Source organism: Caloenas nicobarica, chromosome 12 (assembly GCF_036013445.1).
Source record: "Caloenas nicobarica isolate bCalNic1 chromosome 12, bCalNic1.hap1, whole genome shotgun sequence".
Taxonomy (NCBI): Eukaryota; Metazoa; Chordata; class Aves; order Columbiformes; family Columbidae; genus Caloenas; species Caloenas nicobarica.
In genome coordinates, this window is record NC_088256.1 from 10,517,891 (window position 1) to 10,589,979 (window position 72,089).

Below are 72,089 nucleotides of genomic sequence, written 5' to 3' on the forward strand. Positions count from 1 at the left end.
ATTTTAGTGCAAGTGTCATAACATTTTTACAGATTTTTCTCCAATGCTTTTTACATTCAAAGTACTTCTTTATTCCTCCTAAGTCTGTGCATTAATAAAAACATTATTTTAATTAGTATAAGGTCAGTTTAGCTTAATATTTCTTCATGTTTTTAATATCTCTGCTACTAGTAACTGGGGCGGGGGGGGGGGGGGTGAAGGGGAAAGGCGTGAAGAAAATAATGAAATAATAGGAAATAGTGAAAGATGGTTAATTACAAGTTGTGGCTTATGCTCTCTCCTCCCTCTCTTCAGCAGAGAAACATTCGGCTTTTCCCGTACTCTTATTCCCTTGATAATTTTTGCTCCATATGCACTGACTAGATGCGGTGGTACATAGTCCAGCTGGTTCCAAGCTGTGTCCGCTAGCTGGGCAGCCAATTACGTATCACTATTAGTAGGAGAGCAGATATAACAGCACAGATTACTACTGAATATACATTACAGCCTTTTCCTGATTTGGGTATTTCAGTTTGCCTGGCTTTTTTCTATGCAGCCTCCAATTTTCAAGAACCTTTGAGAACTTTCGTGTCTTTAAGAGTCTTACTTATCTGACATATCAGCCTAAAATATGTTGATATATTCATAAATTGTTATGAAGTGCTGACAGATAAGCAGATAATACACTGCTGCTTCTGAAGAAGGCAGGCTAAAAGTTTAAGAAAAATAACCTTGTTGAAAATTCACCAATGCACTATTTATATTCTGAGGATTTTTTTTTTGGTCCAACTGGTTATGAATTTATTGATAAGAGCAATAAAAGTAAAGAATTGTTTTATATTATTGAAGATTAGATGTATGCATTAAAATATACCTGGTTGTAAAACCTTCAGTATTTTGTTTTTGCAACTTTAGTACCATTTGAATATTAACACAGTCTCTGTCCAGAAAGAACTAACAGAACCTTCCATAATGGCTAGAGGGTGAAAAATTGCTTGGAGCTTTATTGCAGTGATGGTTGGTTGAGATGAAAGCTGTTTCGAGATCAAGGATTTCTGCCAACAGACAACGCTGGTAAACGGCACGGTATCTGTGAACTTGAAATTTCTCTAGACTTCCTCTGCAATACTAAATAAATGCAGGCCATTTGTTAGTCCTCTCACAAGGTCTGTTTGGCAATATTCAGACATTGCTCTTATGTGTTTTTTCTTTCCTGCTTTACCTCTGTTAATGTAACTGTTACTTCACAACCCACAAAGGCCGATATCAAGAGTTCTATGTTACAGTTAGTGCTCTAGCTATTTTTTCCCACTGTCTCTTCAACAGATTTCTTAGAATGTTTCCCATCTTTCTCATCTTCTGCAGCACTTTTGTGTTAATGTTTGTTTTCGTTCCTGCCTGGGCAGTGTGCAAACATTCTTGCTCCCGGTGTTGACTCGATGTGGTTCTCTGGGTTGATGGTCGTCAGAGAAGATTGCTGATCAGTGATGCTAGGGCATCTGTTAAGTTTTTGATGGCCTTAATTCTATGCTACCGAACACATAGGTCTCTCTTGTATAATCCTAATTAATATTGATGATTTCATTTACTCTCTAGGATTTCTTATATGAAGTTTTGCTTCCCTACATGCTGGGAAGTATTTTAGTCTCCACAGCCTTGAGCAGATCAGTTCTTACCTTAACTCTAAGCCTCACTGGGATTAAAAAACTAGGTACTTCTGTCCTTACCACACTGAATGTTTTATACATTGCATTAAGTATTCAGTAGAACAGGGAATGGAATTTGTATCTATTCCTCTCCAGGGGAATGCCATAACCATTGTACTATCGGGTTGCTTTAGTTGTGTATTTCTGTCCTAGAGAGTACTTAATTGTTTGGGGAAAGATTTGATGTGAAGGACTGAGACCCACTCCACTTATCTCTGCTCTGATAGTATTTTGAGAAACAGGGGCAAATGGAATGGCAACCTGCTTTTCCAGGGCCAGCCGGACTCCTGCTGAGGGGAGAAATAACCCCAAAATCAGAACCAGACATGGACTTGTCAGGTGTCTGCTAGTTGTGGCTCGTTGACTCCCAGGTGCGTAATGATCCTCTAAGTTTATAAGTGTGAATATTGGGTGCAGACACCTTGAGGCTACCACAACTTATTTCAGAAAACAAAATTACCCCAGCATCCAAATTTTGCAGGAGAACTAGTTCTCAGTGTAAGTACCCTTTCTCTCTTTACACTATGCTTGTGTTCAGGTTTCAAGAATATGGCTGACAGTTTTAGGCTTAAGTTTTCAGACTTACTTGATTGAAGAAACTTTCTGTGCAATTTTGCTTTCAAGCTTTCATAAGACAAATCCTAAAACACATTCCTGTGGGGTGTTGTTTCATTTGGAAAAATAAAAGCCCAGTAGGATTACAAATTAAAACATCAATTGCATTTAAGTTCATTCTGAACCATTATGATACAAAGTTGAAAGTGGTTTAGAAAAATTGCTTAGAGAAATTATTTTCAATTTCTAGATGAAGAAAATTCTACAAGGAGAAACCTTTAAGTGTGCATGGGGAGCAAGGGGAAATTTACTGAATATGTAGAAACTGTTGCCACTGCAGGCAGTTCTAGAACCAGACAGGGTTGAAAGTAGGAAAGTACATGTGGGGAATGTTGTGTTTGCTTCTCTTATGATTATGCTCCTACCTGCTGTTGATCCCAGACAGAAGCATGATAGAGTGTTCTCTCCAAGTCAGATCATTTTATCTTCTCATATTGGGGGTGGGGGGGGTGTTTGTTTGTGGTATGGTGTTTGTTGTGTGGTGGGTGTTTTTTGTTTGGTTTGGTTTTAATCACCTCTGATGGGAGTTACACAGCAGTAGCCTTCCAGGTTTTCGGGCACTTTCTGTCAAAAAATTGTGAAAAACTATGTTTCTTTGAGCCTTTCTGAGCTGCATTAAATTTTGGTTCAGCTCAGTACAGAGTCCTTCCAGTCCAGATCTCTGATTAGTAGGCATGAAAAATGACTACTTCTGAATTTCAGCTGCTCTCTGTCATGCTATCTATGTCGGAATTCTTCTGCTACACTAACAGGAATTCCAAATTTTTAGATTTGTGACTTTTACATAATGTATGCCAATGTAGTCACTCAAGACAGCACATGGTATTGTACCGCAAAAATTTTAAATTATTAATTCATTGCCATGTAAATGGTTGGGTACAGGTAACCATTTATTTAGACACTTTGCATTCAACAGAAAGGTCTAAAACCACAGAAGACTGTTTTCACACTGTGATTAAACCTATGGTATGCTAATTTTATATATGCAAGTGACAAAATTGTGATCTGCTTTCTCCCCATGGGACAGAATGATAATATATAATTCTATCAAGATGCGTAAATGAGGTCATTTAAACTTGAAGGGTGCTCAGGTACTTAGATATGAGTTTTCATACTCTACCGAGTGAAATTTAACTAAGACCTGGTTTTAAACACTAGAAGGAAAATTAGTACCAGTTCTGATTGGAACTACCACCAAGAGTATCTGGAATTTTGGACTGAGAATGAAAAATCAGAATTTTTAATTGCAGAACAGACCTTTTCCATCAGGAAAGTTCCAGTTTCTGTATTGGATCTAACAAACATGTGACTGCAAGGGAGGTTGTTTCAGCTCACCTATCGCCTAGAAAGCTAACACTAAATATAATAGTGGTGTCAGACCAAAGAGCCGATTGTAATTGCATGTGCTTGGATCTGGTGCCAGAGGAGCCTCACCAGACCTGAGAGGGTGCGGAGGAAACTTCCCTTCTAGGACCAGCCTCTAGGTAGTTGAACCAGCTGAACTATGAAAGGAAACAGCATGCTTGGGAACCGTACTGGAGGACAAGGCGTGCTTTGCAGGGAAAGCCCAACTTCCTAAATAGGTTTGTGGCTTTAAATCTGGTTTTCATCAAATTACAATATAAATTTAATATCATTAACTCCAAATGGTGGTGTCCATTTCTCTGGGCCTTTTAAAATTGTTTTCCCTCCCAGTTTTCTTGTAGACTGCACATACTTAGATCTCATTGTCTTAAATAGTGCGATTCCATTTATTAGTTTATGATTGTGTTAAAAAGCATTTAGTTAAATAGCAAATAAAAGCAAGTACGGAAACAAACATTAAGTATACTAAGCCAGAAATACTCATTGCCATTCTAAGCACAAAATTGTGAGATTTCACTCTGAAGTCAGTTAAAGACACTCTTTATCATTCTCTCTACAGAATATTACTTTATTCATAAACTAATAAGGATGTAATATTTTTATCCCTGTTTTTGGAGTCACCCATAGCCCTACTAGAAAATCCCAAGTAGCTAATACTTCTATCAAATGCCTTTTTTACAGCTCTTACTTGTGAAGTATCTATCCACTCTACCAGAACCAGAAAGGGTAACCTGCAGAAAATAGACAATGACAGCTTTATTACTGATTAAAAAAAAAAAAAAATTATGATAATGAAGGCTAGTTTACTACTGTCAGTTACTACTGTCCTTCATAGGTCTGTGACAAAACAGGTTTAACACTCAAATAATAGGAAAATCCGGTAGAGAGCTTTGCTGCAATTTACGTTGGTGTGATATGATTTGATCCTACAGTTGCATTCACGAAACACCTGAGCCATGACACTAATGATTGCATTCGCTGCCCGTTAATGCTAATGGGTATACTAATGAATCTCCTTTCCCTCTGATCACTGCTCTGAAAAGAATAAAGGAGAGATATCATGTTTTCTGGTATAAGACCATATTTAAAAATAGTGAAACTGCATACAAAATCTGTTAAGGCATTTATTTATTTATTTTAACCAGCCATATGTCTCTCAGTAACCATCACAAATGCCCTTGTGTATTCTGTAATAAGACCCTCTTTAAAAAGAGTAGTTACATATAAAATGTGTTAATGCTTTTTTTTTTTTTACCAGCCATATGTCTCGGCAGCAAACATCTATGCCCTTTCACTTTTATATTACATATCTCGTGTTTAGAGTTTATTTTGCATAGAACTCGGGTATCAACCTGTCCTTAATCAGTACAAAAAAAAAAACAAACCCACCAAAACTAACTAAGAATTACATCTCGAGGATTTGCTCTTTGTGAATTGTATGTGGTGCATATGGAGGAAAGTGACAGTCTGCCTTAGAAAAGGCCAAAGGCTGCATAAACTCCCAGATAAAAACGTCTACCACATTCCGCTCAGGTGGTCGTTTAAGATGAAGAGGGAAGGTACGTGGGCATAGCGGTGGGAGGAAGCCCACCTGCGGTTTGTGTGGCTGCGCTGTGCTGATTGAGACACCGGGGAACTGAAGTCATTCAGACACAAACGTTGAGATTCATCAATTAAATATAAACCATTCAAACAAATGCAATGAAAACAAAGCTTTTTGTAGCTAGATTCACATTTTGCTATGTGTTTTCTTCATGATGGCTTCTCTTTACTGAGAAGAATAAGCACTTAGGCCTGGGAAAACTTGGTGTTAGAAAAGCGTTTTTGAAGTCATTTATAAGAACTGTTGGAATTCATGCTCCTGTCTGTCAACAGCGTAGAAAAGGCACCACAACGAAACAGACTCATATCTACAGTGATTCTTTTTTATTTAATGCTGCAGTTAAAGGGTCTAAGGAAGTATTAAAAATTATGTAGTATTTAGCTGATAATAGGATGAATAAATAAAACCAGTCAGAATATTTTTAATGTATTCATCATACTAGTAATGTGACTAACTCAATGTTTATATCATTTTTATTATTGGCTTACATTTCGGAAATGTGAAAACATTTTCAGAATTATTCTCACATCTCAGAAATTGTGTAACATTGCATTGTGTAACATATTTTGATGTAATCATTATTTATGGAAAATTGAAACTATTACTAATATGAATCTGGATATGACTGTGAAGCATTTTGAAATGAAGATCATTTTGCAAAATGGTATTTTTAAAAGTGTTTTGCACGACATAAAACAATGTAATTCTTCTGTCTATAAATACAAATGGCTATTCTTTTTAAATTGTCTTTGCTGGTTTCCCTACCCCTGCAGTAAATTTATTAGTTTATAACACATTGCTCCCAGGATAGCACCAGATGGATCTGAATGTATGATGGCTTTTTAACAATAGTCTGTCATCAGTGACTGCTCTTCTAAGTGCTCTTTCCTTCATTCAAAAGTTAAATGGACTCTTAAAGCATGAGAAAGAATACATATGCATCTGTTATTATAAGAGTATTATTAAGATAAAAGTTGCTGAGAATCAGATAAATTACGGTAGAGCATATGAATACAGTTCTTTGCTTAGATCTAAAAGGACACAGAATTCTTTTTAATGCACTATGGACATCTGTCCTCACGATAGCATATTTCTTTACTGCTTTTCTGTCATAGGCAGTTTTTGCCGTTACATTTAGCAGCAATGAATAGCCACAGCAGTTGTTTCACTATGCATTAAACTATCTGTCATATATGAAAGCCGGCAATTTATCCAGCTGAACCAAAGCACTGCTTTGCCTCTCTGCAGATGTGCACACAAAATAAGCTATCTTCACTTACCAAGCTTCATCTCCTACCAGAAGGAGAGTGGTCTTTTGCCAAAATGGAAATTAAAATGAGTTTCAAGGCTCCAGTAGGGATAGCTTACATCTCTTTTGTCTTAAATTATATTAGCAGAAATACCTCCCAACTTATTTGAAGAAGCTGTTTGAAGCTGAGAAAGATCCACCTGCTTAAATATGTGTCTTTGATACAACAAATGCACTGCATTTTGAAGATACTGAGATTTCACATAGAAGATGCTGTTAGTGGAACATCTTGCTTGCCTCCTCCCATTTTCCTACTAACAGAAATAGTAATATTTCTGCCAACACATGCAATGCTAAACAGTTTATCAAAATGCAAGGAGCAGGTGCAGTACCTGGTGGCATCATTTTTCAGGGTAAATAACTAATGCGCTGCAACGATGAAACTTGTCCCATCAGGCCACACCATCTAATATCCAAGGCTGACTTCATTTCCAAAGGATATATTGCACCATGCTAAAGAATCCCCTTATTTAAATAAACCTACAGAGATGCAAGGAATATTTTAGGATACACTTTCAGTGCAATGACTACTAGAATAGGGATAGAATGAGAGACTCTTCTTTACACAAGAATAAACTAACTCCCTTGTTATTTAAAAATACGCTCCTTCTCAAACTGTACATTTATGGTACCATAGAAATATAATGGAATGGGTTGGGTTGGAAGGGGCCTTAAAGGTCATCTAGTTGCACCCCCCTGCCATGGGCTGGGACGCCTTCCACTAGACCAGGCTGCTCAAAGCCCAACCTGGCCTTGAATGCCCCCAGAGACAGGCATCCACAACTTTTCCGGGCAGCCTGTTCCAGTGTTTCTCCACCTTCATGGGGAAGAATTTCTTCCTTCTATCTGATCTAAATCTCCCCTCTTTCAGTTTAAAGACGTTAGCCCTTGTCCTATCACTACATGCCCTTGTAAAAGGTCCCGCTCCAGCTTTCTTGTAAGGAGTCCCCTTTAGGTACTGGAAGGCTGCTATAAGGTCTCCCTGGAGCCTTCTCTCCTCCAGGCTGAACAACCCCAACTCTCTGTCTGTCTTCATAGGAGACACATTCCAGCCCTCTGATTTTTGTGGCCTTCCTCTGGATATTCATCTCAGATAAATCCTCATTTACTGTTTCTTTGGTATACAACAGGGTCAAATCTGTTCTGGACGTGCATCCTAGGTCTGCAGTTGTGCTAGAAACATCAACCAGTGTCATTCTCCAGCCCAGCTCAGTAACAGAATTAGAGTAAATCAAGCTGGTCTTTGTTGTTTGTAGGGAGGCAAGTTGATCAGATTGCTTCTGGTGTCCATCCCCATCCTCCCACTCAGCCCAGTATATTTTTACTGAATAACAAAACAGTTCTCACTTGTTTTTCTTCAGATTCTCTGTGGTTCTGTTTAAAAACCATCATACAAAGCCTGTTCCAGGAATTCTGTTTGGAGGAACCTGATAGATCAAAACCATAAAACTTTCTTTAAGCCCTCATGATCACTCGTCAGAGCCTTCCCTTTTAATCAGTTTGGGAAACCAGATGAACCCTGTAGTGTACTCTGGCATTGGAAAGTTTTTTCTGTTCACCACCCCAGAGTCCAAATCAGTTTATACAAACTGATTTGTAGTCTGGTAAAGGTCATGAGAAGTGATCTGCCAACGGATTGAGTTCATTATCATCTAATATTACTTTCCAACAAAATATTTCCTATTCTACCAAGGAAATAAATTCATGGCTAAGGTGACCCGCATGGGTAGTAGTTAGTAGTCTTAGTGTATTCTGCATTCTTCTTCTACATTGTAATCTCGCAGTTGTGGAGTACTTTATATAAGTAATTTTTGAAATTCATCCAACAGACACACATCAAATGCTATAAGAAAAAGGAGACTTGACTAGGAATACATTTTGATCTGATTTATAACAGAATGCTTGAAGAATTATGAGAGGAGGTTAAAGTGGCTTGATGCAAATCTCTATTGAAAAGTATTGACAGCTGGACTTGATTTTTCTGTTGGGGTTTTTTTTAATCAATGAATTTTACTTCCATCGCACTTTTGCCTTTGATCCGAGGTATTCCACACTGAATTTCTGTGAATATGTCATTTAAATTTTAAAATAATAAGACTGTCTGAAAATAAGACAGGTCTGAAAGAATTCTTTTGCAGAGTATCTTAAATTTGACTTTTTATGAGGATTACTTATATGGAAGTGACAGATAATAAATGACTTTGCTGTATTTTTATTAGGCTTTAAACAGCTGAAATATATCACTAGTTTAAAAAAACTATTTCTTAAAACTAAAGGGTGAGCAGGTCCATTTACTGTGCTGGAAATGCACTGTGTTATCGCACTTGGGAGAGCTGGGACGTGACCTTGGGGTTCTCATACAGTTCTCCGCTGAGAGCCAGTTCTTTGCTATCCTTAGCACCATGGTTTTTACATCAGATTTATGGACAGGTTAATAAAAACTAAGTACTCCTGGTGTAATATACTGGCTTTGGTTGTCTGAATGAAGGCCACGTAGATCAGTGGGAGTCTTTTTGTAATGGATCTGTGGGATCAGATCCATCTCTAGGGACAGGGAATTATCTTCAGTGTTTAGAAGCCATAAACTACTTGTAAAGATTATGAAGCTGAGAGAGAAAGGACAGGCTTTGAATTTGCATGTACTCCAAAAGAAGACTAAAACATATTTCACAGCCTCTGCAACTCCTTAGTTTTCACAGATGTAGTTAAAACGGTTTGTTGTTAGCGATGCCATGAAAAAAATCCCTTCAACAGTAACAGGCAATAGAGCAGCTAAGATAAGAAGTAATTTAGAAAAACTGAAACTGATCAGGACACATTTCCAACATATGTGCATCCTTTTAATTGACATGTTTCCCGGAATAGTGTCAAAACTTTAATTTTCCATTCAAAATAATACATTACAATTATTCGCTAGGTAATCATGAATAGCATGTTAATTACATAAAAAATCTTCTGAGATAATTGGTAAAATAAGATGGATGTTTAAATCATCAAAACTGTGAAAGGTTCATTTAGGTCTACAGTTCTGTATACGGTAACATTCTTTGCAAAGAAATGAGAGTCTCATCTTTCAAAGGCCGTCAGGTAAATAGTTAGTGAGTAGTACAACTCTAATTACTTTTTAAAACAGTGCTCAAAGACTTTATTTTTTAAATTCTAAAGGCAAACTTCAGTATCTTCTTTCTGATTCCAATCCATGGTGGTATGTCATTATAAAAATGCTAATATCTTAGTTTGTCCCTACTTTGTGTTCAGTTTCACAGATGATCACATGATTTTCTTCATTGTTAACCCAGATAAGAAGGATTGGCTTACATCCCTTATTGATTCTACATTAATACAGGGCTAGAAATGCCCTCAGCAGTTTTACAATTTGGTCTTCTCTTATTGTCAGCAACCACGTAAGATCAGCCCCTGAAATGTTATAAAAATTTATCTTATGCTTATTTTATCTCTTTCTTCATAATTCATATTATTTTTCCAAAACATATTTTCTGATATTTTGTAATAATTGTCTCATTACGTCAACACAATTATAAAGGGCTTTATTGTCAGTGATGTGAGAAGAGCCAAATCCAACTTCACGTTTCCAGGAAGTTCTGGTAATGAAATATTGGAGAGGGATGGGGGAGGAGGTGAAGCCTGTCAGATTTAATTTAATCTTTTTAATGGAATCTATTGAACGTTACGGCTTATGTACTATGGCCTGCGATGGCCGCTAAACCAAAGCTGTTTCCTGTAGTTGTACTTGATTCATTATTAGTAATTTAGGATTAGGAGAAAGTGGTACCTTCTGGAGTTTTTGATTTTTGAGTTTGGTGGTTGGTGGTTAGTTGGTTGAATTCTCCCCCCTCCCTTCTAGCTTGGAGCTAGAAGGCAAAAAGCTATAAGCATTTAGAGATCAGTAATACAAAGATTCTTGCTGCAGAAAGTCTTGGTGAGGACTGGATCAGGTGCTATCAGTTACCTGTGATGGTAAGGCTGGGGAAACACCATGCTCTGGAAAGCTGTTGATCAAAGATTTTTCTAAATAAAGGATCTCAGAGAAATTTGGAGAGAAGTGAAAGGAAGGAATTAATGTTCCAATTGTAATGACAGTAAATGTTGTGGGGTTTGCAATTTTTCAGTAGTGCAAAATAGGAGTAATTTTACATTAGTCAGGTGTTTGCGTGGTAGGGAGTTCTTTGAAAATATCAATATATGATCAAATTTTAGACTCTGAAGGATGAGGGTCCAGTGAGTTACTAAATCTTCTAGCTATCTGTATTTCTTATGTAGCCTTTTACTTTCTAGTAAAAGATTCTCTGAACCCAATAAATAATATGCTCTAACTATATATTTGCTATTGTTCACTAAGAAAGGCTACCTCTCCAAGAGGCCTTCTTAATTTTCATGTTTTATAGAATAAGTTCAATTTATGCTCTTGTGTTTGGTTATAACTCACATTTCATTTAGATCTGAAGTGGGTATTCAAATCTGAAGTGGGATCTGAAAGCTGTACATATGTAACAATGGTTAATGGCACCCAAGTCTGCTGAATCATGAAAACTCCCCAAGTTTGCAGTTGCAAAGCCCCATATTGTATGCATCAACCTTCTAATTTCTGGGGGGGAAAAAAAAAAAGGGTTAGATATTTTTCCACTACAAACTGTATTTGGGTACAATGTGTGTTTTCCTTAGAGAAAATCTATTGTATTTTTCTTCTTGAAGATATTAAAGATCTCTAATGACCTCTCAAAAGTAATACAGGGCAGCTAATTATCTCCTTGAAATAGTCTCATTTCAGCTTTGTTGAAGTACATGGAATTGTTACTATTACCAGGAAGAGGACAGGGAAAAGACATGTGAGATCTTTCCTATGAGAAATGTGTATTTACTAGTGCTCTTCAGTCAACTGCTTTGATTATATAAGGAAATTTTCTCTGCAGGTGAATGATATATTATTACAGAGGAAGAAATGACCCTTTGTAGTATCCTGTAAATCAGGAGAGTGATCTTTTGTCTGATTTTTAGTGTGACTATTTGGCCTGTATATGAGACCGACTACTGGGTCCTAAATACTTGCAAAAAAACCCCAAACAAACAAGCAAAAGGGGGTTGAAAATCCAGAGAAGAGAAAAATGGACATATGAAACTCATTTACATAGATTCTTACCTTCCTTTAGCTCTTTACCTTGCCTTAGCTGCCGTTTCCCTACTCCATTCTGAAATCACACGCAAATTCTGTCAAGTAAATTAATCTCATAGAAGCTAAATTAGCATTGACCCTTCCTTGGCCTCAGCCAACAGAAGCCTATCAAGCAGCACGTAAACTACCTCTATCTAGGATGAGTTCTTCACTTTCCAGACTTTTGTGTCTGCCTAATCTCTTCAGCATCAATATATTTATTGTCTTCACCTGGACAAAAGTACCCAACAGAACTGCCTTGTACACTAGGTATTTTACACAGATGTGAGAATTGAACAAGTTGAAAGTAGTAAGTGAAGCCCTCTGGAGGTCACTGAAAGCTGGCTGCTGGAGATATCTTTTAGGACATCACCAAGCCACTGGTGTACATTGCACATCAAATGAAGACAAATTTCCCTTCACTTTCTCTGCCATTTTTCATTCATTGTGTCTTCAGGAAAAGAGTGAGAGAAAGTGAGAAGATAGCTCTTCTGACAGAGAAGAATTAAGGTGAGCACCACCAAGAAGACAGTTTTTTGTTGCCCTCTTTGAGTAAACTTGCTTGCTTTAGAAATAAAACTTTTGGATTTTCTGTCCTTTGACAAATGTTGAATGTTGCATCAGATATCACGTTTTTTCTGAAGATTTTTTTTTTTTAATTTAAAACAAAAAGCTGACATCTTTTAATCGTCAGCAGAGTCAGAACAAACCAAATTTTATTTGTGCTTGACAGTAATAGCTAATACTACTGTTACATTAAAATATACCCAGATTTAATACCTAATATCTGATACTACGTGATCAGTATAGGACCAAAACTATGTGTTACTTAATGTTGAATGAATTAATATTATTATTATTAAAAACTATCTAGTATTATTTAAAGTAACTGCATGAGGTGTTTAGTCATCAGTTAGTAGAAGTTATTCTAATAAATGTAGCTGCAAGGAACCCGATTTTTCTCTTATTCTTTTCCTTTTCCTCACACTGAATCTCATTATAACAAGTTTGAGTCTGATAATGCTCTTAGAGATGCCATCATTAATACATCCCAATTTGTCCTGTAAAACTGACTAATATACATTTGTATGTAAAATGCAGAAAAGATCTTACAAGATACACACATCCAGGAATAGCGTAGATAGCACTTAGCGTTACATGTATTATTTATGGCCCTGATTTGGCTTTTAATCTGTGCAGGTTTTGTGAATTGATCTGGACTGATAATCTCTGGAGCATCTAGTTCATTCTATATGCAGAAAACAGACAAGCTGCAGAGCAGCAGTGCGTGGGGAGAAGATTCTTCAGTTTTTCAGGACCAAGGGCGAAATTAGGAATATAATGAAGTATTTTACCTCTGAGTAGCAAGAGACTATTTTCAAAGGCAGCAAGAAGAGATAGTCTTTCTGTACAAAAATTAAACATGGTGCATTACAGGCGTGATCCAGCCAGTCTTTCCAGAGATTGCAGGATATTTATGGTGGGACCTTGAAGATGGCCCCTGTGGTTTTGCAGTTTTGTGGTGTCAAGCTAGCGGGTAGTCAGTCCACAAGAGCTGCTTTCGCTTGGGCTGCATTGTTCTCCTTTTTATTCCATTTGAGCTATTACATGTCGTAAAGTCACAACCTTTTTCTCAAGCCAAACATATCTGTTCTTAGTCAAGTATGTCCTCAGCACTCCTGTCTTATAATTAAGCTATTTAATGGCCCTAAAGACTATTTGAAAACCCTAAATAATAGGTATGCCCTTGATTTAACGTAATTAAAAAATAAAAGTAAATTACTTTCCCTCAAAGTCTCATGCCTTATTTTGAAGCTGGCCTTAAATACTGTTTAGCGGTAAGGAAATGAAATGGAAAATTCTGCAATCCTTTTTAGTGTCTCTGGCAGTCTTCCAAACACAAAGCCCAAAGCCAAATATTCATTTTAACCATATTTTGTTTGGAAAAAGATGCTTTAAGCAAATTAATTCAGTTTAACTCTAAAATATTTTAATAATGTGAGGCTGCTGATGTTGATTAGAATAAATATTGTGCATTTGAAACATAATAGCCTCGTCTGTACTAACATGTAGTTACTATACGCTTACAAAAGGATGGAGTGGACTGATACGGGATTCCAGTATTAATGTAAAGCATTCAATTTCTATCTGTGTCTGAGTACTCTCCATTGTGATTATGTGAACTTTTTTTATTTCTGACACATGAAATCAAAATTAATTTAGATTCATCAAAATCCATGTCCTGAAGTTGAGTTTAAGAAGATGAAAGTCTCAGAGCAAAACTGTCCTCTCTTATCCACTCTGTACAGATGGCAGGTCAGATCTCTTTGATTTGCACCATCACTTTGCTGAGTTGCCTCTGATACAGACATACAATTAAGCACATCTAACATAATGTAGTGGGAGAATCTCACATTTTAAGGATCCTTAATGAAATTTTGAGAAGCCTTGAAACAACAAAAAGTTTTAGGAAGTTGTAGGAAGTTATTGTTATCACTGTGCAACTCCATTTTGAGATTGAGTTGAGATATGGCTTGTCTCTCAGGGATGACCCTGCTGTCCCTCTCCTGGCCATCTTCTCTTGGCCATCTGCTGCACGCGTGGACACCTGGGCTGGGTTCTTGCAGTTGGACATTCACCCAAATTAGTATCGTCTATGGGTTTCTAGCTTTATCTATGACCATTTGCTAAGCTTTTCTCAGTCTGTTTGGGTATGAAATCACTATTTTGATTTGCTTTAGAAATCACTCTGTGTAAATCATGCTCTAAAACATCAAGTTACTCACTGAGGTCATTCCCTTTTGTCTCAGATGGGGTCAAACTCTCTCCTTTACTGAAACTTAAACAGTAAATGAAGACAGTAATGTGAATGCCACTTACCTCTAGCAAGTGGTTAATATCGAGGTCCAAAAAACAGCTGAAAGGAAGATTCTCTTTTTTTTTTCCTTTTATTTCTATTAAACTTTCAGACATGAATAATAAGAAGATATATGCCATTTACAGCAATCAATGTCACAAACAGCAGGCCTGCAGTTATATCTGGACAGCTGAAACCATGGCAAATGCCTTTTTTGCTTTGAAGAAAAGAGGGTCATTATCTAATATACACAGTACGACCTGCAAGATTTTTATGCCTGGTTAAGTTCTTTCTGAGGATTGCTTAGCAAACTCTTCCAATGGTCTCATTATCAGATTGGCCAGCCATGACCTATAGGTACTTTTGTGGAAATTAATAATTGCTATCTGAGGAAAAGGAGGACAACTTTCTTCCGTTCCACAGGAATACATAACAGGAAAGGCAAATTAAGTAACCGGTTATGGTAGCTACAGAGTCCATTTTTTTGTTTGAATATGATACTCAAAATTTATCTTGAAAGGTTCCATTTTAAGATTTTTCTAGAAATTAAATTATTTTGATATTTCAAAACAGAATATGCAAAATTAATGTTAATAATTTGAGACAGAACATACTGTCAGGGGTTTTGTGCCTTTATGTAAATATACTTGTGAATAAAATCCAGTGCAAGTGAAAACCCCTATTGGAACATGGTATGTTTTGAACATGACAATTTACTGCACATATTGGTTTTAAAAGATTTTTTTTCTATAAATGGTCAGCAGCTCTTTAAGAAAGTCTGGTTTTTTTTCGGGATACAATGTCAGTCAGATGAGGATACCAGAAAACCAGTAATGTTATCAGGACAAAGTAGGGCTCTTATCTCAAAGGGATTGATTGATTGATAGTCATTTCATGGAAACAGCTATTTTTAGAAATTCAAATTAGTTTCCATTAAAGCTACTGCTTTTAATTATTAAAAAAAACCAAAAGATTTACTGAAATAGAACTCTTAACATGAGGTTTAATAAGGTGAATATTGAAACTCAGAAATAGTTTGAAAAAAATCAGTTTGCTTTGAAACTTTTATGTTGTTCTGATTTGAATAGACTCTTCCCTTTGAAATTCTTTTTGGTTTTGTTTCTTGGGCTCTTACTCCTCTTCTCCAAAATCTCAGAGAAACATAGGAGAACTAGTACTTAAGGACAAGCACAAATATGCCTTTTTTTTTTTTTCTTTTTTGTACAATCTATTAGCCCTGTGTTCTGCAGCTCTCATGGTTGAAGGAAGATTTTACATGAAGGAGTTCAAAGATACATGCTACATCTACATTCATAGTGGATGGATTTGACCATGATATTTTACAGGGAAAGGTTTTGGAGAAAATTTCAAGAATTACATAAAACTGTTTTAATATAACAATTCACTTTTCTGAGCTTTGCCCTATTCATTACAAAAAGGAATAGAGCAAAGAATATGATGAACAATTGTGAAACCTCTGTTTTCTAGAAGAAGTTAAAGAGACTGTTTGATTAAATTCTATAGAGAAAAAATAGGAGAAACAGGTTTTAAATAGGCTGGTTTAGATGTCTTTCTTCACAGCACTGGTGTAGAATCTGGGCCAAGCCATAGGTGAAATCCTCTTAGAGTCCTGATACATTTTTACATTGTTTTTGGCTGCAAAATTTAGTTTAAGAAGTTTTCGCTTTCTTATGTCTTCCTACTTCAGTGTCTGCTTCCTGACCTGTCCTTATTTTGTTGTCTTTTTTTTATTAACAAAGATTTCACACAAGTTGAGGATATTACACATATCTGTCTAATACTCATTTGCTAGAGATGTGGTTAAATGTCACATTCTGTACCACATGAAAATAGGTGAGTACTGTGGGAGAAAGGAGATAAGAATGATCCAATACAGCTAGTAGCTATCTGTGAACCAATTGTGAGGTTCGTACATTTGTAACAAAGAAAACAAACGAACAAACAAACCAGTTGAATTTGATTCCAACTCTTGTCCTAATGTAGATAAATTGAGAAATAGAGTTCTTTGATTGTTTGCTTTTTTTAATACTTCTCAATTTCTAGGCTTGCAGTGCAGTAAAGTCTCATCACTTCTGTTTCTTCAGGCACCAAATCTTCTGTCTCCAGTCACCAAGTCCATTGCCCAGACAGACTGGCACTGTAAGGATCCAAGTTCAATCATCATGAAGTAGCTTGAGGGATCAGAATTTAACAAATATTACTTTGAAATCTTGAAGAGCTATGTTAATCAAGCACAAATTGCCATTATTACTTCTCTTTTTCATGAATGGTCTCTCTTCCTGCATTCTTGTGGTCCATGCTACAGAGATTCCACGGGTTTAAGTGCAGACAGCGCTGCTGATTGCAGTAGATGTTGACAGACCACAAGGCAAGCAGGTTAGAGACGGTAGTCATTTATGGTGATTAATATAAACGGGGAAATTAGAAGGTTCAGAGTCCTAATGGCAAGAAATATTGGAAACAAAGTCAATTAAATGGGGGATTACAAACTGCAAAAGTTGGTGATGCATCCTACCTGGTAAAATACCAGTAGTGAAGAGGGGGATTTTATCAGCTGATGCAGTAGTCTCCTCGGTGACTGAATGCAGGGAGAAAAGGGCTTGACTTACAAAGACAGCAAGCATAGGCAGTGTGTGAAACTATTTAAGAAAAGTGAAAAGTGTGTAGTAGGTGTAAAGAGCTGTTTATTTTAGGAACAGAGAAGGTGAGAAAATTCATTTAGCAAATCCCCAAAAGAATCTTGTGCTGTCAAGCAATAAAAACTGGTAAACGTTTTATACTTATAGACTTCTTTAATTTATAAAAATGTTTGTATGCAGTGCTCAAGGCACACTTATCCTGTTCTTTAACACATACAAAAATATAACTTGACCCAGTGACAACACCTACCAGTCGGTTAGAAATGGGAGAAGTGATCAGCACTTCAGACTTGGGTACTACAGCATTTCTGTTTTCATGAGCTTGTCAATTGAAGATCTGTGTATAATGTGACTTTCTTGTACATTGTACTTCCCTGATGTGTAGACACTCTTTACGTAAAACTTGGGGTTGAATTATCAGCAATTTTAGGAATACCCTCAAATTGTCTTATTTTTTCATATAATGGCAACTGTTAAGTACTGAATAGAGATATGGAAAAACACTCACAGGAGAGTATTAAGTTTTTTATTGTCAACACAAGTCCTTCTGCGTAAAAAATAACAATAATCATAGCTCAACTGAGTGTCATAAATTTTCTAGCAAAACAGTGGGGAAGGAGACATGCTCCAGTTTAGAGAGATTTTAATGAAAAATGATATACCAAGAGCAATTTCTCTTCTATAGCCAGGGAACTTTCAATTTCCATTGATCTCAGCTGTAGATGTATCACATAAGAATCTTGTAAGTAATGAGATTTAAAGCATTAAGCTTAAGTTGACATTTTCTCTCTTAAATTTAGCTGTAACTTGTCACCTTGTTTATATACTTCACAAAGCACTAGGCAGCTTTGCATGAGACTATTCCCAGTAGGAGATCATAGGAAATTCCATCTTCCAAACACTCTGTCTTACTCAAACCGCAAAAAAAAAATGCAGTGTGTAAAATTAATTTTAGCCATACTTCTTTCTTAAGCATCCTTCAGGTGCTTTTATTTGTGGCTAAATGCATCTATGTTGTGGAAGTTCTTTCTCAGTTCCTTCTCATCTAGAGTGATCCTATTATGCCTCTCAACTTTCTTTCAAGCTCCAGTTTGTAGAAAATATAGTAAAAACTATAAAGAAATACATACCCTTTTCCTAAGGTGCTGTGTGATGGTAAAGAAAAATAATGGTCTGACTAGTAAATATAGCAAGATTGCTACTTTTGTGCTCTGATTCAGTTTTTAATGGTTAATTGAAAGGGATGGTACTGAAACCTTCCTCGTTAATCAGGAGTTAGAAATCATGGAGTGCTGTAAGGTCTATACAGAGAAAAATGGCAATTGCAAGCAAATCCCTCACCACTCCTGGCAATATGGAGAAATACTGAATATGCTGATAAAGAGCAAACAGTACTGTATATTAAAGAAACATGGACAAACTGGAAAATGAGATTTGCATGTAGTCATGGCAATCACGAAGAATCTAGTTGTATAATACATAATAGATTTCCTAAAGATAGTAGGAGAAAGGAACCCCCTGTGAAAGAGTGAAAATGAGAATCATTAAGACACAGTGGAAAAAGGAACTATAAAATACATGCACACAAGGCTAACACAGAATGAGACAGAAATGGGGAGATTTGCTGTAGACTTCTAACTGTTGACTTGTGAGGATTCCAGAGGGAATTCTTCAGATAAAAGATAGTGTCAAAGATCTATGGAAACTGAAAACACAAACCAACTCACAAAAAAAGCAAACAAACAAAACAAAACCCCAAACAACAGGCTGCTTATTAAATTTGTAGTAAACATAGCAATTATGCTAGACTCCAAAGAATGCAAGAAAATGTTCAGGGTTTTTTTTGTCTCAGTATATTTCTTGAGCAAATCCAAACTACTTTTTATAGGCAGAGTGATTAAGCCAACTAGCCCAGTTGCAGTAACATTCAAATAGATATTGGACAATTGATATCAGAATATCCAATAGTTAAACTGAAAGTCTATAAATGAAGGATTTGCTTTTGTCTCCGGAAGACTTAATGGAAAGAAACCTTAGTCTATTGTCACTGTTTAGCATTGAGAATGTGGACATTGATCTTACATACAAAAAGACAAACACAAAACAAGTTTGAGGGGGTACACAAGCAGGTAAATCATCCTCAGCCTTTGTACTGGTAGTTAGTTTTATGAAGAGTGCATACTCTGCAAATAGAAAGTCAGCATGGATACAGACACATCGCTGTTATCTTCGTAAAAGATGTGTTCATAAGAATTGGGAGCCTTCCAGTAACTGATTCTTTTAAGATGCAAAACCTCCAGTGTCTGATACATGAAAAAAAAAATCCACAAATCTGAAGGAGGAGTCTCTAAGATCTGCAAAACATGACAACAGCTAGCATCATATAGAAAGAGAAGAAAACATAGATGGGATTCATTCCCTGAAACTAGAGAGAAACAGGAGAGGTCTACGCCTTTGGAAGGATCCCAAGACATTATTTAAAATTTAAAAAAAAAAAAAAAAGCAGCTCTCTTTAATTTGCCAAGAAGTGAAACTCTAGGAGGTTTTTCAGCAGGTTAGGTGGCTTCTCCAGGTTTTGGCAGGTCTCTTTAAGTGAAAAGACCACTTTCAAATTGTTCTTTTCCCATTAATTCTTTCCAGCTGCTTTTCATAATGTAATGTGCTTGAAATGCAAATCACCTGAGCTGGCAGCCTTGGACTGGTGTCACTGGGCCTTGTTTGTATAGAGCACTGCTGCTCTTGAACATAGGTAAAGATGGAGGGATTCATGGAGAGTTAATAACCTCAGACTGAATTAGACCAAATTTCAATTTTAGCATTTTATTTTGGAAATCCATTAGCGTCAAAGATCTTAATGTACTAAAAATCTAAATTAAAGAACAGAGTTCAAAGCTGTTAGAAATACTGAACTATGTCGGCAGGTTCTGTTAGTGTTGTAATAAAACATAAATTTGCCTAAAACATTTGCAGAAGGTCAACCTTGTGACAAGGAAGCCAAAGGATGAAATTGAATGTTTAAAGTATATTCCTGCTGATTCTATCACTAACATTTTTTTAACCCATTGGTAGCACTTACACATATCCTAGAAACTTAACTAGGAGCAGCTGAAATAGAGTATTACAGAACATATTATTGACCATTTTTGTGCATCAAGAATTTTGGCAACTATAGAGAAAAAATAATGCAAAATCAGGATAAAATAAGAACTTGAGCATATAAATGAGCAAGACTTCATAATTCAATTTAGAAGCAGAAACTGAACACGTGTTGTCTTCTAATATTGGTTAAACACTGGCTAAATAGATGCTGATCATTAAAAGTGCCCTGCCTCTTGTCTGCTGAAAGAAGATTTCTGCTACAAGATTTCCGAAATGCCTTTAGAGACAGGTCAAAATATGTTGTGTCTCTACTAAAGCAATCTGTAGTTACTGAATCAGGTATTCATATTAGAAGCTTGAAAGAGATCTTAAAGACTTTATAGAGAAAGAAGTCATTTAAAAGTAAAACTTCCAGGAGGTATGGTGATTACACAGTAATGCTAATGACTTTACAAGTCTTTACTGTAACTTTTCATTGCCTTATTAAGGACTCAATTTTGAAATCAAGTTTCCTTTAAAAAGCGATAATTATATTTTTACAGAGCTGTGCAATCTGGAAAAGTACTATTGATAGTTGTGAACAAAAGGTTTATGCTACAGTAATATCATATCAGATTATTAGTTTGCTGCATCTGGTTAATGCAACAGTACATCTTTATGAACCCACAGGCTCCTGAGAGCTGTATTACTTCCTTGTAGTTGTAGATTTCAGAGGTAACGTGAGAAATTATTTTTACTCCCTTTATTCCCTTCCTCCCTATTCATAAAGGCTACAACTTTTAATTCTCATTAAACTTAAAACAAAAAAACCCACCCTGATTTGATTATGTGAGTTTAGGACCTGGGGTTTTATGACTTGGTCTATATGCTCTTTCTCTACTTCTAGCCATCGAATAAAATGTCTGCTGAAGCACAGAAATTTAATCTCTGTCATGTCAGATGCTAACCTTAGCTGGCTAGCTGATATGCACAGAGCCAGAATCCACCTCTAATAGCACCCAGGAGTTAGTGAATTAATCTAACCTGATGAAGTGTGTCTCCTCAGTGCATAAATCAGCTGGAATAATGTCATTGATAAGGAAGGAGGATGTGGAGAAAAAGAATTTTGAAATGAGCTACAGCTGTGAGAAACCTGCTAATGGATAGGGCCTTAATATTAAATAATGGTGAGCAGTGGGAGTAAATTTTGGCTGTTTGATTTCCTCAAGGTTCTGTGGTATTTTTAATTTAAAAAATAGTGAAGTAGTGTATACTGCAGTATAAATGAACCATGATTGTTTTCATCTTTGTGTTCCTTGTGTACAAAGTGCATGTTTGTATTTACAGTACCATTTTAACATTTCAGTATTTTGGATCACACCCATCCTGACTTCAATTGCCACTGTGTTGTATTTTGACATTTTCATAGACGAACTGAAAGAATGCAAACCATCAATAAGAAAATGAGGGTTAAATGCTTTGGCACTTAAATTATTTACAGTTTATATAGCAAATAATTCTCAGTAATTTACACAAACCCGGCTAATTCAGAGCCCTAATATTCTTCCTATAGAAAGGTCAGAAAATCCAGTACACTCTTGTTACTGCAAGCAGTGTGCATGAAAAAGTAGGAATTTCAGAAACCACCAGTCAGTTCTGTATCATGTTTTGATGCTTTAAATAGTTAATGCATTCCAGCAAATTTACTGTACTACCAAAGCTGGATAATTTGGATACTTTTCTAATTCAGGCCATCATTGGATGTTTATTAGTGTAAAGTCATTATTGCTAACTATTATTTTAAGAATGAATGACCACAGGATATGAAGTAATTTAATAAATGTAAAATTTTAGACCATTTTATTCCCCACGGACAAAAATTGGTATTTTCTCTGTGGCTCACAACAGATTTAAGAGATACAGAGACAAGACAGTGTGCAATAAAGTGTGAAGCAAAACATTAACTGCAACTAAATAGTGGAATTTCTCCTCAGTTATTATAGTTTCAAGCTTTTAAATGGCATGGCATCTTAAATTTATATTATAACAACAGTTTAGTGTGCAAGGTTCTCCAAAGCTCACCCAAAGACTAAGTGGTGTTAGAAACATGTATCTTCACAGCAACTGTGCAGCAGAAGCAATATGTTAAAAAAACCCCATAACATTTAAATAGGCAGTATTTATTTTTATTTAGTGAGTGACAAAGCAGAATTAAGACTTTTAGTCTTGTGTTTTGTCTCAGTTTCAACAAAAAAAAAAGCTGCTGCTTATGGTGTGAGGCCTTCCAAGAACTAAACAGCTGAAAACAAGAGTTTATTGGGCATTATAGACTGAAAAATAAGGTTATGGTTAAAAAAAAAAAAAAGTGAATTTATCACAATGAAGCAGTTTGCCAGGGCAATGAGGAAAGGAAAGGTGTGGAGGGTTGACCTTGGGCAGCTGATGGGCGCCCACCCAGCTGCTCTCTGTCTTCCTCCTCAATAGGACAGTGGGAGAAAATAAAAATCAAAAGCTTATCGGCTGAGATAAAGGGAGTTTACTTACCAGTTACCATCACAGGCAAAATAGACTCCATGGGCTGCAGGGAAATACCTGCTCCCCTGAGGTGTCTCCATGGCTGCAAGGGAATCTCTGTTTCCAGAGCCATTTCTGATAATATTTTCCTCACTTCTCACTGCCATGTAGTGTTTTGCCTTTTCTCAAGTATGTTTTCACACAGGGGCCACCAGCTTTGCTGATGGGCTCAGCTGTGGCGGGACCAGCTGGAACCATTTGGACCTGGCTACATCAGCCATGGGGCAGGCCCTGTGACCCCCCTGCTGCTAACAGCTGGATACCTACACCGGGTACAAAAGGTATGTGGTAAAAGTTACATAAATTAAAAAAATCTTCTATTACAGTATCTCCTATACCGATATCTGTTATCAAGATAAAATTACTTCAAGAATTTAAGTGTGTAAGGAGGCATGAAATGTAAACCAGCTTCCAAATTACTGAAACTTTTTTCCTTACTTAACAAAATCATTGAGACTTTCCATCCCAGTTCAGGGCCATGAGCATTCAAAATCTGAAATACTCAAGCCACTGGTAATTATTTCTGTAAAGTGTTAGTGAAGATTAAGCTGACCATCAGAAACAAAAACTCACAAGGAGCAAAAGAGAAAGAAGTGAACAAATATGACACCATAGTATTTCTTTTAAATGAAAGATGAAAGGGGAAGCATTCAATGTTGGTAGATTCACTGGAGCTTTTCCCCCATCTCTGCATCCTTTGTAGTAGAGATACAGACTTCCCTAACTATAAGAAGTAGCAAAACAAGTTCCAGGTTATCATGCTTCATCACTTTTTCTTTAATCTCCATATAAAGATGATTAATTTCAAGCTCCTTTGAATATATAGCATTCAACATGCAGGGTGGTAGAAAATCAAGACCATCTCAAGAAGCTTTTTCTTTCATACTGCAGAACTTTAGTCTTTTTTTAAAATTTTTTTTTATTTTTCCCCTTCTTCCCCTGGTAGGTTTTCAGCAAAATCAGCCAAATGACGTTAGCTATGCTTTAAATTTCAATTTCCACACTTCTTTCGTTCTGTATCTCACTCCTTTTTTCATCTAACCACCTAACTTCCTTAGATTTTAAGTGTGACGAATCTCAAACTCCAGTGAATAAAGGAAAATAGAAAAAGAGGAAACTATCATGAGCCTATGAATTTGTGCTTCCCACATTCAGAAAGTTTTCTGGGGGTTGATGATATCCAGTCATTTTTATAGTTATTAGCTCATATCGGTACTGTACGTGATCTTTTTCACTGTCCATCAATAGCTACTGACCCTAGAGAATACAGTGGTGGAAGTGAAAATTACAGAAAACATAAACTCATAATGAGTACAGGTTCTGCTTCCTCAAAATGATTTGTAAAACCATTGCCACCATCAGGATACAAAGTACTTTCTCTTCATAGAACTTGAATGAGATTATAACATTGGTATTTATGTATAACTCTAGCCAAAACTGTTGGCATAAAGCTTATGAGAACTATTTAGTGTCTGTCGGCTGAGACAGCTTTATTTTTGTGAAACTATTAAGAATGACCTTGAAACTCTAGTGTATTCCAAGGGATGATTGCGGCTGCCTGGGAAAGATGAATTCTAGCATCTGTATGGATGGCACACAAAAATACCTCTTTTTTTAAAAAAAAAAGATGTGGAGAATTTTCTGGACACCTAGGCAAAAAGTTGCATTGAAAACTTTGTGCGATTGAATATAATTGTTCTTGTTTTCACATGTAGATATAACTTTAGAATCCATTAAGATACAAGGTGCTTGGACAGTGAATAATTTTTTATGTTTTATATCTGAAAACAACCTTTAATTAAGTGAACAAATGGGCCCTATAATATCCTTCTATAAGTTTTGTTCAAAATTAGAACAAAATTATTTTGTCTCTTTTCAAAAGCATGCTGTTGCATTCCTGTCTCCCCAAAATATTTGTGCAATGGCTTTTTAGTTTTTCCTTTTTAAGAAAGGAAATTTCAAAGTTTTGTCTGCTTATAACTGGAACTTATAGGTGACATATACACAAAATATCTGAAAGATGGTTTCAAAACTGTAACGTGTGATCTCATCAATATTATGATCCCAGAGGAAACCCAGTACCACAATGTGAAAGCCAAAGTTTGTTCTGTGCCTAAGCCTGTGCCAGCACTAGACCAAGGGGACGGGACACTTGAACGCGTTATGTGATATATCCACCACCAGGTGGTCCAGTGAAAGATTCTGTAATCTGTTTCTTAGTGCTTATGTTCCATATGCTATCTTCCATCCACTTTTTTTCATCTGCATAACCCTTCTATTTTTTTATGAGATTTATTCTTGCCTCTGAAGTGGCCATCTTATCGGGGTTTTTTTCCGTCTAAAAAAAGTTAGTAATATAGTAAAAATCTTGTCATCTGCCTCTACCTGTTAGATTTCCAGAGGATATAATATCTATCAAAATATTAGAGATTTGCTTTCATTTTCATGGATAACTTTCTTTCACATATTGTATTTGAAAGACAGAAGTTACAATTTTTTATATCTGTATTCATGTATTTTGACCTTAACTCTCTTTTAATCTTTATCGTAAAATAAGTCTTAATCGTAAAATAAAGACCTGCCCTCCAAAAATCCAGCTTCTCAATTTCACTATAAGTTTTTCTACAATGATATATAAAAGAATCACAACTTGTGGCCTAGATAATCAAATGTTATAGTTTTCTTCCCTGCAAGTCCAATATATATTCTTGAAGTTTATAAGCAGTGAACATTAGCCCAAAATCTTCTTGTAATTATACCATTGTAAATACTGTGTCACTTGATTTAATATGGGATCTTTGGTAGATTACCATGTGGGGTTATCTGTATTTTGCAGCACTTTTTATTAAATGCTAGTGAAAAAAGCATAAAATCATGACGGATATGTCACGTAAGTTTTGTGGCAATGTTTATGGAGGATTAAAGCTTTATAATGAATTAAAATAGTAGAAACCCTAACTTTACTGTAAATAATCTGGTATGAAGTTTAATTTATGTTAAAATGTGATGCTATTTATGTATGGTAAGTTCTGTTTGATAGGAGTTGCTTAAACCAAATATTATTTGTGAGAAACCAAACTGCATTTATAAGGTGTGAGAGAACAAATGTTCTGTTCTTTTTTGTCTGGGGATAACCTGAATCAACAGCATTGAAAGTGTATTTTTGCTGTCCCCTTTGTTTCCCAAGATCTTCATGCTTACTTTTTAAATTAAGGTAGCATAAAATAAATTTGCAATCTTTTTTGGACCAGAAGAACCTCATAAAAATGATCTTGCTTTGCTTCATTACAACACCTGCTTGCAATAAGATGGTATCTTATCTATTTCTGTAATAAAATGCCATGGTAGAGCTGTGCTCTTAATTATCCTGCAAAATAATGGGACACATTTAAAGCCTTTCCACTCCATCTCCCAGTGCTCATTAGTGTCATTTATGAGTTATTTGTCTGCCAGTTTTTGCGTTTCCACAAAAACTAGTGTTAAATGAATATTCTGATATAAAATGAATGAATAATAAATAGTCCCTCCTGTTTCAGAATTTACTCTTTAATAACAGAAGAAATTCCAAGTGTTTTACTGAAAGCCAATATACTGATAAGTAACCTAGGTATCAATATTTCAATGTATCTTATTGCTGGGGGAAAAAAAAGTACCTTGATACAGCAGTTTTGATAGATTAAGCAATAACAATTAGGTAATGGTCTTATAGCTCTTCTCGTTCACTTGACATGTTGAACAAATAAAGTATTTTTCAATTATGATAGATTTGCATGTAAATTGTCTATCAGATAGCTGATATGAAGTGAATACCTTATGAAAATGTAGGATGAGTTGAATATTGTAGCTATTAGAAAATCTGAATTATTAAACTTGTAATGGTTAGTCGGTAAAAGGGGGAGTTAAACCACTAAATATTCTGCTAATAAATATTTTTTTTTATATTGCAGAAGCTTATTTAATATCTACAAAGTTCTTGGGAAGTGTTTACAGTGCTAAATATGAATTAGGAGTGATTGATAAAAACTTTTTGTTTATATTAACATTTTATCAATAAAGTGACAATAGAGCATACATCATTGAGCATTAATAATTAGGAGACTTTAAAATAAAAATACATATCAATTTAGTTAGCACACTTGAAGAGTCTGATACTAAATGAGCAGAAGAGATTGTTAAATGGAATTATGTTAAATAAAATCTCATTTCCTGTAGTATTTGCTTCCCGTATTAAAACTTGCTTAAGAATAAAACCTGCCTTTTGTGGATTGTTTAACTGAGTGTTGTAATTGCCTGGTTGTGTGTACTTCATTAGGGCAGGAAGAGATTTTTGAAGCATTTTTATTTCTCAGAAAGCACAAAGTATAGAATTGACCTAGAAATGGCTTTGACTTGCTCCCAAGTATGAGAGTTGTCACAATGGTCCATAGGGCAAATAGAACAGGATTTTTGTCTGATCAGTAGGCAATATTTGCTCAAAACACACAAAAATATTCTTTGCCACCTCAGTGAAGAGCATAACCAGTTTCTACAGCAGGTGGTACCATTGGATCACAGCACAAATCTGGGACACAAACCCCTTGGAACCTGATGAACATCCAGCTGTGGAAAAACCCTCCAGGTTCAGGTGCACATGAGTTTGTGCTGACTGTGATGGGTCTAAACAAAGGTGAAAATGATCTTTCAAAATAGAATGCATGTGTTGTAACCGCTTAATCCCAGTATGAATAACCCTGTGCAGATACCTTGTTTGTCAAAGCCTTGCAAAATATTGATAAAACCAATAATGTAAACACCTATCTGAAACTACAAGATATATTCTAGTTTTTGCCCTGTGCTCTTCTACAAACTTTTGATTCCAGAGTCTTGACTGCGGAGGGAAGGAGGAAGGAAGTTTAAGAGGTTTCCCTGACTTATCTAAATCCAGAGGATGGTAATCCTGGGGTAATGCCAACAGTGACAGACCAAGAAAAGTAAAAACAAACCCCACAAGTTTGTCTTTCTGGCTTAGCATAAATGGGAATCTTAAGCTGATCAATGGCATTATTACACTAGAGTGGTGGTTGTTGGGGTGGCACAGGCTATGGCATCACCAACATTTGTGCTGTATCAGACCTGGCCAGTCACCGTCAGGCGCACGCAGCACATCGAGTGAGCAGCAATGGACCTGCTGTGGGAAATGTAACTAACCTGAGGTCTTGTTAGATACACACAAAAAAGATGATGCGGTTCCTAAAAGAAAGGTGGTTGACTTATGGTTAAATAGGTGTCAAGCTCTAGGCAGCTGACTTCCTTGCTGTAGTTCAAAGGAGACAAAAGATCAGTTCTATTTCTGCTGACAGCACTGCTACAAAATTCAATTTCCTGTAGGTAGTTAAAGGGCTCTGTTACATAATATAATTTCTATTAGTTTATTCTGCATAAAATATAGCTTTATGTTTTACAGAAGCCAGAGTGGTTTTTAAAAAAAAAAAAAAAAAAAAAAAGAGGAAGGAAGGTAGAAAAGCAAGAAAGGAAGCAGCACAAAAGAGAAGGCAGAGAGAAATAAGGAAGAGCAATAAATGATAGAATTGCCAGAGGGTGATTGACCTTTAAGAACTGAAGACTTTTTCTTCATCTATGGTCATTCAGCGTTCCTCCAAAGGTGAGGAGAAAAAAAACCTCCTCATGACATGCTAAATCAGTGCTGGTGAGAGGAATATGGGAACCTTATTTATTTATTTATTTTTATTTTTTCTAATCCCAAGTTGAGGTTTGAGTCTTGCACACAGAAGACAGAACAGTGTCAAAAAAGAGTACGGACCAAAAATGCAGAGTTGGAAGGCTGAACCCCAAGATGAAATTTGACAAGTATAAACACAGATCTCAGAAATGTAGTTGTGTGGCTCGCTCATCATCTTCCTTTGCCTCTCTCTCACTGAAAAGGATGTGACATAGGCCTTGAAAAACATCTACATAGCCCAAAATGGATAGGAAAAGAGATGGGACCTTTGCAAACCAAGGAACTGTTAGTTATCCATATGTCATAATGCACAAGGTCCCCTATGTTGAAAGAAGTAACTTTGAATCTATTTTTGGCTGTTACTTTATACACAGTTATTCAGAAGGGGCCAAAGACAGATTTGCTGCACAGTCATCAGTTCAGGGACAAGTATTGGGATTAGAAAGAAGAAATAAAGTCCTCAATCTTCTGAAAAATACACTGAACTCATTCTAATCTAGCCCTGAGGATGACACGATTGTAGATTTATTCACATGGACTAGGGACTATTTCTGACATATTTATATGACTCTAGTCCCATTGAGTTTTTGCACCTAAATTCTTGGTTTGAAACTTATATCTGTGTTGATAATCTGAGCTGTGCCAGGACAGGTTCATCTGACTGTCGAACTAATTGCATGCTCTAGGGTGACCTGTACTAACCGGCACTCTCCGAAACATCCCTGTGTACAATTTACGGGATTAGCACAGGCCAGAGGTGATTCCCAAAAAGCAGTTTGAATATGATCATGCACAAAGGGGTGGTAAGGGGAAAGACTTTTATGAACAGGCCATGCCATTTTGCCTCAGGGCCGCACGACATTTCTTGGCATTGGATAATTTACTGGAACAGACATCACAGAGGGGATCTTCTCCTGAACACACTGAAAGCTCATTAATTATGTTCAGCATAACTAATGTTGAACAACAAAGTGAATGACAAAGATATTCTAGAACAGAGATGGTGATTTCACATCAGTTTAGTTCAAAGAAAAATCTGTAAATTTTGAAAGTGGGAGTAGAGCTAGTGATGTAGATTAGGCAATAAGATCCTTATTTTGGTCTTCTGAATTAGTGCTGGGAAAGTCAGTGATGTAACCTGGTGTAAAACCAACAAATGTTAGATTAGAATCAGGTTCTGAATTCTTATAATTATCACTTGTCTACTTACTGAATATAAGATAACTGCAACTAATTAGTAGTATGAAAGAAAAGAAAGATAAGTGTGTACAAACATTACAGAAGAGATTAAAAGTCTATTTATCTGCTGTTATTTTTAAGGTAGAATTTCTATACAAAACATTGATAAAGCTATCTGTTGTAACCAGCAGATCTGACCTGCAGTTATTGGATTATACATCTAAAAAGATACAGTAAATAAATCCAAACAGAAAACAAGATGCCATAGCCCTGGAGAAACAGATTGATAGTCCAATGCACTACGGAAGCATTCGTATGTTGTTTGAATTTACCCCTCAGCTTTGTGCTTTCAGATTCTTAATTTAGTAGAGCACTAACATGTGAAAGAGGATGTGATATGGAATAGCTTAAGAAATTGATTTAGATGCTTTGATATTTCCGGTGATTTAATAGCAGGTATTCCTAACGAAACAGATAGTTTATGTTGATGTGAGTTTATCCCATAAAGGAATACAGTGTTTTTAGTTGTTGGTTTGGTGTTTTTTTTTTTTTTTTTTTTTTTTAATAGGCCAACTGATCATGTTAGTGAGGGAAACAAACTCACTAACACAGCAAAGACATTTCACCTTAAAGCAATAAAACCAGAGATGCTGAAAACACTTTGGGAGTGATATTTCTCTCATGCAAATAAGAAGCGTGTGTCTAAAATAAATCCTGAATGCATTAAATAATCCTTGCAATATTTATATATGTATTAATAATATAGGGTCTAATATCGATATGTGAGGAAGTAACACCATTGATGCCAATGAAGTAAATCATACTAAAATTAGAGTAAAATGAATAAAAATGAGCCCTCAACTTACTAATTACGCAATACATGAAAGCTATGCATAAATCTAGACCCATGGAAACATCAACTAGATGAAAGGATATAGTGCAAAAAGGCCAAACTGTAAGAATTATCCTGGATCTTACACTTCATGTTCAGAGTTTAACTTCCACTTCTATACTGGTGCTATGCCTTCCGAAAAAAAAAAAGAGTAACAAATTATTCGAATTGACTAATAAGTAGGCCAAGAAGGAACTGCAGCACTGTAGTCTGAAAAACAGGAGTGACCACATAGAACCTGATTTTACTGCATGATTAGAAAAAATGTAGACCGGATTTAGAAAAAGAACTGGTTGAAATTAAATATTGTAATCACGCGCCTGGTAGCCTTAGATATTTTTCCCTCTATCTCTCTGGAATTTATCCTTTTCTTTAAACGTTCTTATTCTACCATAAGTCTCTCAAAATGGAAAATCATTACAAAGATGTCTTAGTTTTAAAACAAAAATAGCACAGAGCTGTGGAGTCTCAGGTAAATAAGTTACAAATTGCCACAGTATGGAGCACCAAGTTGTTTTCACTGCTGCAACAACATCTCAAGTGACAGTGGAGGACTAAAACAAATGAGTTTTTGTCAGCACTTGACTTCAGGTAGAAAATTCAGCTCAAAGAGAATTGATACTCAGCATTATATAATACAGAACTGCCATCTATCACAGTACATACTAAAAATGCTGATATTCTCATGTTTGTACCATCCAACCCTGTACCAATTGTACCATTTTCCATAACATTTTTAATACTCTACACTATGTATCAAGCTTACCTTCCAGGGATGAGGCTTTGGTTCCACAGTGGTTGAGTTCAGTGAGCGAGGACATTGTCTTACTCATTTATGTAAGCAGTCCATAGATTAGCTTGGAAGTATTTATCTGAGTATCATATCAGAGTCAGCTATTTATTTTCTGCTTGTCCTGTATTATTTGATTTCCAGCCAAGTATAAGTGGCCAGCTGTAACACATTTTCAAAATGAGGCACTTAATGAACATGTTTAGTGTTAATATAGTTATTTATGTGTTATCTCTCACTGTTTTATTGCAGATGATAGGAAAATAACACTGTATATTGTTGAAAAACGGTAACTGGGACATGATTTTATGTTTCTAGAAAACAATATTAAATTCAGCAAGTGGGAGTTATTGTTTCAGAATACTCTTAGAAAGTATGGAAAAACAGGAGGGGAAAAAAGCTGACAAGGCTTCAAAGAGCCATCAAGTACAGTTTGGTGTCAGATATACAGAATTATACACAACAAAATACCAACAAATAAAAGCACAAAGCAATAAAAAGAGAATTCTGCAATTCTAATTGTTTATGTATTTCATTTTATATAAGATAGAAAGCATATTTACAATACATGCATTAACTCACCCAAGATACTGCAAAATAAAACATTAAGAGCATCTAAATGCAAAAAAAGGAATAATCAACATTCTTAATTTCAAAGTGCTATATTATGTGTAAACAAAAGCATACAAATGTGACTATTAAAACAGGATAACCCAGTTCTCAGCTTTGTACAGTGGAGGCTCATCTTGCTACAAAACCACACTGAGGGCCTAAGAAACAAGTAGCCACATTCTGTTTGTTTTACTCCAGTGAGCAATCTTATTTAAACAAGACAGATATAATAAGTTCAAAATATCTTGTTAAAGCCATCAAAAGTATAAGCTATATTTGCATATATAAGCAACGACCTGTTAGCTTTTCATTATTGTACAGTCAAAGTAATTTCTTCTTCTGATGCACTTTTTCTTTTTGTTCAAGTTGATGCTAAAACAACTTGTAAAAATAAGACATATCTACTCTTTGGGTTATTTTACTAAGTGTTTTATCCAGCAGTTTGGACTGGATGTGCATGCTGAGTGTCTGGCTGTATTAGCTCAAAGTCAGATGCCCTCACTCAGGCTCTGTGGCATGTTAGACCTGCTCCCGGCTCAGAGGGTGTACAGAAACATCCATCATTTACCTGCAGTGTGCTCTATGACTGTATCCTGAATAATTCTTTTCATTATTTATGGTGGGAACAACTGATCTTGTGTGTTCCTTTGAAACTTAGAAAAGCAAATCGAAGAAGAGCAGGATGTTGAAAATGGAAAAAGTAAAAAGTGGACTGGGTGGGCTGTGTATTGCTAGGATGACAAAACTGAAAATAGACTTTGCTTTGGAAACATAGATCAGAGAATATCAAGAGCCACCAGAGGAAGCGATGGAGAGATAACCTTTTGGTTTCTGGAAGACTAATTTCAGTGTGATTTAGGGAGGTGATAATATTTGCTGACATCATGTGGTTGCTTTCATCTTGCAATTGTCTCAATTGAGATATTATACTGATGTTCTAAATTAAAAGCTATATTTTTGTGAAGCAAGAGGAAATGTAATCAATACAGGTTAATTTAGAGCAGCTGCTATTCACTAAGTAGGAACAGTTTCATCACTGAAGAATTTTAAATCCAGCTTTTATGACATAACCTGCGGTACATTTGAATATATTCCTTTGGTCTCCGCAGTGCTGTAATTCTGCTCAGCTCAATGAAATTTATCTCGTACAAGACAATATGCAGTAGATCTTCACTTGTTTATTTCTCAGAAGCTTCGTTTTTGTTGTAACATAGGTCATGTAAAACCATTAAACTTTCCCATACAGGTAAGAAAGATGAAATGTGGAGAATGCTGCACACCACGCTCAGAATGAATCAGCGAGATGCTTCTGGCAAGATGATTCACTGGAAAGATTCAGTGTTCAATACCCTTCATCCTCACTTCTCTGGCTGGGGTTTGCATATAATGTGCTAACACTGTAAGCAGTCAAGGTTACATGAAGGTCCTCCCCATACACTTTACAGAAATACGAAATTTGAAATAATTCATGTTATCTAAGGTGTGAATATTGTTCATAAACCAGTAAATTTTAACAGATTGTTTTGATGTAGTTGGGAGCCTAGAAATATGAAAGATGCCTACACCTGAGCTATACAATGCATTTGGGCATCTTGTTTCCATTCAAAACATATTTCATAGAGCTTCGTAAGTGCCTCTGTGGAAATGTGTGCAAGTACGTAGCTCCCATTTAATTCAACGACACCTGGGCAATTTCCAAAACCTACTAAGCATCTTAGAATCACAGAGACGGTATTTTATACTTCTTGTTGTAGTAAAAAATTGGAATGAGGATACAGAGGTAAACCTTAATCTAGTTTTATGTACGTTGGTGCTGGGCTGTCTCTGTAACTCATAGGAGGAGTTAAATAGTCTGAATGCTACAAATTATATCAATGACGGTGGCTCGCTTTGCCAGTGGAATGGAGTAGCAGTTACAGAGGCGTTAGGTCTCTCCTGACAGCAGTGGAATGTCCCTCTGCCACTCTCTGTATTTCATTTCCTACCTGTGATGGGTTCCTCCTGTGGCAGCACTTGTGCTACTGAGTGGCTGTTATCAGGTTGGCTGTTTTCTGGCCATCAAGAAAAGTGGATTCTAAAAATACGGATTATGATGAATTTCAATATAGGTGTAAATCAGAAGCAAATACATACAGAGTTAGAAATCAGAATTAGCTAAGTTGTCCTCTGAGAATTTAAATATCAGAAAAACTGTTGTAAGAAGGAGCATCAGGATCATGTGCTCTGATTTTTCTCTACACATAAAATTGTTGCAGTAGATGTTGTTCACAGAACTGTAGGGGAGCAAAGGTCTGGCTTGACATTATGCATCTGCCTCTACACCCAGGCACATATCTCACAGTGGTCAAAAGGGGCACTTTGTGTGGCCTTCACTAGAGCACCAGTAGCAAATTTTATCTAGTTGTTTCTCTTATGAGACATTTTTTAAAACTAAAATTTACATTTAAAAATGTGACTAAACTTGTATTCAGGACTGCTGCAGTCTAATTACCCACTGCTATTTATAAATTATTCCAATGAGAATTGCTGTTATAAATATGTCTGATTTCCAAAAGCTATACAGATAGTATGAATCTTTCCATTGTCAAACAACTGTATACGTCTTGCCTTTAATCATTGTGCTATATTTTTCAAAATTCTTTCTATATATATGCTCTAAATATTTGTTATTTATTATTTTTATTAAAATGTGCTGTCATCAGCTGAGAAATATTTTAATAAATCTAAGCTCTTTACAAAATGCTGGGTATTGCAAGGCTCTACATTCACAATAACTAGATGACTGTGAATTCTGGTAGCTCAGCAGAAGTCCACTTGATATCTTACTAAACACCCACATTTTTTCTGTAGTGGCAATTTGAATATCAAAACAACCCTTCAAAGTAGATTAAGAAACAATTCGACTTCATAGTATTAATAGGCATGAAATTGGATAATTTGGATTTAATTACTTTGCTAAGTTTTCCTTCACAGTTTTATAATTCAAAAAACACCTGTTTAGATTAAAATTCAGTACTTTTTTTTAGTTCAAAATGTTACTCAGATATGTATATATTTTAAATTAAAAACAAAAACAAAACAAGGAAATCCAAGGATGTAGTTGTTTGGGATGTTTGGGGAAAGTCTGAAGATATAGAAAATAGTTTGGACAAAACTAATTTATTGTGGCTCTGGAAATATAAGATGCACTTTACTACAAATGCAATCTGTGGAAGGATATTGGGTAGCAGTAGATTGGCATGAAATTCCTGACTGAAGCAGATAGGGGAAAGTAATTTTATGTATCTCCCTTATGTATATGCGTAATGTTATGATCATTGTAGACACAGTTTTACAAATTAGTTGTTATGAAGTAAGTAAGAAACTGAACAAGTATGTGCTCATACAGAAGAAAATATTTTATGCCACAAAGATGGGAAAATATACCAGCTTTTTTTTCTTGTATTAATGTATCTCCTGGAACCTAGTGATTTAACTGCATTTCAGTGTTATGATCCTAGGGGAACTCAGTCAAGAGTACACTACATATAATTCCTAATTCTTTTTACAATCTTAGGCTGTGGGATTATTCTGCTTTATTGTTCCAGCAGCACCTGTGGAGAGCTGAAGGTGAGTCAAGGCACAGTATGACTGGGGAATACATCAGTTTCTTTAATTATTCAAGTAGGTGGGTAAAATTTAGAGGGAAAATGATGACAATATGAACTTTCAATAGAGCTGGATAGAAAACAAAAACAGGCTAAAAAGACAGTTGAAGTTCATTAAATCCTAAGTGATGTCTGTAAAATCAACACCCTTTACCACTGTAACCACAATGAAAACTGTAGGGATGAGGGTATAAATTGAAGTTAAAGGTAGCCATCTAAAGCATGGCTCATTCACTTTGGCTATAATGCATCGTTTGAGTGGTGTCGGGGGTAAAGATGTTGGAAGGAATGTTGCAGTCATCCAGGAAGCAATTAGATACCATCCTGGGGGAACTTATGTATTATGAAGGCAAATCCTCTTTAGGCCGAATGGCCTTTTCTCATATTCAAGATGTTTTATTCACATTGTTGTTTTTTTTTTTTTCACAGAACATACTCCATTGCTTTGCTCTGACATACAAAAGTAGTAAATACAAGATAAAATTATGTGGTATTTATTTTTTTTAAAATTATTTTTTATGATTTTAAAAAGGGCTTTATTCTTTTTCTCCTTGTAGTACGACTTATTAACTTGTCTGTTCAGATAAATGATTCAAAACCTACAGTTTTTGATAGAATTATATTAAATATACAGTGCATAAGATTGTCATCCCTTTGGGACATTTGGTACCATGCTCTGTTCCTATGCTGTTTGTTCCTTGTCAGAAAGGATTATTTCTCTCATAAGAGATTTTACCCTGATATCTGGTGCTTGACAATACCAACCCTAAAACCAAATCTTTCAGTTTAGAGTAGAAAGCTCACTGCAGATTCTGAGATACTTACTTATAGCAATTTGTAGACGGTTGGCTTTGAAAATTGTTTTTATTTTAATTTTAGGATGTTTGTCTGTTTCATTTGGATATATTGTCAAAGAAGCAAAAAATATATTTTACCATCTGAATTCATTCTTAGAACTAGACAAGATTAGATTGAAAAAATAACAAAGAAATAAAGAAAAGCAAGAGATTACAACAAAAATTTAGATTAGTCTTCTAATAAACTTCTTCCATAGCTGCTCCAGCAATCAAGTTAGGTAGGAAAGGTAGATGGCTTAGCAAAGTTTATGATGAAATCTGTTTTATTATTGAAGGTAGTTTGTTTGCTCTACCTCACTATCTTTGGTTTCTGACTTTGGTCCTGCTGTTATTCTTTGCATGAATGGTAAATGGGTTCTCCTCGTTCTCCTCTCCTATCCTGTCCTTCTAGCATTTTCAAGTTATATATTTCTCTTCTTGTTTTGTGGGGTTTTGTGTGTGCGTGTGTTGCATGTGGGTTTTTTTGTTTTGCTTTTAATTATTATTATTTCTATTTTTAAAATTATTATATTCATTATAGCTAAAATGATCTCATTCCGAAAGGACTCCTTAGAGTTCGTATACATCACACTTTACTCTACAATAATACTCCTGTCAGCTGAGTCTCCCCAGTCTAACTCCACACACCTGCTCAAATCTCTATAACCCTGACGGAGGGAGACTGCAAGGGAAACACATCCTGCAGCTGCAATGTGGTTAAGTTTCCAGTGATTTATTTTCAGGTACTTATTCTGATCTGGACAATGAACTCTTTTTCCCATTTAAAATTAACTAAAGCATACCCTGCTGCAGATAAGCCTGATTTAAGAGCAAATTAGCGTTTTCCCAGCTTTTAAGTCTGGGACTTTATGAAGCTGTATTTGTTTAAGAGGACTTTGGAAATCTGGGTGACTGTCCTCTGTCGGGGCTGAACAACCAGGCTCAGAATCCTGCTGGGTTTACACAATCCTGACCCAGCACAGGGTAGACTAGAGGAAAACGGGAAGTTAGTTTCTGGATTTGCTTTTGTCTTTTAAAACGTGAAATTTCCATCTGGGTGCCCTTAGTACATTGGGGTGTTCTCTATCTTTTTTCTGGATTAACAAATTTTAGAAAATTTCACTAATTGGTATCAAGAGGAATAAAGAAGCAGGTGAAGAAGGATACATAACAGGGAAAAAATGGGGTCTATAAATTGAATTTATCCTATGCTTAACATTTTAGAAAATCTATTTAAAAAACCCGCGGTTCTAGGCATTTGTTTGGAAAAAAGATATTTTGAAATTGTGAGGGTTTTCCGCACACATTTCATATAATAAAGTTAGATTTTACTTTTTTTTTTTTTTTTGACGAATGCTTGAATGTGTTATTTAACTACATATACTTACTAAGTAATCTTTGGGACTGTTTTTTCTAAGTGCATAAAGATGCTATTTATGTTTTACTATAGATATAAGAAATTCAATTTTGGACTGTTAAATATATCTATATTAGCCCCTCTTGAGAATCATGCTACTTCTGTGAGATACAGTGAGTCTTGTCATTGCTTAACTAGGAAGTAAAGCTCTGCGTATCAGTATGAAGTGTCTAATGAAATTAGAAACATCTGTTCTTGCAGCTTGTTGCTCCTCCCTTGAGGGGAGAAAGGGAGCAGGATGAATGAAGGAACAAAGAAAATGCATAGCAGAACAGATCTTGGAGGGAACAGAGAGCTCTATGAAGCCTCCTGCTTTCAGTCAACTTGTCCTGCAGCCAGAACTCTTCCCTGCAAGAGGAGAGCAGAGAAAGAAAAGATTATAAGTGGTCCCACGGCACAAACAGTCCTTGAAAGGCCTTTTGCCGATGTGCTGATTTGTCTGTGGAAGTTTGCTCTGGCCCACTGTGAGGGAAACTTCATTGCTCAGGTGCTGAATGCTGTTTTACCTTCTATGGAGAGCTGCGCGGAGCTTCCTGCTGAGTTGACAGGCATTTTCTTATTCTTCATTTGCTACTGTTTCCAAGATATCCGAATCAAGCCTCTCTCATGTAGTAATAGCTGCTTCTGTGAGTTCTGCATAATCTGCACCTACAGCCTGAGACCAGCCAGCCTCACCTGAGCAGGGATGAGGTGGGGATCACGGCAGACTGTTCTGTACAAGCAAGTAACTTGAAAGACCCAGTATAAGAGCTGTTTCTTTGGCTAGGTACTGCTAATGCTCACAGGATACACTGCCTGTATCTCTATTTATTATCAATATTTAGATTTTTTTTTTTTTTTTTTTTTTTACATTGCATAAAAGCTTCCATCATTTGCCAGGCTCTTAAGTCACTAATGGTATACTTAAAAGCTTAATTTTCAAGAACAATAGTTGTGGAAGCGCTTTTGGGGCATCTGTGGGGCATAGCCCTACCCCCAAGTAACTGGCCATACAAGACATAGTCTGTCAAGCTAAAGTAGTTGATGTTCACATCTTATAAAACATCCTCATATGAAAGTTTTCTTTCACTGTTTCTTTTAGATTTTAGTTCCTACGTTCTTTTGGTTGGAATTCTGATTACACAGTAAATGTCCTGACCCATTCCTTAACCCTCTCCCTCTTACTAAATCAAATATTGTTATGAAAACACTGTTCTTTTACGAGCCAGTGATATCCCCAGAAGATCTGGAGCCCCAGAGAAATCTCTTTGCTAATTACACTGATGGTCATCAATATTTAACACGTGATGCTGCTGTGTTCCCTTGTACCGATTAACAAATACTGTGTAGTGAAAAGGGATTGATAAATGAATTTAATGTGATGGATAAGAAGCTACAATTCAGTAAACACTCTAGAACTGCTTTAAAAATGTAATCTATATTAAATGTAGAGAGTACAGTTCATCATACATTATACATGAAAATGTGACAAAATCATCAAGGCCAGTTTTCCAACTGTCTTATAGAGCAAAATGTTTGACTTTCAGGAATTCTCATTACTGTAGTGTGACAAAATAGTTCAAATCAAACTCATAAAAAAAGTGTAGAAAACAGCTGTTTATACAAGGTATTTCCTCCTTATTTAGCATAACTTCAAATACTATTTATCAGCCGATTTCACATTTGATGTGGTTCTTTGAAAAACGAGAAACAAGCAGTAAATACCAATTTAGCTGGAAGAAATAAATGGACAAAAATTCTATTTGTGAGAGAAACAGGAGGTCTGAAGTGATGTAGATTGATTTCAGTGAAGGAGGACTAAGAGGGAATGATCAGACTGAATTTATTCGCTACCAGTAAACATGTGGGATCAATGTGTTGTGAGTCTGCATATGATCAAATTGCAGAGACAGGAGGGTAGGAGGAAATGTTGAGGACATCTGCTGACTTAAGAAAGTGGCTGGAAGGGTAAAAGGAAGCAATGTGTAATGGAGAGCTATGATTAACAAAACACATGAGGAAATCAAAGGAATATTAAGGAGGAGAGAAGCTAGTGTGAAGAAAAAGAGCTGGAAAAAGGCAAGACAGGGCATCTGCATTGCTTGTGTCTTCAAATGTGTATGTGAAGTTGGCTGATTAATACATTGTGTGATTAACACGTTAGTTTATACTGATGATGCAGTGGAACTTAGATCATTTCAGGTTTGCTGAACTGGACTGTAGTTCAGTCTGATCTTGCAGCAAATAATTAGCAAAAAAATAAGAAGCAGCTGATCCTTAGTAAGAAGCATAGCTAAACCTCTCTGTAGTCTGTGCATACCCAGGAGCCTTGAGTAAAAATTCCTGTTTATAGCACCAAAATTCTATAACCCCTCTGTTGTTACACATCTTATTAGAAAAATGCATTTGAAAAGGGCTGAGAGATTTTTCTTCTGTGACATATACATACATACACACACTTCTACATGCAAGTATGCTGCAGTATTGCTAGAAAATTCATTAGTCAGAGACTGTATTACCAAAAAAGTTTGTGGCGAGATAATGAATGAAGCCTCCCTGGATACAAGATAAAACATCTTTATGCATATATTTATACACAGACTTGATATTCTACGATTCTCATGAAACAGAAATTTCTGTGCATTTTGGGGTGTTCTCTGATTAACAACTTGTGTATGACCAGGCTTTTTTTTTTTTTTTTTTTAAAAAAAAAAAAAGGCTGCAATTGGTAACTGAAGTCGTTCTAAATATAAACTGTGCCATGGAGTACTGTATTAATCACAGTGATGCTGTTTGGAGGCATGATAGAGAGAAGCTCCAGATATAATATCTTAATACAAATATTACTGAATATTCCAGTCCTGAGTCTTTGTTCAAGATGCTGAGAATGAATCATTCTTCACTAGAAACTGCAAGGCTCGATCAAAAGCAGTTAAACATGTATCACAAACGCTGTCCTTGAGACACCACGAAACTCTCCCTTGATCCATTCAGACAATCAAATTGAGTTTATGAAAAGCAAACTAGCATCTGATAATGTCCACAGGATTCTTTATTTAGTACACCAAACGACGCTGTTCACACGTCTGTCTGTCTACTATCGACTTTCAGCTTAGGAAGGAGACATGACAAGAATGCTTCTATCTTTCTTATTTAGCTTTTGATCCTTGGAAAAGGCAATAGCTTTACATTCTGCACTTAGCTGAAGTACTTTCTTCAAAATGTGTTTTTAGCATGTGTTGACAAAACCTGGTCATTCTCACCTTCACTAGATGTACCTTATAGGTTCCAGAACACAAATTTCTCAGCAGTTTTCAACAATTATTTACATTAATGAAAACTGAATGGTGACCCTGTCAGACCTCCCTCAAAATTCACTTGCAGTCATACAAATGCCATTTATTTAGTGTTTGAAGTAACCAAGCAACTTAGCTTATAGGTCATAGTAATAATATCCAATTTCAGGAAGACTGAACAGCTTCCATTTTAACATGCTAAATCTGTAAGGAACAAAATGGAGCACTTTACACACACACACTTGCATGCAGAGAGTGAATCAGAGTTGTAAATGCAAACACCCCCCACCCTGTATTCTAAACCTTTAGATAAAAATCACAAAAAATGACTGTTTAAAAAACCAACAACAACAAATCAAAACAAACTTCCAGAACTGAAACCCATTGTAATGAAGAAAATGACTGCAAGAAAGGATTTCAGCCTTCTGGAACTAGAAGTAGATATTTAACTTAAAAACCCCAACCAAACAAAAAAAACCCAGCCAACCAAAAAACCAACACCAACCTAAAAAGGTGTGGGTGGTAACAGGGAAGTGATGACATAGAGCCACATATTTCAGTGTTGTTATACCGGTCTTCAAGTAGACAAATCTAATATTTTAAAAATTATTATTAGGAGTAATTCTAAGGAAAAGTGAAGAAAAAACAATGTTTGAGTAGCAAAGGGGCAGGGATTCAAACAACCTCAAAACATTTTCAAGGAAGTAAGGTGAAATACCTTGGAAAATGGAATGGTTTGTCACTCTTTGCTTGAGGGTGTACTTTAGCTTTTGCGGTTTAGTGGCCAGCAGATTGGCAGCTCTCCTGAGCGTGCAGAGCCCCTGCTAAAAAATACAGATCAGAGCTGAGGAAATGTGAACTGGGAAAGAAGTGGAACATGGGACAGGGAGCAGTTCTCTGGGCACTCAGGACAAAATGCAAGAATAAAACACAGGTAGAAACTATGAGTTCATGATATAAGGTGGTTGTTTTCTGAAAGTGAAACCTAGCTAAGAATTTATGGAAAATTGTCCTCACATATCACAAACTGGTTACTCTTTCTAATTATTTTTTTTTCCTCTTTGCATGACTTTTATTGTAGGAGAGATAATGGTGCATGTTCAGATTCGTTCAACAAATAGCTTCTCAGTTTGCTAAATCTGCTGTCTTCTAACCCTCATTTTTTATCTTGCTGAGGTAGTATATATCTTTATTTTGCTATGTAGAAAAGAATATGAGCTCCTATACTTGTTTCAAAGCTCTGGAATAGAACTAGCTTTCTACAAAGAAACAGAATTAACATGTCTCTGAGTCACTTTTACTCTGTTTTTGGCCCAGAGTACCTATGAAGGAAAGCCCTTCAGTACTTTCTTCCTATATGATACTGTTTGAAATCTGGTAGCCATCATTTTATAAAGCAGTGTTGTAAGTGCTAGATCAATAGCCGCCTAACATAACCTGCTCCATTTCCATACATAATCAAAGAAAGTTGTTTACTTCTTAAAACTGCAAAATTTGGTAAAAAGGTAAAGTAACCAGTCTTATCTTCCCTGTCTTACCTATGGTGAATATGATGCATTATGAGATATTTTTAAACTTTGGCTAGACTATATTAATCCAATTAACCAAACCTGACAGAGGGCTGAAGGTCAATATTCTTTAGTATTTTTTTTTCTAAGATTTTTTTTTTTTTTCTTAAAGAAAATTGCTTTCATCTGAAGAGATGTCGGGACCAGTAGTAGCTCTGTGTCCCCCAGTCATTACCTGCTAAACTCGTCCGTTAGGCATGAATCCTGACACCTTTGAATCATCTTATTTTGGAGCACTTTTTTAATAACTATCACTCTTTCCCAAAGAGTACTTTTATGACATTAGAAATATCTTAATCCTCCTTCCATAACAGAATGGAAGAGGAAAAAAATGCCACAGCTGTCATTATTGGAAGAAATAGCGTTATATTGAAAGGATAAAATGGACTTATTCTGTCCAACCTGAAAACCACTTATAGGATATATTTTCTGCCACAACAGTTTCTGTGACTGCTTGAGTAGCCATCTCAAATGCAGTGTCTTTCTTAAGACTAAGGCGCTGATTAATTGCCTCATTTGTTTTATTTTTACTTCCTACATATTTCACATGATTGATATTTATAAAAGATTATGAAATGTAATAAAAAAAAAGACTGGAATTATACAATTAACATTGTATGACTATGGTGGGATTTATACAGAATGCAGTTTATTTTTAACATTCACGTGTTACAAAAGCTTACATTTAAAATAGCTCTGCAAATCCAGTTTGTTCCACAGCAGATCGCCAACAGTCTCCAGGAGTTATCTCACCTAATACAAACCATGTAAACCGGAGTTTGAGGCAGTTGTCTAAGCTCCCTCGCAATATCTCATGCAGATTCAAGAAGAACATCCAGCTTCTAGAGATGTTTGGTGTCTCTTCAATAACTGCAGAAAAGAACTGCAACCGAAAGAAATGGTTGGTTGACTGAGACTAGGTAGGATGAATATCCTAAAGGAGTAGCAAATCCAATAATCAGTACCTCAAAGTGATAAGCAGCTGTGTCCAGCGAGCTGTTAGTTGCCTTTCACTGGAGTCAAGCAAATTTGATTAATTATAATTAATTCCAGAAAAGACTGAGTCCTGCAGCACATTAATAATTTCGGAACTTGTGTGATAACGTGCTTTCTGTGCTCAGTACTGCCTGTCCATGTGCTATATATTGAAAACCTCTTCTGTCAAAGGTTTATCATTGAAGAGCACAAACAGCTTTCCTTCCGGAAGGCGGGATGGTGCAAGATTCTAATTATTCCTTTTAACTGTGCTTCTAGGGTAGGTGGTTTCTAACTTAATGTGAACTCCTTAAGGCTAAAATATTTTGAAATACTTGTGGGTTATGTTTTAAATGAACACCCTTTACATCATAAATGGTGTGAAGCAGCACTCATGGAGAAAGAACTTCATGTATTATTCAACTTTTTTGCATTGTGTCAAAGGGTTTTAAATCAGAAGCTAAATTTTACATGAGTATTGATCATAACTTGATATCATCCATTATAAATAACATTTTTGTTTGTTCAAATTACTTGTACAGAACTACAGAGTGGGGCAAGAAATGGACATTTAATTAGGTTTAGTAATTTTGCATCATTGTTTGAAAGGGATCTAGGATGTGCTCAGTTGCCTACAGTGTCTTTGGGTGTCGGAAAAGCATTTCAGATCATGCCTCTTAAGGCCTATTCCCAAGATGAAAAGATCATATCCTGTTCTATCAAGACTTTATTTTATACTTTAAGAAGTAAGGGGGAAAAGTAAGCACTCCATTGAAAGGTAAAGGTGTTAAATAATTGATGTTTATTTGTCTAATTTGTTTTCCTTTATAAACTGTGTGTTCTTTTGTCTTTGGTAACTAATACATGTTCAAATACATTAGAGTGCATGAGTTTATTTTTGTTAGTTCAAAAAATACGACTAAAAAATATCCAAACAGCCTTCGCTATTTTGGGAAAATCTATGGTTGTTTCTTGATTTTTAAGTGAAAGACACTAATTTATAATTAGTGAGTATACCTGATAAATGTAAATAGTTCTGCAGAATATATCCAGCAAACCTATATTGCAGAAAACTCAAGTCCTATCACAGCAGAGAGTAATTTTTGAATAAGCGAAGGAGAAAAAGCAGTGAAACAATAAGGCTAAGTCAAAAAAGACTAAAATATTCCGGATCTTTCAATGAACTTTGGAGAAAATTATAATCCTAGATCTCATCTAACTTTAGAAATGAAGATAATTTGTATCAGAGGCATCATATGGCTCAGAGCCTATGTTTTCTCTATTTGAATTTGAACATCAGATGAAACAAATGTAAGTATGGTTTATAACATATGAAGCAATTCAAACAGTGAGAACCCTCAAACCTACACAGGAATCAGCACATTTGCAAGAGTACTTTTCCTCCACAGGGTTTTCAGTTTCCTGTGTTCAGTATGTGACCTTATAAAAATGATAACAGGATGCAACTTCTGAAAAATATACATGCGTCTTATCTGTTGTTTTCTTAAGGCAAACACCAGAACTGAGAGACGTGTTAAAAAAGTCATAGAGTGTGGTGTTGATTGGTAACTTGAGGCAACAGGAAAATATTCTGTTCTTGCTGAATTGAGAAGTGATTTTATTTTCTTTGACTTTTGAAAAGCATAGAAACTCAGTTTACCTCATGATTTCTCTTAGCAACTAGACTGGACTAATTTTTAATAAACTAATGACTCCTTATAAAAGTGTGCTGGTTTGACTGAAATGAATTTAATTTTCTTTATGCAGTTAGAAGCTTTTTTTTTTTTTTTTGGTAGCTAGCATGGTCCTTTGTTTTGGATTTACTTTAAGAATAATGAGATAAAATTGCTTTTCTCTGGGACAGAGTTAATGTTTTTCTTTCAGCACCTAGCTGCGGTTTTGAGTTGGTATGGAAAGAATGTAAGAACTTGTTATTTTGACTGCTAGGGTGACCAGGAATGTCTTCAGCCATCAAGCTACAGGGGCAAATTGGTAGGAGGTGGCCATAGGCATGACAGCGCCTAGACTGAAATCCAGACTGATCAATGAAATATTCGCTATTGTTCACATCACGCTTGGGATATAGTTGGAGTTAGCTTTTCTGTCTTGTTATCTCCATTCGGGTTTTCTGCCTCGTTAGTTCAGTTTGGGAGCTTGCTGTCCGTTTGCCTTTTTGCTGTTCTACAGCTTTGCATTCGGCATTTGGGTCTTTCTGCCTTTTGCGTCTTTGTGGTGGTTTTGTTTTTTCTGGGATCAGCTGTTTGGGACCAGAGTGCTCTCCTCTCTGGGACTGGCTGTTTTGGTGTGACTGGAGTTTTGTGAGGGATTGCACAGAGTACAATTTATTTTAGACTTACATTATTATGACTATATTATTATTATTATTTTCTCTTATTAAACTGTTTTTATCTCAACCCACAAGTTTCTACCTTCCCTTTCTGTTCTCTCCCTTATCCCACTCGGGGGCTGGAAGGAGCGAACAAGCGGCTATTGTGGTTCTTGGTTGCTAGCTGGGGTTGAACTACAAGTCTGCTTTGAATTTTCAAGGGCAAGACTTAATGGTCTACCACAGTTAATGGAATTCTATATTTCAGTAGTCTCATGAGTTGCTCCCAATGGTGTATTTTCTAATTTCTGCCAGCACACAAAAATGTATCCCCTTATCCTTCTATTGAAAGGTGTGCAGGATACTATGAATTTGTGCTTGAGTTTTTTCAATATTTTCAAAATTACATGTGGAACAGAGCGTCTTAGGCTACATTTTAGCACAGCATATTCCCTTTCTGCTTCCCTCTTCAGTCTGAGATAAGAACACTCATCAGCTACCTTTGTCATCTTTGCAAATGCTATGTGCATTATTTATGGCAACAGTATTTTGCTTGCTTTTCTTTGGATGCAAAAGTATTTTTCAACTCAGGAGGAAAGCATATGTGTGAAAGCAGGTATAACGAGCAGACCTTTCACACTTTCATTTTTTATTGAAAGATGCAAGCTTGACTTCTCCCTGGCAGAGGTGAGAAAGGGAGATTCAGTTCAGACTCCAGCTCCACTGGAAGAGTCACCGTTTTCAGGCAAGTCGGACCCAAAAAATGTAGCAATAGTGTGTACACTGCCATTGGCCCTTCACTGGGTTAGGGACAGCAATGCCAGCATGACGGTATCTTGAAATGATTTGGCATAAACTGAGAAGCTAAGTGCTTACCAGACTGAGATATTTTAGGTATCTGTGGGAGCAGAACTGTAGTTTCCTAGGAAAATGACTTACCAACTTGAGATGTCTATAATGTGCTGCTGAGTGTGGTTTTAATTTAATTAAATTACCTAAAAGCAAACTAAGTCACAGTTTAAATGCTGTAAGCTCCTTTAATCTGAGAAAAAAAAAAAAATCCTGCTATACAGTCTGTTGCATTTTGTCAGTGGTTTACACTGAGTCTGCCCCTTTCACCTTTACTTAGATACAGCCATGTCCAGCAAATATCAAGTTCTGAATAATTTGGGACAGTTACTCTGGATATTGCTACCTAACAGAAATAGCCTGGTTTTGAATGACACATTTTTTGGTATGTGTTTTCCCTGGAATTTTTAGCAAATATGGAAAAGAAATCAGGCTAAAATTATACTACTAATTATTCATACCTGTCTCCAAATAAAATAGGAAACAATTCAAAATCCTCTCAGAGATTAAGTGGCATTAAACAGAAGATAATTAGTACAAAGGTGAGAAGAGGTGATCCCCTTTTCCCAGTTGCCAACCTCAGTGCACAGTGGTACTAAGCGTTAGAGATGTTTGACTATCAAATACAAAGAAATGTTATACCTAATTTTAGCAACAATCCATTCTCCTAATTAAAGAGTTATTTACAAGTTTTATTACATTTTTAATAAGGATGAAACACAAACAAGCTGTCATATGGATAGGTATGAAATATGACTAGACAACAACATACTGGCATAGAAATACAGCTTTTATATTTGAGTGATTTTTCTGACAAGACTGGGGAAGACAGTGTTTCTAAAATAACAGAAAAATAGAAGAAAGAAGGAAAAATAGCAAGGGAAGAAAGAGACTGTCAAGGTAAACATATACTTCTTTAGATTAAGCTTTGCTCTGCTGAACCTTATCTGTCTGCAGGCTTGTGTATTTCTGGTTTGATTTTTGTGGTACTTCTGGGGTTTGGTTTTGTTCTAATACGAAATCTGGTGTGTTATAACATCCTTTTCAAGACTCTTTTAAAAATAATTTTAAAGTGATTGAGGGCACATTTTTAAGCCTGTATTTTAGGTGAATCCATTTTTGAAAAAGATAAAGCTGGGACATTTAAAATAATGTGGTATTGTGCACAAGAATTCAATCTGGTTTTAAAATCGCTGCATTAGCCTTTGAGAACTCTAAAATAGCACATCAGTAATACTACTAGGATACAATATTTTTTTTTTCAGAGCTCTGTACATTTTAGGCAGACTAAATGAAGTAATTAATATTTGGTCATGTTTTACATTCATTGACCAAAGTTATTTGGGGGCCTTCGTAATCCTAATGGCTGCTACAAGTTCTGATGCAGAACATCAAGCAGTCGATCAGCTGGAATGATAGCTCAGGACCTTCTGTCAGAGAAAGAAATGTAATAGAAGGACAAAATTAATTGGGGAAACTGTCATTCTTCTAGCTCATACAAGGCTCAGCAGAAATAAAAAATTGTTGTTCTTGTCAGTATGGTTAAGTGGATTGTATTCCTGCCTTCCCCTTCCCCACGCTGTAGTTTGCACAGCTCTCCCTTTAGTGTCCTGGACTCCTGATTACTGTTGGCATTTTAAACAGCAATTTTAAATTTCCTTTTAGAAATGAATGCATACAACAAGCTTTCTCTTAACCTAAATGAAGATCAAACATTTCAGTGCCCAGGTGGTGTTTTTATCTGTTTTTTCATATTTCTATTTTTTTATCTGTATATTTGTATATACAGAAATGTGCATATAATATACACATATTTGTGTAGTTAGGCTTGCTATTAGTTAAAAAGATTTCTTAAAAGAACTATGTGGATATGCTGACCTTCCTTATGTTCAATATTTGACCTGAAACTTTGACTTTAGCAGAATATTTTTGTACTTTTTAGAAATATATTTGCATCTGAATTCACAGGGTACAACTTAAATAAATTTGAAAAATGAGAATATATTCTTAAAACAAGCTACTCTCTTACAAATTCCCAACATTTTTTTCCCCCCCCCTTTCTGTCATGTTGAGTAGCATTTAGGATTTTTGTCCATAATCACAGATTTTATTATTTTTTTTTTTAAATTTCTATTTTGAACTGCTGTCTGGCTTTGTGGCAGTTGCTCTGTTCCAGTTCAAAAAAATTTCAGCATCTCTATAGAGGTCAAAGCTGTTGGTTATTATTTCTATATAAAGTAGAGGGATCCCAAAGCTACCACTGACTGCATTAACTCTAGAACTGGAAAATCTCATCAATCTGTGTCGAAGCTAATCAGTGTGGGTGAAGCAGCTTTGTGCCATGACAAGAAGTGCTATCAGCGCAGTCAGAGCTTGTCTTGTTGGGTAAGAAAAGGAATCTGCATTTCTGTCTCTTCATCTATCATCCACATCAGTACCAGACACACTGCTGTCATCGGATTGTCCTGATTTGTTTAACAATTTATCAATAGGAAAAACAACAGGGTTCAAAATGAATTGAAAGTGGTGACTTCATGTACTGCAGGCCTTATGGACAGTTTATTTTTGTTCTGTCTTTCTAGCTAGCCTGAAGACCAAATCAGTGGTAATAGCATACTTTGTAATTGTAAACTGATCACCTACTAAGCGTTTCTTGACTACATGCAATATTTTGGTTTGATTCCAAACAGAAGAAATCTATCAAAACATATAGTAAAACAACACACTTGGAGGCTTCCCAACAATCATGTTTTTAGCTGGTCATTGCCAGAAAAAGGAATTTGGACATATTGTGGATACCTGAGATGCTTCAACTGGAAGGTGGTAAGGATCCAGATGCCATTTCCATTAGAGCAGAGTTGGATCAAATGGAAAGAAAAAATATATTTGAATGTAGTAGCAGTATAACCAGTTGGTTTAGCTGGAGTTTATTACTTCTGAGGAAAAAAAAATGGCAAAGATGTTGCTGGCTGAGGATAAAGGTAGATCAAAAAGCTGTGGCTAAGACCATTAATCTGCATATAGCACTTCAACCTAGGAGATGTAATTTATTTTTCTGAAATATCACATTTACCCAGTTTGAGTTTTTAAAGAGATAATATACAGATTTGTATAATATATTTTTGTAACAAATTATTGTATATTTATAGTACCTATTTTTAAATTCTGCTTCCTATTTCTCTTCTTCTAAACATCATTTATTTAACAAAAGAAGCTCACATAATGATCTTGGCTTGATCTTTGAAGTTGACATATCTTCTTACCATCTAATGCAAGGCAATATTCTCTTTTTCACAGTCAGGCTCACTGCAGTTTTGTTTTATGCAGAAATCAGTCACCAATATGACTTGCAATGCACTCTGGAACACTTCTAGTGATCATAACAAAAAGCGAGAGATCAACGGACCATCTTACAGATTACTTCAAAGAAAAAAAGAGTGTGCAAACTCAATCTGCAAAAGCTGAGCCTTCCCAAACCACAGGGGGTTGTATTAAACAAAACAAATCAGTTCTTGTAAAGTTCAGCACTGATTAGCACAGATGTCTGTGTTAGTAAGGCACTACCTTTCAAAAAGCTCTTCAAGAATTTTTTTGGAGAAGTGACATATAGATCTTGCTATTATTTCTCATGAGGTATACAATGAAATGTCTTGGAACACGAGCAGAAACAGAAAATAAAGTTCAGACTCAAATTGTGATCAGAAATCATCCTGATTAGGGGTACATGTAGGTTTTGGGTTTAGGTTTTCCTGAAGACATCAATAGTAATACAAAATTTAACATCTAAGTTACCTATTTGATTCCTTTAAAAGTGCACTGTGGCTGGTTTTCAGGAAACTTTGGTGACCATAGATCATAATCTTTGAATGGAAAAAAGGAAGACTCAAAGATAAAACTCATAACAGTGACCTTTAACATGGCCAAAAGGTCTGAATCCCTTATGATGGATGTGATCCTATGAGTTGGTACAATGTCGTTGCTCATGGGATGAATTAATGCAAAAGAAAGAATAATTTTAGGTAGATGATAAAGGCAGAAGACAACTCTGAAGCTTCTGAATGTCTGTCTACATAATTCTTTATCTCAAAAGTCTACTTCGGAAGGAAACTTTTCAATTTTTTGTTATCTAACTTTCAGCAAATGTTTATAACTTCATTAAGCTGTAGACTGCATTCTACCACCGTTACCTAAATTCACTTTGTTGGACTGGGTACATAGAAACATTCTGTTTTAGGTCAAAGGCTACCCATTTCTTCATGTTCTGCATGATGTGATTGGTGCATCTGTACTTTAGTCACCATAATTTGTTTAGTGATGAATGTAAGAACAACTGTAAGAGAACAGATGGTGCCCCTATTTGTCTGGATTTTCTTCCTGCCGATATTCTGTTTATCTCTTGAAGCAGATTCTGTTGCTCATCTCTTTTCCATCTTGAATCACTGAATCATATTCAACAGCTTTAAAACTTGCATTACATTTAATTCAGGACACAATATGGAAACATGGTCAGTATGAAAGAAAAAAACCTTGCTATTATTTTTCCAATCTCAATTTTTTCTTATAGATTTACTTTAGCTGTTTGAAGTTCTTCATCTACTGGCTTCTGAATTACTTCAAAATTGACTAAAATGACTACTCATACATGTTGGCAGACAGTATGTAACTCCCAGCATCATTCATATCTTTACCTGGTTTTGCCTGCTGTTTCAAAATGTTATGTACAACTGGATTGTAAATGTAGCTTAAATGGAAGTGTTGAAAGCATTCTAGTTCAAAAGACCATCTCTGAACTTTGTTATTTAAAAAAAACTCATCAGTCTCCTAAAATTCAAGAACATATGGTGATTCACTCATGATTATTTTTGTTAAAAATGATTTTAATTTAATGAGTCAATGAAATTAAAGATTTCTTTTTCTGGCAGCTGGCCCTCTTAAAATTCAAGGTCAATGCATAGCATTGACATAACTGCACAGCCAGTCAGTCTGTGTTCTACAGGTGTCAGTCATGTTGAAAATAAACACACTAATTATGTATTTTTAGTGTGTTGCAGAAGTTGTATTCAAAAGCAAACTCAAAGAAAAAAACATAAGCATGTTCAAAGTCACTTTTGGGATATAATTGAGTCTTTCTACTTTGAGGAAGTCACATTTACCTTACTGTTACTGTCAGCATCTATTCAAATGCTATGCTGCACCTTTGCTTAACTGCTTGGAATTGTTAAGATTCAGCTGGAACACTTTCAGGACGTCAGCAAGACTCAAACCTCAAATTCCAAACCCTCCAAACAACACTTAATTTGATAAATCCTGGGGTTGTAGTGTGAAAGGAAAACTCTAATAGCACTAATACAATCAGAAAAAGGGAAAGAAACTAATGCAGAGAAATGAGAAAACCAGGAAATCCAAACTTAGATTAGAATCTAAAGGTCACAGAAATGGTACAATTTCTGGAGTTGGTGTGCTGCCAAGTGCCTGAGAAGGGAAAAACAAACAAAATCAACAAAACAACAACAACTTGAAAAAACCCCAACAACAACAAAAAACCCCAATCGATACCCTGAGATTAAAGAAAAAAAAATAATAATTAAAAAAAAAAAATTCCAACACTCCTGAAGGAAGCAGCAGAGTTGCCCTGAGGTAGCTCTGCTACACTCAGAAGGAATTTGTCATATAAATGTCCTTGTAATGCAGGACAGCTCTCTTATGTGCCATATCCTTCTAATCACATCAACAAGACTGGCTTCTTGAGCAGCATAACTGGTGGGCAAGCTCACCATGTGAAATTAAAGCCAATGGCAAAATCATATTATGGCCTAGATTTCACTCACCTGCATGTAACGGAGATGATTGGATCCTTCTCTCCTTTGTGCAAAATGGCCTTTCATTACTCTTAAGAGTTTAAAGAGATGAAATACATACTAGGGGGTATCTCTAGAAAAAGTTTTGGACAGGACCAAAAGCAGGGTGCCCTCCTGGACTGATTTCAATAACTTATAGAATCATCTTCCAGAGGTAAACCATAGGTATTCTCGATATGAATATATTTTCTGACCTTTTTTGATACATTGTAGCACATAAATCCTTGCAAGCGCAAATGCCTGAAGAAAAGTCATGTGGAAATAAAAACAAAAGAGAGTGATGTGGAAGCAATAAAACAAGAAAAACGTAAACTTGAGAGGAGTTTCTTATATGGTGTTTCCTCTAAAGTAGATAGAACGAAACGTTTTTGTTAGGGTTTTTTTCCCTCAACTGCCAAGTTACTTTTGTTTGTAAGAAAGATGTAATTTTTAACTAGAAGAACATAAATCTTGAATTTAATGATAACAGCTGTCATTTTCATCTGATATTTATCTTGTGAGCCATTCTGTTCACTAGTACCATTGTCTATGCTTAGTTAATATGTTTCTCATCATGGATTCTAAGTGGATAATGTCAGAAATGATTGATGAATGTGTTTTTCAGATTTGTTAATGAAAAAACGTATTACTGATTTTTGGGGGTAAGGGCGTGGGTCAGCTCTTTCAGCCCCTTGAGAGAGTTTAGTCTTTATTCTTGTGGGCAAGGTCCAGAATATTGACTGTTTATCATTTTCATCTAAGTGCCTCAGAGTGGGTGGACTGAGATTAGAGTTTGGCTCTTCAATATTCTGTGCTAACAGAAGAGCATATTAAATACAGTGGAATGCCATTTTATTAGTTGTCCTTTGCTGCTTTTTCTACAGTTAAACTTTTGAGCAGAGCCATATCCAGGTATGCTCTAATAGTTCCCTTTGAGTTACTAGCTGAAGGATACATAGTGTTTCTTCCTTCCCACAGGGCAGAGGAATAGTGCGCTTGGGGTTTTCTCCTGAAAAGGAGTGTGCCTGACATGCACAGCGAGCCCTGGGGAGCGAGACATGTTCCCTGTCCTGACAGCTGAGACACCGTCTTTGCAACAAATGGAGAGTGACCATACAATGTACAAGAAGGGCTTGGTATTGAATTTGGCTCCAGCTTCTAATGTATTTCAACATTATTAAAAAAAATATATATATAATCTAATGTGTATCTTATTAATATATCCTTTATTTGGAAACTGGGCTTTTCAAACAAACGATATGCTTTATTGAGCTTCAAAGCTATTTAGAGGTCTCAGATGAACTGTGTGAATTATCTCTATAGTAACCCATTGCTCCTTTCCCTTACAGAGAATCTTTGATCTCATCCAAAGTATTTAACACTACGCAACCATCTGAACTTCCACAGTCCTACAGTCTAGTAAGAACTAAATTCTTTGGATAAAATTTTGTTGGGAGATGCCATGAAAAATCACAGCCTTTCTATATTTGTACCAGTTATATTCTTTTAGCTCTATCTACTTCACAATAGTTTATATTTTGATGAGGAAGGCTGGGATAATATTTGTATTTGGCAAAAATATCTGCTTTGTACTCTGTATCAAAACTGGAGACATTTCACAATTAAAGGCTCACATTTTACTCATTCTTATTTCTTGGGTTTTAGCCAAAATGTATTATCCTTTTGCAAACCACCGCAATGACAGTTTATATTTTATGTATATCCATAATTAGAACTATCCTCAAAGCCTGGGGCTTTTTGTTGTTGATGGCAGGCTTTTGTGTGGTTTGGTTTTTTTTGTTTTGTTTTTAATTGGTATGATTGACCTTTCTGGGTGAAGAATCATTGATGTGCATAGTGTCCCATAGCATCTATTTGACTCCCACAGAATGTCTATCCTAAGATTTCTTAATGTGATATAAAATATCCTGGGGTTTTGGCTCATGTGAAATGAATGGCTGCATCTGTTTTTATTTTGTACTACAAGAAGTCCTTGTTGTCAAGCCAAGTGATGCAGGTGGGCTTGGCCTTCCACATTGTCTGTGAGAGCAGACCCTGGAATTCTCTGTATTTTGAGCCTGATTGTCACCAAAGCAGCTTGAATACAAGCTAACATGTATGCAGCATGATTGATCAGAGGATTAGGATCAGTAGTAAATCAGCAAGTGAATCAACTTTGTAAAATATACGCACAGATGACACCGCAGGTCTGAGCTTCACTTCAATCTAGCTGGAGCATCCACTACCACAGCAGAGGTACTAGATTTGCAAATCATTGGGATTATGACAGACCAGTTCTTCCAGGCTCATTCTTGTCTAGGCAGGGTCAATCAGACTCTAATCCCTAGTTTAAAAAAAAAAAAAAAAAAAAGGCACTCTTAGGAAAATATCAAAGAATTATGAGTTCTACTACATATAAGAATTAATCATTTCTTTAGAATGTGTGAATTTTGTTCATTAGCAACACAGCTCTACATTCTGTATGGGCATACAGTATGCTTCTGTACGATGTAAGGGGTGAGAGTGTAATTTTGTATTTCAAAGTAATTTAAGCAGGGTCACAGAATTTGGTAGTTTCACACTTAAAAAGGCAGCTAACAGCCTTATAAAAGAATCTCATTGGCAAAACAATTGATTTCTAACTTCTTCCTGAGCAGAGAACCTTCACTGCCTAGATCATGTACAATAAAACTGACATCTGAGGGTAGAGCAAAAATATACTCGGCTTTACTAATCCCTTGGAGGCTTGTGAAATTACTGTCTGAAAACTATAATGAGAATGGGATAATTTGTGACATTTCCCTCTGCTGTTAGAAGGTATTGATTTTATGACATTTTCATTTCTTATTATGTATTACGAGCATAAGACATCAAAATGTTAATATCAGATGCATAGAATAAACAAAGACAGTGCCAGATAGTACTTTATTTATTTCAATTATTTTTCAGTTTTATGCTGTAGCTATTTTACCAAATCCCTGCAGGCTGTTAGCAGATAAACAATCATTCATAAGCTCTGAGAATTCAGAATTGAAGGAGGCAGCCCATATGTAAGCTTATTTCTTCCATGAAGTTTACCAGCCAAGTAAGAAAACTTTCCCTCACCATGCAGAGTTTCAGCCTCCTTTGCTTTACCTAAGACATTAATTTTTTCAGCTGCATTGTCTGTCTAATTTAGACTGTCAGTGCCTCGAGGTAGTTGTCATCTTCTTCCTGGCGTATGAGGGACCTGCTGAAAATACTAATGTGTTCACAATAGGTCCAATACTGTCACTTGTACTCAGTGTACAAGTACTGCTGCATCTTACTATTCACAGAGACCTGACAAGTAAGTTCCCTCTTTTAGTGGTAAAACCACTAAGAGAAGGTTATAGAGAAAGCAATCTCATCAAGACCATCTCAAAGTTCTTCAAGTGTTGACCTCTTAGCTGTAGAATTATACAATCCTGTAATTAGCTGTGCTTACAGCTGGCTCTGGGATCACTGAAAAACACACCCGGCTTTTGGTTTTCTGGAGAAGTCTCTGTATATCTCCCCTCTATTCTTTGCATACTCAACTCACTGTTCATCATACCACACATACTGTGCTGCTCAGGGCTCTCAGCATCTAAAGAGGCATAAGATTATCTATACTATTCTCTTATAACAGTGATAGCCTTTCTTACTGGGTTCACAATGAACCAGTGCCTTCCAGCACAACACACGACTTAAAAGTAAGAAAGTATCTGTTATTCACTAACTTAATGTTTAACCCCAAAATAAAGCTTTGCATATAACTTGGGTCACCAGCGCTGAAGAGAATACAAACACTGCTGCTGAACTATGGACTGACTAGTCCACTTGCTCCTCATTCCAGCTGCAGAGACAAATTGGATTTCTGTTCATTCTTGAACAATGTCTGTACGTGATAAGGCTCTGGTTATGAACATGGGCATGGAGAGGGGTGGAAAGCATAAATTTTGTCCTCAGTGAAGTACAGTTGGTTACATTCTGCTAGCTTTTATGCCTTGTATATTTCCACATGACTTTCTGAAGAGGAGGGTGGAAAAAAAAAATGAATAGGATCTAATACATCTCTCTGCCCTTTCAGGACTTGAAGAGATACTTGTCTGCCAGATTCACTGCAGAAAATAGAGAACAAACAAAAGCAATGAATAGACAGTCCCACTTTTTCAACTGCCAAGTGCGAGTTGATCCACAGGCACTTTCATATTTTTTTTCTCCCATTCAAAGAAGATTGTTTCTCCATTAAAACACTGATATAGAGGTTTACCAGTAATCACCATGCCTTTAAAAACAAAAAATAAGTCTACATGTTAAACATTAAGAAAATCAGTAATTGTGAAAATGCATGTCACGTTCTGATGTCATATTGAAACCGTATAATTGCTTCCATGCATGTAAATATATATATTAGATATATATACATGCACACGCATGTCACAAAACCGTTATATGCAAAGGTTAAAAACAACCACCACCAAACTTTGAGTAATTTCGTATGTTTTATGAAGATCTGAAATTAAGCTTTCTATCGAGTTATCGCCATAGTAGTTGCAATGATCTGTAGGCAGACTTATAACTAACCTCATCTACAGAATGTATAACTCAGCCCTAAAATACATGGAATGTTTGCTAGAGAAAATGTTGGCCTAGAAGAGGACTATAGATATAAATATTAAACCAGCAAGAACAAATACATAATTTGAAAGAATTCAAAATGAACTTCAGATGCATGGTAGCTCTGGCACAAACCTCAGTTGTGTTTTATATTTTAATTCTCCCTTGTTTATGAACAGTGTTAATTTAGTGTTGGCCTAAATCATCACATGCTGTATATGAATATTCTAATAGTCAAATAAGGAGGAGACATCATAACAATTTGACTTCACTGTAATCTAAGTCCAGGCAACCCATTAGACTCAATTTTTTCCATAATACAACAATAGTAACATATTTGAATCTAACCAATTCATGCCATGGATATCGTTAACTTAGCAACTATCTACTTGCAGACATATTATCATCTATAATTCTTTCAGACTTACAACATGATCCTGCTCAGTTTAATAGGAAAAAAGTAATGGAAAGGAACAGATCATCTATCTGAAACCTCTCAAAGCTTCCTTACCAAAAGAGAGGCACAATTTACAATGTCTGAATCATCTCACTGTCACTGTGCATGTGTACCATGTAAGAGAAAAATTATTTTCTTTCCTTGGCCATGTGCATATAAATTGATGTATTATAGAAAAAAACACAAGCCAACCTAGGAAACAAAATTTTTACATAGTTTATGTGGATATAAAGGATTTTAATTTTTCTTTTTTTTGTAAGTTTACTGCAGGGAAATTTGTAGCACATGGATAATATTGTACAAAACCAAGAACTAAGGTGTAAGGGAAAAGGAATTGTTATTTTTATGCCTTGTGAAGTTGACTAAGTTGCAGATACTGTACGTGAACTAGATTTGTATCAAATTTATATAGAGCTTTCTCATAGAATGGTAGAGTGAAGAGAAGGGAAAAAACAATATCATAATAAGGTCAGAGGACAAGAGAATAACTGAGTTGTCCAGAAAATAAAGCCACACTGGAATCTCAAAAACTGGGATATCACTCCTCTAGGTAATAAAAAACATTCAAAATATTCTTTAAAATGTATCTCTCCCTTGTGGGGACTTTAAATAAGCCAAGCTTATTTTATCTGAAATAATGTTTTTAAAAATAAAATATTACAACCAGGGAAAAGCTTTCCTTGTATCCCTTAACAATAAAGGCTGAAAATATAATGCTATTGAAATTCTTTTTATGTGTACTTCAGAAACAAAATCATTTTAAGTTTTTTTAAGGAAACACAGATTGTGTAGATTTTATCTGATTTGTACAGTATAATCATATTTATATCATAATTTTTCTAGTTTGTAACAATAGCCTTATAAATATTTTATTCAGTTCTTTTTCAACATAAATACTTCCATTTCTGGGGGTCACAATTTGATCTGAGTGCAAATAGCTTTAAGCAGCAGGTGTCCAAGCCATAGATATGTATTCAGATTTGAACCCAACTACTAAAGTGGAATATTTAAATGCTCACATACAGTGTTCATGCTGTTATGGAGCTGGAGGACAAAAGTGATCAAACATAAACATATTCCATACTACACATTCAGAAAGAGACACAGAGAAAAAAAGAAGACAAGTAAGGAAAGAAAGAAAAAAGAAAAGAGCAAAGAGAATGATTATGTGCATTTCTTAGATTGCGTTTCTTTCTAATATGACAGTGCTTGGTTTGTGCTTGGTTTGTGCTTGTCTTGCGCCCACTCAGAAAAATATATTTGAGTTCTCATAATTTTAGTCTTACGCTGTTGCTTCCAACCCGGGGAATGTAAGCACGCTCTCACCAGCCCTTGCTTATTTGTGGTGTTTGCTTGTATAGCCCTCCACATTGTCTCCACAGACTTTTGGTAGCAGCAGAAAACAGAAAGAAAATCACATTGCTGAGAATTTCATTAAGATAAGGTAGCAGGACTGTGAGGGGCTGAGAGGAAAAGAACAGATGAGGTTAGTTATCATTCCAGTGGAAAAAGACATGGTAGGAATTCTTACTCCTTGGGCAGTGGAGAACCCACAGAGGAAATTTGCAGCTGCCTATTGATGAGAAAACCATTGATTAATCAATGCACCTTCTGCATTAATTGATAATGCAGCAATCCAAGTATCTATCAGCCAAATGTATCAAAACCCCAGCTGATTTTCGGATCCTCTTCCTCTTGTTTCTGTTCCCAAGTCTCATTTTAAATGTAGCCTTGATATGTATTGGTATTTACAGTTTGAATTTTCTCAAAGCATAGTCTGTGGTATCCAGCACCATATTTACCATTGCTAAACAATGCATGGCTTCTGTTCTATAGATTGCAGCAATATTTCCTTGTGCATTTAGGAACATATCATCATCGGTTACTTCATCATTATTAGACTGGCTGGCTGTTCTTGGTTTTAAATAGTACCATCTGCTCATAAATTTTATAAATAAGATTCTGCCAGAGTATTCACCTTGGAGTGGATGGTCCAATGAGATTTAAAAGGAGAATACTTATTTTCAGATCACAAAGCATGTTTCACAGGCACGGTGTCTGAGCTCAATCTATCCCTCATTTGAATAGCCTTATTCTGTAGAGTAGACAAAAAGATATATTTAACCCAATTTATCTCCCTCACCACAGAGATACAAGTAGCAGACATACCAGAGAAGCCCTGGGTATAGTCCAAAGGATAACATGTACAAAAAAGACACTTTTTTTTTTTTTTTTAGCTCCAACCATCTATGCAGATTCTGGTCATGTTCACACATTGACTAAAGTCTCAAAAGCATGTCTTTTCTATGAGAGCCTCTATTATATCTCTCTTCTGTTAGATCTTTCTATATGAGTTAGATGTGCAGCTCTATAGTTTGGATATTGGGAAGCAAAGGAATGTTTGCCATAGCTTTACTGTAAAATTCCCATATGACCCAAAAATGTATTCACAGAATCATTTCCACTCTTCAAAAGCTATCTAGTTCTGAACATTTGGTTTCTGGTAGAAAAGGAGTGTCCCAGAGAATCACTCTTTAGTTATAGCTCGATTGACTTAGATGTACTTCCACTTACTGTGGGACTGTAATGTGGAAGTTAAAAGTTTTCAAATACAGATACAAAGCAAAAATCAAATAAATGGAAAACAGTACTTAATAAAGGATAAAACCCAAAGTCACAGATACTATCAAGTTAACCAGCTGATATAGCTAAAGCAATATCACTATTTCTCTAATGACGAAGAAATGCCATTAAACAGTATTTCAGATCAGTTTAAAATAAAGTCTTATCCTTTGCAGCCTCAATTTTCAGCAGACTTGCTGAAGATAATTAATCACACAAATGAGGCTTCTGATGGAAAACATGCAGAAGGCTTTCTTGCAGCAAGTTATTTTTGCAACAGAAATACAGCGTGTTCGTTCAATCACTATACAGAGCAATTGCATGCATATACGGGCTCATCATATGTTTGCCATCAGTCACAGAAGAAATTGCAGAAGTAATTTTAAAACGTCAGTTCAGGAATCCTTGGGAAGGCACAGCCTGATCAACAGTGTGCACATTTAAATATGGAGATCATGCTTCAAATACACTGAATCCTTTGAATCCCCTCTGGGCATATATCAGTGTTTTATCAAGGGTATGAGAGAATGAAACAGGAAAAAACATAAAACATTGAAAAGTGGCTAAAGGTTAGAAAATAAACAAGTAACAGGGACATGAAATTATAGGCAAGTTTTCTTCAGCAAGCTTCTTCTAGGTTGATTTCTTGATGATAAATTATAAAATTAGACTATTTTTGTCTTCATATACATTTAATACGTGCTTAGAAGTGAAAATTAAAAATTAATTGTCTTAATGTCTTTAAGGACTCTGACTTCCATGAGATTTTTCACAGATATTTTGAGATAGCTGTATGTTTTTGGCATGAACACAACTGCTGTTTGTGACAATGACAAGTACTGATCTTAAAATCATTCATGGCCCTTAGTGGTGTACTTGGGGCTCATTTCTTTCTGCCTTGATAACTTATTAGTTTGTTTTACTCATTATTTTACATTATCTCTATTTGGTTTTATGCCAAAGGATTTTTAATGAATACATCATTTTTAAGGGGAAAAAAGCAAATGTAACTAAAATAAAATACTATTCCTGTATACAAATAGCTGCAAGATAAATGCTCCTATGAAAATAATGCCTATTAAGAGCATAAATATGTTCAAGTAGAACAAGGAAGTGGTGTTGTTTCCTCCAATGGTAAAAGGAAAAAAGCTTTGCCTGAAAAAATGTGACAGAAAAGGGCCATGGGGTAGACAAGAGCGGATTTAGAAATAGTTAACCTTCTCAGACAATTTTAGCAAACCAGCCTTTTAGCTCTCTCTGTCTTGATTATTTGAAACTAAATGTTTTGCACAGGAAATGAAAATAGGTTGATTAAGCATATTCTCATCCTCACCCCATGCATCCTGTATATTACCACGCTACCCTGTGATGTAGGGTAACTACAATGCAGAGGTAATGGATGGCAAATTGTTTCAGGCCCCAGTGGTTCTGGTGCGTGATTATGATACAGGCTAACAATCATAGAAATTGCTTTGGAAAGTCGTGTACAGCTCACCCATTCACTGAGCTGCTCATGGAAACCTGGGGATTTGTGTGCTTCAGCAAAGCATATGTTAGAAAAGAGTTATTTATAATGAAGTCTTGCAGATGAGTCTCATTTCTCTAATTCCTTCATGTGGATTATGGCTTGTGAAGACAGGAAAGAAGAGTTACACTGAATTGTTCTGTAAGTCATTATCTTCCCTTGACATATGGCACAATTTCTTGTTGGAAGCAGATGCTGTCAGTGTAGCAACCCAGCACCAGCGAAGGCATTGTCAGTTGTATGGTTACATTACAGTGCGTGCATAATTAGTCATTTTACATCTACTTTTACTTTATTTTCACAATTAGGGTGTTTAACGAGAGAAGGCTATGGAGGAAATGTGACTTTTCTAATTTGGTCAGAATGCAGACTCGAGAATTGAGGAGTATTCACTTTGCACCTCTTCCAAGTTCAATTTAAACTGAACTAGCACTGAACTAACAGGTTCTCTAAATGTATTTATCATAGATATACTTAAATGTCTCCTGTAAATTGAAGTATGATAAATATATTAGAAATTAAGTAGGTATTTCCTTGGGAGTATCTATGTTCTTTCTAAAAAGTTTCATTTCAGACATTTAGAAAATATCTAGTACTATCAGTTTTATACAATATTTATGATAGTATAGTATGTCGTATGAATAAAAAAAAAAAAAGGCAAACGAAAATTAAAAAAAAAATCCCTGAGAATATAATGGCAATTATGCTTTAAAGATATTTTAGACACCTCAACTTTTATATGAAAGATATGAAGAAAAACCTGGCTGAACTTTTCCATTGACTCAGACTTCAAGAACAGATTTTTAAGGTTTTATAAAGTGGATGTTGAAGCTTTCTGACATCATGGTAGCCTGTTAATAGTAATTTGGAACTACTTGCTGGATGTATCAAGGTCTGATCTGACTTCCAGTGAGGTCAACAGAAAGGCTGTCGGATGACACTCTCGAACATGCCCCTGTGACTGAGATGTGCTGCTGGGTGTCAGTTACAGAAAAAACAGACAACCTTCAAGAAGGGAACAGTTTAGTTTTTGTTGCTGAGAGTGGTTTCTGATTTAGGGACAGTGATACCCAGACCTTCACTTACCGTATGTTAAAAACTGCACATATATACAATTTTACCATTATTCTAGAAAATGTTTTGATGTACTGAAAGTGGACAGGAAAGGGTTTTTTTCTTCTGCTAGTAGTCAACAGGTACAGTAACCAACATCTAGAGTATTTAATTACGGAAATAATCAGAAATTTGAGAAGCAGTCAGCTTCAGTGGCTGAAGAAAATGGGATTCTCAGTTTCTCAACAGATGCATATTAGAATTCCCATTATTTTTCAGAATGGTGTTCCCAGTTTTATTATCTATCATTTAAATAGATATTTACCTTCTACACCAAGCTCTAATCGCATGACCTAGTATTATTATTATAATCAAAGCAAACCCTCCTCAGAGATTATATGCTACATATCTCAGTCTCTTAATGAGGACATGGGTAACTGAGAAGCTTTTATTGTACATATTTTACATGTTAACCTCACAAACACCAGCTCCTAATAAACCATCTTTTCCTCGTTGTGCCTATATAGTATTCAATGTCTTTAATCCTCATTTTAGCTAGAAGACAAATAAGAAGTTACCTAGCAACTTACACAGATTGATTGTCTACCTCCCTACTGACAGATGTAATGACTAAATAAAGGGAATATTTTTTTTCTAGTTTTTTAATTAAGTGTTTACAACTATTTGAACCTTGGGAAGCAACCTGAATGTGTCCCACAATGACAAACATTGAGTAAGAGCTGCTTTTCCTGACTGTGACAATTTCTGTTTATGTTTTTTTTCCTAATTCAAATTATTACTGTGAAAATGATTAATATAAACAACTTTAAATTATGGGTCTTTTAAGACACCTCCTGGGCCACTTCCTGAGATCACTTTTTACCAGCTTTATCAAAGTAAACCAGCACCAGTCTCCCACAGAAGCTGCAGATGTTCAGCATCATATTTGACTATTAGGTCAACTACTCTGGGGCTAAAAGAAGGACAAAACTTTATTCTTCATGTTCTGAGAAACACTGTGGCCTTCAGCCTGGCACTTTTTGCACTTCCCATGCATATGTTACAATGGTATGGTATGATCATTTTCAGAGCACTTCTCTTAGTTCCATAAAAGAACATGCGCTAAAAAAGATGAAATCGAGATAAGGCTCATGGTCTTATGGTACATCATTTGGCTTTTATAGGACATAGCATAACAGAGGAAATCACATATCATATTTTGCTACCAGTCCAATTATTTATTTCAACTTGTTCAGGCTTGTCTCTGTAAATAAAAATTCACAAATATTTTAAAGCAATATCTAATAAAGAGAAATGAGAGGTCAAAAATATCTTAATTCAAGTCCCTTTCAGAAAGGATATAACAACAAAATTAACCCAAGTTGGTTCTCTTCTCATTAACTCCTTTCTCCGTCTTTTGCTTTCTGATAGCAGAAGACCAAGCCTATTGTTCTGCTTCACACACAAAACTCTTTCTGCAATTAAAATGCAATATTGAAAATGATAATTTATATAAACATTTTTGCAAATGTCGTGTGTGTCGAGTGACCTGTTTTCTGGCATTGTTTCCTACAGAAGTTTGATTTTTATGCAACCCATCTGGAACAAACTCCCGGAGCATTTTAACTCTGGAATACAATTTTAACTTTGGTCTCCAGATGGTCCAGCTCCTTAGAGTTTTACCAGTCAAGTCACAAATAAAGTTATCTATGCAAAAATAATAATTGACAAAGATAGGTGCTTGTATTTAGCAAAAAAATATCCACTCTCAGAAAACTGTCATCTGCAGTGCAGAGAACGCAGTTGGCTTTCTCTGTTGACACAGACCCGCAGAGAATTAGGATAAAACTGCATCATTTGTTTTCTAAAGTTGAGGAGCCTTGTTGGTGGTCCCTTCCTGCTGTGCGTGAGCTGTTCCCAGGCCCAGGACTCCTGAGCTGGGCTCACTGCGGGCAATTTACTTGTCCCCTTGGTGGGGCCATGATCCTGCCAGATCCCCATCCGCATGGGGTGGCCTTTCCAAAGGCTTTGGAAATGGGAACTTTCTCTGTGACGTCCTTAGAAATCATTGAGAAAACGTTGCTGGTAACCGACAGAAGATGAACGACTTCCAATGTTATTGCAGACCAAGGAATATATTCAGAATTATGGAATCTATTTTACAAGAAAAAGTAAGTAACATTATTGCTGCTTTCAGTTTAAAATGTGAACAAGGTCAAGTAGAATATCCATCAATTAATCATTTTTTAGAATTAAATTCAAATTACTCTAGTTTGAGGCTTGCTTCCCTTATTTTACCAGGGCTAGAACAGAGACAGCCCATACTGCTCAAAACTACACAGCTGTCTGCCCAGTAAACCTTTGGACGCAGAGGTTCAGTGGCATCTTTCTGGTCCAGCTTCTGTGCTGATATTAACCTACCCAGTTGTCACGTGTGTAATGGTGCGGCGAACAGCACGGCCTTCATCTGTGCATCTGCTCTGGCTTTCACCTGAACCTCAGATGAAAGAGGAAACTTTCATACATTGTTGTGAATCTGCTTGCAATTTCATTATCTGCAAGAGAGATTTCTTTCCACCACCAACCTTTATCTTGTCATCTTTCTTTTCCTATTCTCTGACAGGTATAATTATTTTTAACACTTTTGTATTCTAACTGTGGAGTATTTATTTCTGAGAACTTACATGTTACCCACTGTGTTTCCTGGTGTTATTTATAATACTGCATTGCTTTCCAAAGTTGATAATCATTTTCTCAGTGCTTCAGGAATATCATTCTGTAAACACTGGGCATGTTCAGAAGCTCTGACACCTTCAGTTAAAATTTAGCACTCAATTTTTTGCAGTCATTTGTGCATATTACTAATAATCTAAACTGGATACATGTTGAGTTGAATTGTACTTATTTGGAACTCAAAACCAGCTGGTGCCTCTGTTCTGCAGATCCCATTACTCCATAGATAGATATGAGCTATCTTTAAATGTCTGCAGTTTCTTAGAAAAGAAAATTAACCTATGTTGAGCTCTGTGCTGTCACTGCTGGTTTGTTTCCAGTTACGAAATGAATTCATTTACAGGGGTTTTGATATCTCTGTCCTACACTTCAGCTCTCATGGAAGGCATATGTAATTATTTCAGTGAAACTACTTAAACTAGAAAACTAGTTCACATGTGCTTTTCTATGTGATTAAGTGCTTTGCAGACTGAAGCTCTAACACATTTAACAGTTCCCATGTGCTCCAGTATATAGAAAATGAGTATATTTGTAGAAATCTGTATTTTCATTTAACTATTCAACATAGCTGTGGGCGTAGCTTTTATTAGACATATGTTTGATTCTTTTTCTTGTTATTGTCCATAAAGATTTGAGTTTTAGACAGAAGATTCGAATAGCTGAAAAATATAAATAGTAATTTACAAAATTCCTAATAAACAGAGAAAAATAAGTTGAAATGTTAAAGACAATATATTCTCACATAAGTATGTGTGAAAGATTTCCCAGCAGTTAGAAACTGTATAAATGCTTATTTCTCATTTTTGTGAAACTGAGAAATTTCTGTATCTACATCAATTTTTAATTCCTTCCTGAGATTATCTCATTCAAACTTTCCTCAAAGGCCAGCACACATGAAACTAGTACCTTTTTATTTCTCAGTCTACTGATATTTTAATGGCTTTTATTTGGATATGAGAAAATGGTATTTTTATGAAGAATATGCTCCCATGATTCTGATGTACCACAAAGCACTTAGGTTTAAGTAAACACTGTCTGAATAACATAGTCAACTTCAGAAAGGGCAGATACTTAAAAGGAACTTAACTGACAGGAAAAATTACTGGAAAGAGACTCAGTTCTGTCCTAGTCTAAACCAGGACACACCCCAAAACCAGAAACGGCAAAAGCTTTTCAAGTGAACGCTTGACTAAGTAAGTCAAGCTACCTGTGGAGCTGTACATGAATTCAAATATGAATTCACACTGGAGAAAACAGCCTCCTGAGGTTTAATGAACTACATACAAACAACAGGAAAGTTCTCCAGAGAAGTAGTAAATTCTGTTTCCATTACTTCTACATTCGTGAAATCAGTGGCTGCTTAATCTGGTTGGATAAAAGCCTTTAAGATGAAACCAAAAAGAGATTTTTCTTATGGATCTTAGAACTCTAGTGTGGCCAGGAGACAGCTGAGAGAGCACAGCAGCAAGCTATCTGCAGCGACCTTACCATAAACCAGCAAAATCTGGAGCTGCTTTGAAACGAGCACAGCTAAGAGTCTGTACTGCTCTGTCGTGAGCTCCAGCCCTCTGAAACACAGGGTTTTGATACTGTGGAGACTTCCAGTTGACTCTGAGGCATTTATATTTTCGTCTTAAGCCAGTGTTATCAAAGTGGTTTTTAGGAAGATAAACACAGCTCCCCCTTCTTGTTTCTCTACCCCACATCCCAATTTAGTTAACTTTTAAAATTCACAGTGTGTGCTGTACTGAACACACTCTTGTACCTTCCCGTGCACTTAGTGGAAAAAAAATGGCTGGTCACAGCAGCTTAAACACATGACATTTTAAGCAAAAGTGATTCAAAAAAAGACAACTCTTTGTAACAAGAGAGAGCAAGCAACACAGCTGTCATTTGTTAAATTGGGTATTGTCTCATTACATTTCTGTGCGTAGTGTCAGCAAAGATTAGGAGCAGACTGAATAGATTCAAATGGCTCAACAACTTTGCCACAATCACACAGAAAATATTAGCTCAGCTATTAGGGTTACACATAAGCTAATTTCTGACAGATATATGCTGTTCTATGAATTTGATATCATTACAGTTCATAGAGTATCCCAGCCATAAAGCAAACATACCTTGCCATATGCTGAAAAGAGGATGAAGAGATAAGCTAGGGAGGATGAGAGAAACTATTTTCTTCTATGTCTTGGTCTTTTTCTATGACTGAGGGATATTCTTATTAAAAAAAAAAAGTTCCAACAAAATGAAATGTACTTTGAAACTTCTGTCAAAATCTGATTCTAAACCAAAGGCTTTATTTGGTTTAAAGACATCCCTTTTTACATCATTTAGTCTGTCATATCTCCCACTCTTGAAGCACAGGAGATGGAAATATGGCAGGACTAGTACCAAGGTAATCACACTGCTCTCCAGGACCAGATTTTCTTGTGAAATATTCAGGTTGAATTCTAGCTCAAAATAAGAATAGTGCTTTAGAAGCAAAGTGAACATTTGCATGAAATTTCAGTGACTCATACTTAAACTATGTAATATTTCTCTGTGAATATTTAAATCTTTGAATTTCAACTTCATCTAAATGTGAAATTCCTTCATTTTCATTCTTTTTTTGTTGATTTTTTGGCTGGTCTTAAAGAAAAGGAAAAAAAGGAAAAAAAAGAAAAAGCCAACTTGGGGAATAACGTAGTGGCTGAAATACCAGGAGGGCAGTTTCTCACAATTCTTCCCTCACTCCTCACTGCCAGGCAGCATTTTTCCCTTTGGCAAACATGTTTTCAGAGGCGTCACCAGCTGGAACTGGCTGGAACAGCTGTGTCTGGCACGGGGCAGCCACAGCCTCTCCTCACAGGTGCCTTTATAGTTAATTAGCTGTTGTTTTATCTTAAGTATATAGAAGAAGACAGATTTGATACCCAGCCCCTTCTCTGCCTTGAAACTATTTTGCAAATTTTCTTTCCTCCATCCCAGAATTAAACTTTAACCTACAAATTTATGTTTCAGTTTAAAACCAAGTGTTTTTCTCACACTAAACATGACCAACAAAGCCTCAGCAATAGATCCACAGTGGATGGGACTCTACACAGCTCTGGGATGTCCCAATTCAGATCGGTACAAAGTTTGCCCCCAGTGTTCAACAGATATGTAAAGGACATACTACTTTTATTTTGACAGGTGTATTTTTAGTGCATGAGTAAAATGAATAAATACAATCAAAGTTATTTTAAAACATTTAAATATTGGAAAATAGTTGCATCTGAACAAGTCCTTCTCAGATACCTTTGCAATTAGCTAACACATTTTCCATGTTGACCACATGTATGTCAGTTGAAGTTTCCCTGTTCCCAAAGCTGCTTCTGATTGGCTTCACCCAGTGAGGGGCAAGGTTTATAGTCATAGCACCTGGGTTAGCTTTTCTTTTCTGGTTGGTAGCACCTGTGAAGGAAATAACTGCCAACTTTAATACTAGTTGAACTTGAGGGAAGACTGCAGCAGGAACCTTGCTTGCAAAAAAAGGTATTTTAACATATTTTCTTTAAACAGGGGGCAAAGAAACTGCCATTTTGGGTTTTCCTAAAGATAATACGGGGAAATCTGGGATTGAGTGTCTATATTTCTCTGTTTAGGCAAATAAACTTGTGCCTCCACAACAAAGCTGTGTTAGCTTTTGGGGAAATGGGGAACTAGATCTTCATCATGTGATTTTTTTTTTTTTTTTTTTTTTTTTTTAAGTTTTCAACTCATCACCGTATTCTTGGGTCCAGCTGCACTACCTCAGAGTTGTGCTGGCAACTAATATTGCACACAATTTAGGGATTAGGTGAGAACAGTCCTTTGGCTTTGATGCTAGTGAAGGAACAAGCTAGGTAAGGAAGGTATCAACCAGATTTTTTTAGTGATTCTGTCTAGTTTTTGCTGCACCATGAGCGGTAGTGGTCCATAAAGCAGTCCTTAATGACTGAAGGCTCTTCTTGGTATGAGGTCAGCTTGCAGCAGATTTTATCAAACTATAGTTAGTAAGTCAGCTAAAATCAGATTCATGGTCAGAAAATCAGTCAGCTAAGCAATTATTTTCAAATGTATACACTTCATCTTGAATCTCTATCTAAATGCATAGACCATTTTTTAAAGAACTTGTGTAAACAAAATTTATTTAAACAAAATGTCCTTTCTTTTAATTGGATTTAAAATAAATGTTTGCGTGGCTTTGTTTTGTGGGGTTTTTGTTTGCTTGTTTTTGTGTGTGTGTGTGAAATGGCTTTTAAATAACATATTTTTATGGATTTCATAAAACGTGTTTTGTTTTTACTTTTATGAGACAAAAGATTTTATTCATCAATAGACAAATAATACTTTGCTGATAAAGAACAGTCTCTCATTAGAGATAGGGCTTCTAATTAATGTGCTTAGGAAGTGATAAGCAATAGCTCTGCTCCTCCAGTGATAATGGCAGTTGTGATGTAGCATGTATAATACAGAGGATTCTTCTTACTCAATTTGAGAAATATATCAAGACTTTGCTAATTATTTATTTCTAACTCTACATCAGCTGAGCTATATTATTGTATGTACAAAACTCAAAGCAGGTTTCTGCTTTTATTGCTTTGCCTGATAGAAACCCTTTTAATGTTATTAATTCTAATGCAGAACAACAGGGAAAAAATACACTTACCACATGGCAGTGTACAAAGAAGTTTCTCTGTAGAAGAGAATAATTGTCTGGGTTGCTGCTATTTTATTACTGTTCCAATTATTTGACTATTTCACAGCAGTCATAAAACCAATATTAATCAGAAAAGAAAAATCAATATGTTAATTAGAAATATTCACCAATGGCAAAATCCTCTGGAAAGGGCAGTAAATAGCTAACTTTCAGAGCTGAACATTTTGGGAAATCTAGCTTTCTGAAACTGCCAGAGGCCTGAAAAGAAGGAAAAAGTGGAAGAACTATAATTTCTTGACAAAATTGAAAGATCGTTTGGCTAATTTATACTAACTTTTTCAGCAAGATTCAAGATTTTTCAAGAGCTTAAAATTCCCATGGTAATTCTGTGATGCAGAGTAATTCATAAAGAAAAAAGGGAAGAGTTAACAAGTTAAGTGGGATGCAAGTGGTAGTACTTGTTTTCTAAATTATACAGAAAGCTTTAAGTCCTGCTTGGTCTGCTGAAGTTCATCCAAGAATCACATGTTCTTTAAAATATTCCAACCTTATTTTATTATTTTGTGGTTTTTTTCTGAATTTTTCTCTCTTCCCTTCCTTAGTTTATAATGTGTCTGATACAATTAGCACTGTTTCTGCTCTTTATGCAAAAATCTCCACAAGAAGGTCTGTGAACAGTTCTATTGAGAAAATAAAGATTTGTACAAGAAGCAGTTTTATAACCATTCTAGTCTACTTTTGATATCTTCTAAAGTATTCATAGGTGGTGCATACTACTCCTTTAAAAAGGCTGTATAAATCTGTTTGTACCTTTGTTTCCTTCAACCTCTAGGTTTAACCCAGTGGCTTGCTTTGCATGAAAATTGCATTATACATACCTTCTTTTTTTGTTTCAGCATTGCTACTGCTCTCTCTGTTCCTTTCACTGTTCCTTCCTGATGCCTCCACTTCCTTTATACACACTGATTTCTTCTCTTCATTGAAATCTTTCTGTGAAGTTTAGTTCTGCAGTCTCATCTGGTTTAACTGGTTTCCATAAATTTTCAGTTGAATTTTCTCATGGAACATGTTGCAATATATATTTTTTTGTTTGTTTTCTGCATTTACAGTGGGGCCTCTAAGTTTACTTCAGTATTTTAAGTAATTCAATGAAAATTATATCTCTGTGTGTTGTGTTCTATTTTTTTTTTTTTTGGTTAAGATTACAACATCTTAGATCAAAGATTGCTGGATAGCCTTAGCAGCATGTTTTCTTTTTTCTCCTTCCTCTAATCCTTAGGGTTTGTCGACAGAGGTCCAGACAGTTGTCTTTGCTGCCAGCCAGCTGGACACAATCCAGTTCTTGTTCAAAACACATGTGGCAGAATCACTGTGGCCATGAGCTGAGTCTTCTGTGTCCCGCCTCTTGGTTCAGGTAAGGTAGATGTGTGTGTGTGTGTTCATTTATCTGTTGGCCTATTCTGGAATACAAAGAGCTTGAATTGCCTTTGAAAGTGGACTCCTTAAGGAATAATACTATACAAGGTATGAAAGAAGTACTGTGCACATAACTGAGGATCTTTGGGAGGCTCTTAAGCT